Source organism: Coregonus clupeaformis, unplaced genomic scaffold (assembly GCF_020615455.1).
Source record: "Coregonus clupeaformis isolate EN_2021a unplaced genomic scaffold, ASM2061545v1 scaf0793, whole genome shotgun sequence".
NCBI classification, from domain to species: Eukaryota; Metazoa; Chordata; class Actinopteri; order Salmoniformes; family Salmonidae; genus Coregonus; species Coregonus clupeaformis.
The window spans coordinates 32,758-93,705 of record NW_025534248.1 but is presented as its reverse complement, the minus strand read 5'-3'; the positions used below and the strand labels follow the sequence as shown (position 1 = coordinate 93,705).

Here is a 60,948-nt window from a genome sequence, read left to right as displayed (position 1 = left end):
GTCCCCCCTTCAGCAAGGAGGTAATGGGAGCCGCTACCTGACCAAAGCCCTGGATAAACCTCCGGTAGTAGTTGGCAAACCCTAAGAACCGCTGCACTTCCTTTACCGTGGTTGGAGTCGGCCAATTACGCACGTCTGAAATGCGGTAATTTTTCATCTCCACCCCTGACGCGGACAGGCGGTACCCTAGGAAGGAGATGGACTGTTGGAAGAACAGACATTTCTCAGCCTTGACGTACAGGTCATGCTCCAACAGTCGACCAAGCACCTTGCGTACCAGGGACACATGCTCGGCACGTGTTGCGGAGTATATGAGAATGTCATCTATATACACCACTACACCCTGCCTGTGCAGGTCCCTGAAGATCTCGTCTACAAAGGATTGGAAGACTGATGGAGCATTCGTCAACCCGTACGGCATGACGAGGTATTCATAGTGCCCAGAGGTGGTACTAAATGCAGTCTTCCACTCATCCCCCTCCCGGATACGCACCAGGTTGTACGCGCTCCTGAGATCCAATTTTGTGAAGAAGCGCGCCCCGTGCAATGACTCGGTGACACTGGCTATGAGAGGCAACGGGTAACTGTACTTCACCGTGATCTGATTGAAACCCCGATAGTCAATGCACGGGCGTAAACCTCCATCCTTCTTCTTCACAAAAAACAAACTTGAGGAGGCAGGTGAAGTGGAAGGCCGAATATATCCCTGTCCTTGAGATTCGGAGACATATGTTTCCATAGCCGCCGTCTCCTCCTGTGACAGAGGATAAACGTGACCCCTGGGAAGTGCTGCGTCTACCTGGAGATTTATCATACAATCCCCCCGTCGATGGGGTGGTAATTGAGTCGCCTTCTTTTTTTACAGAAGGCGAGAGCCAAATCGGCATATTCTGGGGGGATGTGCATGGGGGAGACCTGGTTTGGACTCTCCAATGTAGTTGCACCTATGGAAACACCTACACACCCCCCTGAGCACTGACGTGACCATCCCTTCAGACCCCTCTGTTGCCACGAAATAGTGGGGTCATGATGGGCCAACCAGGAATTCCCCAACACCACAGGAAACGCAGGAGAATCTATCAGGAGGAGACTTATACTCTCCTCATGACCCTCCTGCGTTATCATACCTAGTGAGCTGTGACCTCCCTAATCAGGCCCGATCCTAAAGGACGACTATCTAAGGCATGTACAGGGAAGGGCACATCAACAGGAACAATAGGGATACCTAATCTAAGTGCAAATGCACGGTCAATAAAGTTCCCAGCTGCGCCTGAATCTACTAGCGCCTTATGCTTGGAATGCGGGGAAAACTCAGGAAACTCAGGAAACCCCCACCCTTCACCCTAAGAGCAGCACTTCCGAGCTCCATAGGTATAGACTCGGAAGTGCTGGGGGATGTAACGGACGGACCCCAATCCGAGCGTTCGCGGGTGGTCAACAGGTTATCCAGCCAGATGGATTAATCCACCAGCTGGTCGAGGTTAAGGATGGTGTCCCTGCAGGCCAGCTCCCGACGGATGTCCTCCCGTAGATTTCACCGGTAATGGTCGATCAGGGCCCTCTCATTCCATCCCGCGCTGGCAGCCAAGGTCCTGAAGTCCAGTGCGAACTCCTGTGCGCTCCTCTTCCCCTGTCTGAGATGGACCAAGCGTTCCCCCGCCGCTCTCCCCTCAGGCGGATGATTGAAAACCGCCCGGAAGCGTCGGGTGAAATCCTCGTAACGGACCAACGTCTATCTCTCCCCATTCGGCGTTGGCCCATTCCAGCACTTTCCCCGACAAACAGGAGATGAGGGCAGACACTCTCTCGTATCCCGATGGGAGCCGGGTGGATGGTCACCAGGTAGAGCTCCACCTGGAGCAGGAACCCCTGGCACCCGGCAGCCGTCCCATCATAGGCCTTCGGGAGCGAGAGACGAATCCCACTGGTTCCAGGTGACGGAGGGGTGGACAGCGGTGGGGGTTGAGGTGAAGTTGATGGGGGTGTGGAAAAACCCTCTCTCTCCCATCTCTCCATGGTGTGCAGCACGCGATCCATTGCTGTGCCCAGATTGTGCTGCTGGACGCGCTCCTCCACCGGTACCGGAAGACTGGGTGCACCTGCTGACTCCATAGGTGGTGCGTGATTCTGTCAGGTGTCAGTGTGCAGCGGTAGGACGGAGTCAAGCGCAGGACACAGAACTGAGTAAATAATTAACTTTACTAGGAAAACAACAAATCTAATTTCCATGCAGGGAAATAAAACAGCTCACAGCATTATACAACACCAAACAAAGAACAATCACGCACAAAACCATGAGGGAAGCAGAGGGTTAAATAGGGAAATAACCATAACATGATGGGAACCAGGTGTGTACAATCAAGACAAAAACATAGAAAAAGAAACGTAGATCAGTGGCAGCTAGAAAGCCGGTGACGACGACCGCTGATAGCCTCCTGCACAAGGAGAGGCACCAACTTCGGCGGAAGTCATGACAAAAAGTACTATCTTAGTACCGTACACCATATTTCTTCAATTATTACATGAAATGAGAATGAATTAATGGAGGAATCTGAACAACAATGGTAGACAGACCTTTTTAAAACGACTAAATAGCCTCCTTAAAATGGGGCCCAATGTCAAGTGGAGGCACTGTTCTGAACGAGAGATAAGATGCCTTACCTGTCACCGTCAATCTGACTGCATCACTCCACTTAGAATGCTTCTTCTGATCAATATGTGTACCCAGACACCAGTAGTCACCACTGTCTGAAATCTTAACCTCACTGATCTCATATTCATGGTTCTTACTGAGGGAGTCTATGACATCCTTGCGCCATGTGTATTCCCAGTCAGTGACATCTCCTCTCTGTATGTTACATCTGAGAGTGACAGACTCTCTACTGAAAATCTGGGAAGATTTGGGGTGTATGGTCAGAACAGCCTTTGCCTGTCCTGCACAAAATAAAAACTAGAATGATACAATTGCTTTACACATGTTATTTTGAGACACTCAAAACACAAAATATGTCTATCCAAAAGCAGCTTTAAAAATCACAAACAAAGAAATATGATGAAGCATTAAGAGATGAAGGCTTGATCAAGTGTACAGATATCTACCATCATCATCTTCAGAGTGTCCAGAGTAGATGTGTGTACTCAGCACTACAACAAAAAAAGTCACATTGCTCCAATATTAGCTTGAAATAAATAACAACATGCCATATTCATGTTACTGATGACCAAATCCATCCTGTACTTTATTTTAAAGGTGCAATCTGCATTTCCTACATATATTTCTACACTACTAAATGAATTACAGAAATTCAAGTCTTATTCCATCATAACCCAAAATATACAGTTATTCTATGACAATTATTGTAAACAATGTAGATGAATGAATTTCCTTAGACCCATCCCTCAGCCGTATACTACAACAAGTGGCATTGTGAGCTTTTTTGTGGTAGTTTGAATTACGGACTGCAGCTTTAAATGGCCACTGACTTCCCATGTTCTGCACACAGAGAGAGTACAGAGACCAAAAACACCAAATCACCACTAATTAATCTCTTAACATAGTTTAATATAACTGTAGCAAAGGAACCCTCAACCATTTACAATAAACACAACTTGATACTACAACACATCCAATAAATATTGCATTTTGTATTCATTGTCATTGACAGCACATTTTGCATCCACTGAGTTAACACCACTCTTTAGTTCCTGAGGTATGACCTGGTTAAATGCACACCACCACACTAACCATGTCTGCATGGCATCATCTCTATAAGCTCAGGTTCTCAACGTGATGCAACATCAATGTAGGGTGGTCACATTCTTACTTCACATCTTAACCATACTTGCGGCAACATCCTTTTACACTGTTTTCTCAACAAGGGACAAAAAACAATGTCTTATTCCTTTTTCTCTTAAAGGCTTAGTAAATCAGGTAATTAGTGTTCATAAACAAACACACTAACACAGTTTATTTATTCTAAAATTGATGAAAAAATAATAATCCTCATCAATCTACACACAATACCCCATAATGACAAAGTGAAAACAGGTTTAGATATTTTTGCAAATGTATTAAAAATAAACATAAACATTAATACTTTATTTACATAAGTATTCAGACCCTTTGCTATGAGACTCGAAATTGAGCTCAGGAGCATCCTGTTTCCATTGATTATCCTTGAGATGTTTGTACAACTTGATTGGAGTCCACTTGTTGGAATTCAATTGATTGGACATGATTTGGAAAGGCACACACCTGTCTATATAAGGTCCCAGAGTTGACACTGCATGTCAGAGCAAAACAAGCCATGAGGTCGAAGGAATTGTCCGTAGAGCACCAAGACAGGATTGCGTTGAGGCTCAGATCTGTGGAAGGGTACCAAAACATTTCTGCAGCATTGAAGGTCCCCAAAAACACTTTGGCCTCCATCATTCTTAAATGGAATAAGTTTGGAGCCACCACGACTCTTCCTAGCGCTGGCCGCCCGGCCAAACTGAGCAATCGGGGACAAAAGCCTTGGTCAGGAGGAGACCAAGAACCCAATGGTCACTCTGACAGCACTCCAACAATCAGGCCTTTATGGTAGTGGCCAGACGGAAGCCTCTCCTCAGTAAAAGGCACATGACAGCCAGCTTAGAGTTAGCCAAAAGGCACCTAAAGACTCTCAGACCGTGAGAAACAAGATTCTCTGATCTGATGAAACCAAGATTGAACTTTTTGGCCTGAATGCCAAGTGTCACGTCTGGAGGAAAAGTGGCACCATCCCTACGGCGAAGCATGGTGGTGGCAGCATCATGCTGTGGGGATGTTTTTCAGCGGCAGGGACTGGGAGACTAGTCAGGATTGAGTGAAAGATTATCGGAGAAAAGTACTGAGAGATCCTTGTTGAAAACCTGCGAAGGTTCACTTTCCAACAGGACAACGACCCTAAGCCCACAACCAAGACAACGCAGGAGTGGCTTCAGGACAAGTCTCTGAATGTCCTTGAGTTGCCCAGCCAGAGCCCGGACTTGAACCCGATCAAACTTATCTGGAGAGACCTGAAAATAGCTGTGCAGCGAAGCTCCCCATCCATCCTGACAGAGCTTGAGAAGATCCGCAGAGAAAAAATGGGAGAAACTCCCCAAATACAGGTGTGCCAAGCTTGTAGCGTCTTACCCAAGAAGACTCTAGGCTGTAATCGCTGCCAAAGGTGATTCAACAAAGTACTGAGTAAAGTGTCTGAATACTTATGTAAATGTGATATTTCAGTTTTTTATGTGTCTAAACCTGTTTTTGCTTTGTCATTATGGGGTATTGATGAGGAAAAAACAACAATATAATCAATTTTAGAATAAGGCTGTAACGTAACAAAATGTGAAAAAGTCAAGGGGTCTGAATACTTTCCGAATGCGCTGTACATAGTAGCAAACAGAGCAAGGTGTGCTCCATTCTGTCCCCACAGACAAGTTACGTTCTATACAAATACAGTCCTTCTGACAAACCACTCTACAGTCTGCTTAGATCACACCTCTTCACCGTCACACAGAAAAACAGAGAGAGAAAGATTCAAGAGAAATGTCAAAAGACTGTGAGAAAAAATAGTAGCAGTTGATAGCGTGTTTATATTCTGACCAACTTCTCCTTATGGTTGGCTACATGGTCTCACACTCGCTCCTTAGAGACCTGAATTGATGAGATCAGAGCTTGTGGTTTTATATCAGAATGTGCAGATGTTTGTTTTATGCTGCACCATGCACAGATAGATAGATAGATAGATAGATAGATAGATAGATAGATAGATAGATAGATAGATAGATAGATAGATAGATAGATAGATAGATAGATAGATAGATAGATAGATAGATAGATAGATAGATAGATAGATAGATAGATAGATAGATAGATAGATAGATAGATAGATAGATAGATAGATAGATAGATAGATAGATAGATAGATAGATAGATAGATAGATATATATAGATAGATAGATAGATAGATAGATAGATAGATAGATAGATAGATAGATAGATAGATAGATAGATAGATAGATAGATAGATAGATAGCTAACCTCAGTTTTTCCACAATGGAAATGGACATCTTCTGCCACCCCCTCAATTACGAGGAATAAGTTTACTTAGATACTGTCTACATAGATATGTTTGTTATTGTGTTGTTTATGGTTGTATTTCAATTTGTCTGTTTATGTGATGTGCCTAAGGGTTATTGTTCATGTACCGTATCGTGTTTTATTGTGTGTGTTTTGTGTGTGTGTGTGTGTGTGTGTTGTGTGGTTTGTGTGTGTGTGTGTGTGCATCAGAGGAAGAGCTGTGCGGAATTTATTACAACTGACCAGAGTTGGGAGGAGTTTCAAAGCTGTAACTGGGTAACTGAATTTCCAGGTTAAAGTGTAGAGTTTCATTTTGCTTCAAATCATTACATTTGTTGTTGTAGAGTGTAGAGTGAGACACTCTGCGTGAAGAAACAAGGTAAACATCTGGGGTTTCTTATTGCCCCCTTCATGACAGGACTGTAACTACTCCACATTCCTGTGGATCACAATATTGAAGCTAATATGGTCATTGGTCACATAGCAACAACATAACCCCTCAGTCTACTGGGTCTGCCCTCTTATTCCTTCTTCTCTCTATGTCATCATATTAGTACAGACATGGACCACTTCTGTATGGGTTCATATCAGTAGAAGTCAAATCTGAATGTGGTTTACAGACGACTGACAGCACTATGGTGCATAGAGATTTTGTTAGAAAGTGTTGCTTTACATCAGGGTGTCAAACTCAATCAACAAAAGGGCCATATTGAAAAAAACACCAAGAATTCGTGGGCTATTATATTTGTTTTTACAAAAAAACATGCATAAAACTGCAACCCAAACTGTCTATTGTTTTATTAGAAAAAATATGGCGTTTTATAATGTCCACTTATGTACATAGGATGCTGTATATTGCATTTTAACATTTTAAAACAGAGATCAATAATACAGTGGGGGAAAAAAGTATTTAGTCAGCCACCAATTGTGCAAGTTCTCCCACTTAAAAAGATGAGAGAGGCCTGTAATTTTCATCATAGGTACACGTCAACTATGACAGACAAATTGAGATTTTTTTTTCCAGAAAATCACATTGTAGGATTTTTTATGAATTTATTCGCAAATTATGGTGGAAAATAAGTATTTGGTCACCTACAAACAAGCAAGATTTCTGGCTCTCACAGACCTGTAACTTCTTCTTTAAGAGGCTCCTCTGTCCTCCACTCGTTACCTGTATTAATGGCACCTGTTTGAACTTGTTATCAGTATAAAAGACACCTGTCCACAACCTCAAACAGTCACACTCCAAACTCCACTATGGCCAAGACCAAAAAGCTGTCAAAGGACACCAGAAACAAAATTGTAGACCTGCACCAGGCTGGGAAGACTGAATCTGCAATAGGTAAGCAGCTTGGTTTGAAGAAATCAACTGTGGGAGCAATTATTAGGAAATGGAAGACATACAAGACCACTGATAGCTAGGTCGCCAGGTCGCAGTTGATCTGCACGCAAGATCTCACCCCGTGGGGTCAAAATGATCACAAGAACGGTGAGCAAAAATCCCAGAACCACACGGGGGGACCTAGTGAATGACCTGCAGAGAGTTGGGACCAAAGTAACAAAGCCTACCATCAGTAACACACTACGCCGCCAGGGACTCAAATCCTGCAGTTCCAGACGTGTCCCCCTGCTTAAGCCAGTACATGTCCAGGCCCGTCTGAAGTTTGCTAGAGTGCATTTGGATGATCCAGAAGAGGATTGGGAGAATGTCATATGGTCAGATGAAACCAAAATATAACTTTTTGGTAAAAAACTCAACTCGTCGTGTTTGGAGGACAAAGAATGCTGAGTTGCATCCAAAGAAAACCATACCTACTGTGAAGCATGGGGGTGGAAACATCTTGCTTTGGGGCTGTTTTTCTGCAAAGGGACCAGGACGACTGATCCGTGTAAAGGAAAGAATGAATGGGGCCATGTATCGTGAGATTTTGAGTGAAAACCTCCTTCCATCAGCAAGGGCATTGAAGATGAAACGTGGCTGGGTCTTTCAGCATGACAATGATCCCAAACACACCGCCCGGGCAACAAAGGAGTGGCTTCGTAAGAAGCATTTCAAGGTCCTGGAGTGGCCTAGCCAGTCTCCAGATCTCAACCCCATATAAAATCTTTGGAGGGAGTTGAAAGTCTGTGTTGCCCAGCGACAGCCCCAAAACATCACTGCTCTAGAGGAGATCTGCATGGAGGAATGGGCCAAAATACCAGCAACAGTGTGTGAAAACCTTGTGAAGACTTACAGAAAACGTTTGACCTGTGTCATTGCCAACAAAGGGTATATAACAAAGTATTGAGAAACTTTTGTTATTGACCAAATACTTATTTTCCACCATAATTTGAATATAAATTAATTACAAATCCTACAATGTGATTTCCTGGAATTTTTTTTCTCATTTTGTCTGTCATAGTTGATGTGTACCTATGATGAAAATTACAGGCCTCTCATCTTTTTAAGTGGGAGAACTTTCACAATTGGTGGCTGACTAAATACTTTTTTTCCCCACTGTAAGTCATCCTCATGTGTATATATAACTATAAGTTTGAGTCTTTCTCTATGTGTCAGACCTGCATCCTTCAGTGTCTCTCAGAATATGACCCAACATAACTCAACACTTTACATCAAAGTCTCTCTCACTAAGCTGTGAGGAGAAGGGGAACTCTACTGGATGGAGACTGAAGAGATACAGAGAGAGAGGAGTGGAGTCAGGGTGTGGCTCTAACTGGGGATCAATAGCAGGGTCCACATGTACCATCAGGTCCACACTTGAAAAGGACAGTGGAGTGTACTGGTGTGAGTCTGCATCAGGAGAGTACAGTAATGCTGTCAACATCACAGTGGATGGTACGTTGTCACGTTCGTTTAATGACGGGACAGACCAAGGCGCAGCGTGATATACGTACATGTTTATTAAACCAATAAACACTCGACAAAACAATAAACGAAACGAAACGTGAAGTCCAAAGTAGCACACACAACATACCTTACAAGGAACAAGATCCCACAACCCACTAGTGCCAATAGGCTGCCTAAGTATGATCCCCAATCAGAGACAACGAGCTACAGCTGCCTCTGATTGGGAACCACACCGGCCAACATAGATCTACACATAATAGATCAAAACATAGAAAACAGCACAAAGAATATACACACCCTGACTCAACATATAAGAGTCCCCTGAGTCAGGGCGTGACATACGTCTATTGTACAATATTCACTAACCTTTTTTACATTTCAATGTATGCTAAAATGTTCAATTCTGAAACTGAATGAATGTATCTCATATAAAATGCAAGCTCATAAGACGTTAATATATTGTGAGTGATTACTCCTGATTTACAGTTTTATTTATATCTTATGTTACACAGCTGGTGCTGTGATCCTGGAGAGCCCTGCCTATCCCATGACTGAGGGAGACTCTGTGACTCTGCGCTGTACAAATAGATATCAGGAAACAAACCCAAACCCCAAGGTTGATTTCTACAAAGATGGAGTACTCATCAGGAATGAGACCACAGGAGAGATGACCATCCCTGCAGTATCCAAGTCAGATGAAGGCTTCTATAAGTGTAAATCTAATGAAGGAGAATCACCAGAGAGCTGGGTGACTGTGAGAGGTGAGAAGAACAGTGTGTGTGTGTGTGTGTGTGTGTGTGTGTGTGTGTGTGTGTGTGTGTGTGTGTGTGTGTGTGTGTGTGTGTGTGTGTGTGTGTGTGTGTGTGTGTGTGTGTGTTGATGGTAAAACATATGTTTTGATAGTCCCTCCAGGTTCGGTTGTCTCCATCTCTCTGCTGTCCAGGCTGCTGTGTGGTCTACTGGTGGTGTCTCCCTTTCTACTGGTGTCTATCATGCTGATGGTGAAATGCTGCAGGGCTCAAGGTGACCACTTTATTTCAGTGTGTATCTACAAGAAGCGTATCCAGCTTGATATTCTCCTTCTTTATGTCATGCTCTTGTATTACTGTTATCAAGTAATGTTGACTCAAATTGTTCATTTCAAATGTAAATAGACAAAGTGCCCAGTGGCAGCTATTTCTGTTAAATGTCTTCTATGGAAATGTTCTTCCCCCAGAAAAGGCAAACTAACATTTTCATTACTTCTGAAGGATTACATTTTAGTGCTGTGCAGTTGAACGAGCAGTTGAATCAGTTTAACTCTAATGCTACTCTCCGTCCGTTATATTCCTATAGGCATGTGTTCAACAACCAAATCTCCTCAAGACGAGTTACGATCTGATGATATCATTGAACAGACCGAATCATCCGTGTGATCATTACAGTATGAACTGTAAGCTGAATGACCATTTTTATGATTTTAAAGTTTTTGCCATTGCCTTGCCATTGATTTATGATAGCGTTTACTGAGTCAAATATCATTGAATGACATTTTACAAATACTAAATGCTATGATTTAGCAAGTTGACGTTTTCAGCTTTTGGGATCTTGTATGCTTTGTTATTGTTGATTGTTGTTAATATTCTTGAAATATTACACTTACCCCTCTTTGATTTCAGTTTGTTGATTGAAAAAGAGTGTAGTGCCTGTTTTGTTTAAAAGTAGAATTTGTTGTATTTTTTTAATATGTTGTATTTTAGATAATGTCATGCTTTTTACATGCAGGTGCATATATGCTATATGTGAATATTTTCTGGGACTAAAGGTGGGTTTATACTTGGTTGGCCGATCTACTATAACAACTTTAACAGTTATGTTGGAACATGTATAGTTTGTTTTTAACTCAATTAATGCTTATTTTCATTTACATTTCCCATACCTTCCACTTCCATGTCTATATGTTTTTTATAAAATGTTATTTCTTCAGTAGTTGTTAAAGGAGCCAGATGAGTGTTCCACTATTGAACTTGAATAAAGAGGGTGTGCATTGTCTTACATCAGATAGCACGACGATTCTGCCTGACGAGAGTCGCATAGGAGTGACGCCACCTGACGTAAGACAATGGAGGTTGTGTTGCATTTTGTATTTTGTATTAATTCTCATTTGTCAAATAAAAAGTGATGATTCCCCACAACATTGTATTGCTTTGAAATGCAATTTAATTTAAGGACATATTCCTTTTACTCTCTGTATTGCTGAGTTGAAACAATGCATTTACATCTTGAACATTCCTATACATTTATTATTATGTAAAGCAACACTTTTTAACAAAATCTCTATACACCATATTGCTGTGTCTTCTTAAACCACTTTCAGATTTGACTTCTACTGATATGAACCCATACAGAAGTGGTCCATGTCTGTACTAATATGATGACATAGAGAGAGGAAGGAATAAGAGGGCAGACCCAGTAGACTGAGGGGTTATGTTGTTGCTATGTGACCAATGACCATATTAGTTTCTATATTGTGATCCACAAGGATGTGGAGTAGTTACAGGCCTGTCCTGAAGGGGGCGATAAGAAACCCCAGATGTTTACCTTGTTTCTTCACGCAGAGTGTCTCACTCTACACTCTACAACAACAAATGTAATGATTTGAAGCAAAATCTACAGTGGGGAGAACAGGTATTTGATACACTGCCGATTTTGCAGGTTTTCCTACTTACAAAGCATGTAGATGTCTGTAATTTTTTATCATAGGTACACTTGTGAGAGACGGAATCTAAAACAAAAATCTAGAAAATCACATTGTATGATTTTAAGTAATTAATTTGCATTTTATTGCATGACATAAGTATTTGATATATCAGAAAATCAGAACTTAATATTTGGTACAGAAACCTTTTTTTGCAATTACAGAGATCATACGTTTCCTGTAGGTCTTGACCAGGTTTGCACACACTGCAGCATGGATTTTGGCACACTCCTCCATACAGACCTTCTCCAGATCCTTCAGGTTTCGGGGCTGTCGCTGGGCAATACGGACTTTCAGCTCCCCTCCAAAGATTTTCTATTGGGTTCAGGTCTGGAGACTGGCTAGGCCACTCCAGGACCTTGAGATGCTTCTTACGGAGCCACTCCTTAGTTGCCCTGGCTGTGTGTTTCGGGTCGTTGTCATGCTGGAAGACCCAGCCACGACCCATCTTCAATGCTCTTACTGAGGGAAGGAGGTTGTTGGCCAAGATCTCGCGATACATGGCCCCATCCATCCTCCCCTCAATACGGTGCAGTCGTCCTGTCCCCTTTGCAGAAAAGCATCCCCAAAGAATGATGTTTCCACCTCCATGCTTCACGGTTGGGATGGTGTTCTTGGGGTTGTACTCATCCTTCTTCTTCCTCCAAACACGGCGAGTGTAGTTTAGACCAAAAAGCTCTATTTTTGTCTCATCAGACCACATGACCTTCTCCCATTCCTCCTCTGGATCATCCAGATGGTCATTGGCAAACTTCAGACGGGCCTGGACATGCGCTGTCTTGAGCAGGGGGACCTTGCATGCGCTGCAGGATTTTAATCCATGACGGCATGGTGTGTTACTAACGGTTTTCTTTGAGACTGTGGTCCCAGCTCTCTTCAGGTCATTGACCAGGTCCTGCCGTGTAGATCTGGGCTGATCCCTCACCTTCCTCATGATCATTGATGCCCCAAGAGGTGAGATCTTGCATGGAGCCCCAGACCGAGGGTGATTGACCGTCATCTTGAACTTCTTCCATTTTCTAATAATTGCGCCAACAGTTGTTGCCTTCTCACCAAGCTACTTGCCTATTGTCCTGTAGCCCATCCCAGCCTTGTGCAGGTCTACAATTTTATCCCTGATGTCCTTACACAGCTCTCTGGTCTTGGCCATTGTGGAGAGGTTGGAGTCTGTTTGATTGAGTGTGTGGACAGGTGTCTTTTATACAGGTAACGAGTTCAAACAGGTGCAGTTAATACAGGTAATGAGTGGAGAACAGGAGGGCTTCTTAAAGAAAAACTAACAGGTCTGTGAGAGCCGGAATTCTTTCTGGTTGGTAGGTGATCAAATACTTATGTCATGCAATAAAATGCAAATAAATTACTTAAAAATCATACAATATGATTTTCTGGATTTTTGTTTTAGATTCTATCTCTCACAGTTGAAGTGTACTTATGATAAAAATTACAGACCTCTACATGCTTTGTAATTAGGAAAACCTGCAAAATCGGCAGTGTATCAAATACTTGTTCTCCCCACTGTATCTATATATCTATCTATCTATCTATCTATCTATCTATCTATCTATCTATCTATCTATCTATCTATCTATCTATCTATCTATCTATCTATCTATCTATCTATCTATCTATCTATCTATCTATCTATCTATCTATCTATCTATCTATCTATCTATCTATCTATCTATCTATCTATCTATCTATCTATCTATCTATCTATCTATCTATCTATCTATCTATCTATCTATCTATCTATCTATCAATCTATCTATCTATCTAATATAATATGAATAGACTATAAACCGCTACTCTTTTTTCTCAGACTTTTTACATTCCTCTTGAATCTTTCTCTCTCAGTTTTTCTGTGTGACTGTGAAGAGGTGTGATCTAAGCAGACTGTCATCATATAGGAAGTAGAGGGGTTTGTCAGAAGGACCATAGTTCTAGAGAAAGTCACTTGTCTGTGGGGACAGAATGGAGAGCACCTTGCTCTGTTTGCTACTAGGTAAGTACTGAGTTAGTGTGTGTGTGTGTGAACACTAATTACCTGATTTACTAAGCCCTTAAGGTAAAAAGGAATAAGACATTCATGGAAATAAAGACAGTTTCAAGCTTTATCTTTGTTTTTTTGTATCCCTTATTGAGAAAACATTAGTAAACGGCACTAAAAGGAAATTGCAGCAAAATATGGTGTAGATATGGAGTAAGACTGTGACCATACTACATTGATGTTGCATCACGGTGAGAACCTGAGCTTATAGAGATGATGCCATGCAGACATGGTTAGTGTGGTGGTGTGCATTTAGCCAGGTCATCACTCAGGAATTAAAGATTGACGCTAACTCAGTGCTTGCAAAATGTGCTGTCAATGACAATGAATACAAAATGCAATATTTGTTGTATGTGTTGTAGTATCAAGTTGTGATTATTGTAAATGGTTGAGGGTTCCTTCGCTACAGTTATAGTAAACTGTGTTAAGAGATGAATGAGTGGTGTTTTGGTGTTTTTGGTCTCTGTACTCTCACTGTGTGCAGAACATGGGAAGTCAGTGGCCATTTATAGCTGCAGTCTGTAATTCAAACTACCTTAAAATGGCCAACCTGTCACTTGTTGTGGTATACGGCTGAGGGAAGGGGCTAAGGAAATTCATTCATCTACATTGTTCACAATAATTGTCATAAAATAAACATATATTTTGGGTTATGATGGAATAAGACTTGAATTGCTGTGATTCATTTAGTAGTGTAGAAATCTATGTAGAAAACGCAGATTGCATCTTTAAAATAAAGCACATGATGGATTTGGTAAACAGTAACATGAATATGGAATGTTGTTATTTATTTCAAAACTAATATTGGAGCAATGTGACTTTCTTAGTTGTAGTGCTGAGTACACACATCTACTCTGGTCACTCTGAAGATGATGATGGTAGATATTTGTACACTTGATCAAGCCTTCATCTCTTAATGCTTCATTATATTTCTTTGTGATGTTTAAAGCTGCTTTTGGATAGACATATTTTGTGTTTTGAGTGTCTCAAAATAACATTTGTAAAGCAATTTTATCATGCTGGTTTTATTTTGAGCAGGACAGGCAAAGGCTGATCTGACCATACACCCCAAATCCTCACAGATATTCAGTGGAGAGTCTGTTACTCTCAGATGTAACATAAAGAGAGGAGAAGTCACTGACTGGAAATACACATGGCGCAAGGATGTTGTAGATTTCCTCAGTAAGAAGCATGAATATGAGATCAGTGAGGTTAAGATGTCAGACAGTGGTGACTACAGGTGTTTCGGTACACATATTGATCAGAAGAAGCATTCTGAGTGGAGTGATGAAGTCAGACTGACGGTGAAAGGTACGTCATCTTATCTCTCATTCACATCAGTGCCTCCATGCCCATAACCACTTGACATTTGGCCCCATTTTAAGGATGCTATTTTGTCGTTAAAAAAATGTCAGCCTACCATTGCTGTTCAGATTCCTCCATTAATTCTTCCTCATTTCATTTGATAATTGAAGAAATATGGGGTAAGAGCATACTTTTAACTGATTGGTGCACTAATTGCATTTGTCTTCATTTAACTGTTTCCTCAGCTCTGCCTACAGCCTCAGTGAAGATACTCACTACCCAGGAACCACTGTACTCCGGAGACACAGTCAAGCTGCAGTGTGACATATCAGACTACACAGACTGGACGTACCACTGGTTAATAAATAAAGAACGGCTTTCCAGTCACACCAGTAAAACCACCACCATCTTTCTCTCTGACCAGGCTGGTCAGTACCAGTGTGAGGGGACAAGGACAAGACGGCCCCAGAAGTCATATCTCAGCTCATCTCGCCACATCAGCGTCACTGGTGAGCTAATTATTTATCTTCAATAACTATCTGGACATTCAAAAATCTGAGCCAATGAGGGTTCATCTAATTACATATATACAGTATACACTGTAAATTGAAACTGAATAGAGTGAACATACCCCTAAAATCAGCTTTTATCAAAACTTAACTGCAACAGCTAAATAATTTAAAATGGCCAAGCATGTATCCAGATGTTTTGATATTCTGCTATCTGTTTTCTTAGCTCTGCCTGAAACTACACTGACCGTAAATCCAAACCCTGCATACACTGGAGAGATAGTAACTCTGACGTGTTCAGTGGGGTCTGACAGTGACTGGAGCTATACATGGTACAAAGACAAAACTAAGAAAGTAGTGCCCCAGTCTGACAGACACACTACAACAGGAGCCACCTTCACCATCAGTAGAGCTGCTGAGTCTGACCAGGGCCTCTACTGGTGTCAGGGAGAGATCCAGTCCAGATCCATATCATCAATCATCAGTGATCCTGTCACTATCACTGTGAAAGGTGAGTTACTTTGTTTTGTGTTTTTTATCAAACAAATGGACACTATTTATATTGAGTAAATCATGTAGATATGATCCATGTACAGTTGAAGTCGAAACTTTACGTACACCTTCGCCAAATACATTTAAACTCAGTTTTTCACAATTTCTGACATTTAATCTTAGTAAAAATTCCCTGTTTTAGGTCAGTTAGGATCACCACTTTATTTTAAGAATGTGAAATGTCAGAATAATAGTAGAGAAAATTATTTATTTCAGATTTTATTACTTTCATCACATTCCCAGTGGGTCAGAAGTTTACATACACTCAATTAGTATTTGGTAGCATTGCCTTTAAATTCTTTAACTTGGGTCAAACGTTTTGGGTAGCCTTCCAATAGCTTCCCACTATAAGTTGGGTGAATTTTGGCCCATTCCTCCTGACAGAGTTGGTGTAACGGAGTCCGGTTTGCAGGCCTCCTTGCTCGCACACGCTTTTTCAGTTCTGCCCACAAATGTTCTATAGGATTGAGGTCAGGGCTTTGTGATGGCCACTCCAATACATTTACATTTACATTTTAGTCATTTAGCAGACGCTCTTATCCAGAGCGACTTACAGTTAGTGAGTGCATACATTTTCATACTGGCCCCCCGTGGGAAACTTGACTTCGTTATCCTTAAGCCATTTTGCTACAACTTTGGAAGTATGCTTGGGGTCATTGTCCATTTGGAAGACCCATTTGCGACCAAGCTTTAACTTCCTGATTGATGTCTTGAGATGTTGCTTCAATATATCCACATATTTTTCCTTCCTCATGATGCCATCTATTTTGTGAAGTGCACCAGTCCCTCCTGCAGTAAAGCACGCCCACAGCATGATGCTGCCACCCCCATGCTTCAAGGTTGGGATGGTGTTCTTCGGCTTGCAAGAGCCCCATTTTTCCTCCAAACATAACAATGGTCATTATGGCCAAACAGTTCTATTTCTGTTTCATCAGACCTGAGGACATTTCTCCAAAAAGTATGATCTTTGTCCCTATGTGCAGATGCAAACCGTAGTCTGGCTTTTTTATGGCGGTTTAGGAGCAGTGGCTTCTTCCTTGCTGAGCGGCCTTTCAGGTTATGTCGAAATTTTACTTGTTTTACTGTGGATATAGATGCTTTTGTACCTGTTTCTTCCAGCATCTTCACAAGGTCCTTTGCTGTTATTCTGGGATTGATTTGCACTTTTCGCACCAAAGTACGTTAATCTCTAGGAGACCGAACGCGTCTCCTTCCTGAGCGGTATGACGGCAGCATGGTCCTATGGTGTTTATACTATTGTTTGTACAGATGAACGTGGTACCTTCAGGCGTTTGGAAATTGCTCCCAAGGATGAACCAGACTTGTTGAGGTCTACAATTTTTTTTCTGAGGGCTTGGCTGATTTCTTTTGATTTTCCCATGATGTCAAGCAACGAGGCACTGGGTTTGAAGGTAGGCCTAAGAAATACATCCACAGGTACACCTCAAATTGACTCAAATGATGTCAATTAGCCTACCTTGACATAATTTTCTCGAATTTTCCATGCTGTTTAAAGGCACAGTCAACTTAGTGTATGTAAACTTCTGACCCACTGGAATTGTGATACAGTGAATTATAAGTGAAATGATCTGTCTGTAAACAATTGTTGGAGAAACTACTTGTGTCATGCACAAAGTAGATGTCCTAACCGACTTGCCAAAACTATAGTTTGTTAACAAGAAATGTGTGTAGTGGTTGAAAAACGAGTTTTAATGACTCCAACCTAAGTGTATGTAAACTTCTGACTTCAACTGTATAAATGAATAGTTATTCAGTGAAAGTCTTTTTTTAAACAACATTTCTAGGAAAAAAACTGAATCATATTTTTAATTCACACCAAATCAAGTCAACATACACCCATAATGGACTTTTATAGTATGAAAACGTTCCAACAACAACTAAATCTTTGGATATTGCTAAGCATGTATCCAGATCTTTAAATTATGCTCTTTTCTCACAGCCCTGCCCAAAGCTACACTGACCATAAATCCAAACCCTGTGTACACTGGAGAGACAGTAACTCTGACGTGTTCAGTGAGGTATGACAATGCCTGGAGCTATACATGGTACAAAGACAACACTAAGAAAGTAGTGCGCCAGTCTGACAGACACACTACAACAGGAGCCACTTTCACCATCAGTAGAGCTGCTGTGTCTGACCAGGGCCTCTACTGGTGTCAGGGAGAGATCCAGTCCAGATCCATATCATCAATCATCAGTGATCCTGTCAATATCACTGTGATTGGTGAGGAATTGTGTGTGTGTGTGTGTGTGTGTGTATCTGTGTGTGTGTAGACATCACTGTATATGTCAGTATTCTGATGACTAGATCTTTGTAAGTCAGACAGCTCAGACTGAATACTGTATGTTCAGAAATGGCAACTTATGATATGGTCATATTGTGATGAATGCTGATCAACATTATTTTACATTCTAAGTTGTGTGATTGTATTTATTGTCTGTGGTGTGTCTGTACAGATAGACCTGTGGCTGTTCTGACCCTCCAACCCAACTGGCCTCAGATATTCAGTGGAGAGACTGTCACACTCAGATGTGACATACAGGGAGGAAAAGGGATTGAGTATGCTTTTTATAACAGTGGGAAGTTGTTCTACTGGAAAACAGAGCCTGAGTACAGAATCAGTCCTGCAAAGAATGGTCTATATACCTGTGAAGGTCTTCAGAAAATCAATGGCTTAAAACACTCAGAGACAAGTAATGCTATACAATTGACCGTGTTAGGTAAGTCTGTTTTTATGGGATTGCAAGAGAAAGAGAAAGAATAGTGAGAAAAAGACAAAAGGGATGAGGTCAAATAGCAGACAGTGAGATCAATGATGGAACTAAACTATAGTTTGATTTTGGGGTAAGGTACAATACCATGATAACAAAATGGGTAAACATTTTATACTAAAATTATTTAATTAAAGAACAAACATTTTAATTGTGTCATCTCCTTTATAACAGAGAAACCCCAAGCTGTCCTGAGTGTATCTCCTCAGTGGCTGAACCCTGGAGACTTAGTTACTCTGAGCTGTGGGGTTAAAGAGTCATCTACAGGCTGGAGGTTCTTCTGGTACCGAACTGTTCACTACAGAGCTGGGTTACCCTCCCTATTGGACAAGTCCTACTCTGTAGAGCCTCTATCTGGCAATGGGACTACTGAAGACTCCTACACTCTGATCCCTGCTGGTCCTAATCACACAGGAGGATATGTGTGTAGAGCTGGGAGAGGAGACCCAGTCTATGACACACTCTACAGTGAACCTCAGTTTCTCTGGTCAGGAGGTAACTAACTGCATTGAAACTGCATTTAACCACATTTAAGTCATCCTCATGTGTATATATGTGACGATCCCGGCTGTCTGAGTCGGGTCCTGTCTGGTGACTAGTGTTCCTGCTCGTATTCTCCAGTTTCCCGAGGGTTCGGGAACGCTCCGGGGAGCGCTCTGGTTTTCCGCACCTGCATCCCATCAGCAATCTGCACACCTGGTCCTGATCATCACCCTTCTTAGGCTCTGGCCCAACATCCAGTTCCTGCCGGATCGTTAGCCATGAACAGTATGTTTGTCAGCGTATCAGCCTTTGAGTTCTAGCGTTAGTTTTGTTGTTTTGCACCTTGTTGATTTCCTGTGTACTCACCTCCGTTTTGTTCTGTCTGCAGTCTCTCACCCGGAACCTTCACCCAACCTCTGCCTGATGGTTGGCGGCTGCCGAGCCAGTACCGGACCAACCACTGCACCCTCAACAACCCATCCACGCCACCCGCTCTGTTCCCTGGATTATTCAGCTTCACTCGGACTCTATAAATAAACACTCACCTTTGTCTCACGTACCGTGTCCTGGTCTGCTTCTGGGTTCTGGCTTAGTTAACCGTGACAGAACGATCCGGCCAGTAATGAACCCAGCGGACCTGGACTCTGTTCGCCATGCTATTACCCAGCAGGAGAAGATGTTGGGCCATCATAGCACGGTACTACAGGAGATCGCGTTGTCAGTTCGGAACCTTTCTACCGGTCTGACGGAGGTCCAGAACCAACGCAAGTGTCCGGTGGAGGATCCACTACCGGTTTCACCCATCTCGCCTGCCGCTTCTGAAGCTGTGTCCATCCGTGAGCCCAAGGTTCCGACGCCGGATAAGTATGAGGGAGAGCTGGGAAGATGCCGTTCCTTCCTTATGCAGTGTGGACTAGTGTTCGATCTACAGCCCTACTCTTATGCCACAGACAAGGCTAGGATAGCCTTTGTGATTGAGTTGCTGCGTGGTCGAGCGCTGGAGTGGGCTTCAGCCGTTTGGGAACGACAGGATCCCTGCATGGCTTCATACCAGGGGTTCACGGCCGAGATGAGGAAGCTCTTCGACCATTCCGTCCGAGGGAGGGACGCAGCTAGGCGCCTGTTTTCGCTTCGCCAAGGAACTCGCAGCGTGGCCGACTTCGTGATCGAGTTCAAGATGTTGGCTGTGGAGAGTGGGTGGAACGAGGAGTCTCTGCAAGCGGCCTTTTACCAGGGTCTGTCGGAGCAGCTCAAGGATGAGTTGATCTCCTATCCGGAGCCTAGTGACCTGGACAGCTTGGTAGCTTTGTCTATTCGGGTGGATAATCGAGTCCGAGAGCGAAGGAGGGAGAAGCAATGGGTCCCGTCCAACCGATCAGCTTCTCAGGATCCAGTCGGGTCGTCAAACTGCGCGGCTCGCTAAAGTTGGGAGGACTTTTAGCGAGCCAGTTTCGACCTCTCAATACCTCTGTCAGACCCCGTTTCCCGGCTACCCTTATGAACAGGAATCAGAGCTTAGCGATTAACGCTTTTATCGATTCAGGTGCCGATGGAATCTTTCTAGATGCCGAGTTGGTGGAACAGCTGGGGCTTTCCAAGGAGCAATTGCCGGAAGCCATTGAAGCTACCACTCTGAACGGCAGTAGTCTGGCACGTATCACGATGAGGACTGAACCGGTTAAGATGCGGTTGTCGGGGAATCATTCTGAGATGATTTCATTCTTCATTCTGCCGTCTTCCCATGTTCCTCTGGTCCTTGGATACCCCTGGCTGAAGGAACACAATCCCACGTTCGATTGGGTGACGGGCAAGGTAACGAGTTGGAGCCTTGATTGTCATGCTAACTGTCTCAAGACTGCCTGCCCCCATTCGGTTCCCAGTCAGGTGATTGAGGCTAAACCCCCAGATTTGTCCCTGGTTCCCCGAGACATATCACGATTTGGGGGAAGTTTTCAGTAAGCAGAAGGCTCTGTCACTCCCTCCCCCACCGACCATATGATTGTGCCATCAACCTGGTCCCTGGAGCTGTCTACCCCAAGGGAAGGTTATACAGTATCTCCCGACCTGAACGTGAGGCGTTGGAGACCTACATCAAGGAGTCCCTAGCTGCTGGTCTCGTTCGTCCCTCGTCATCACCCCTGGGGGGCAGGATTCTTCTTTGTGGGTAAGAAGGATGGCTCTCTTCGACCGTGTATTGATTATCGGGGGTTGAATGACATCACGGTCAAGAACAAGTATCCCCTGCCCTTGATGAGTTCTGCCTTCGACTCCTTACAGGGTGCTACGGTGTTCACCAAGCTAGACCTACGCAATGCGTATCACCTGGTCCGGATCAGAGAGGGGGACGAGTGGTTGACGGGTTTCAATACACCGATGGGTCACTTCGAGTATCAGGTGATGCCGTTTGGACTGACCAATGCTCCAGCGGTATTCCAGAGTATGGTGAACGACGTCCTGAGAGATATGATCGGTCTCTTTGTGTTTGTTTACCTGGATGACATTCTGATCTTCTCGAAGGAACCTTCCGACCACGTCCAGCATGTCCGGCAGGTTCTGCAGCGATTGTTGGAGAATCGCCTGTTTGTGAAGGCCGAGAAGTGCGAGTTTCACGCCCACACGACATCCTTTCTCGGGTACATCATCTCCAGGGGAGAGATTAGGATGGACCAGGAGAAGGTTAGAGCGGTTCTGGAATGGGCCCAGCCCGGTACGAGATTGCAGCTCCAGAGATTTTTTGGGGTTTGCGAATTTCTACCGCAGATTCATCCGGGATTACAGCCGTGTGGCCGCTCCGTTAACTGCCTTGACTTCCAGCATCAGGACCTTCAAGTGGAATCCGGAGGCGGATCGAGCGTTTCTGGATTTGAAGAGGCGATTCACCAACGCACCGATTCTCTCTCAACCGGACACGGCCCGTCAGTTCGTCGTTGAAGTGGACGCGTCTGATGTGGGAGTTGGCGCCATCCTGTCGCAGCGATGCTCCACGGACAGTAAACTCCATCCCTGCGCCTACTACTCTCGTCGCCTTTCGCCTGCGGAGAGGAATTACGATGTGGGTAACCGGGAGCTTCTCGCGGTGAAACTTGCCTTGGAGGAGTGGCGCCACTGGTTGGAGGGGGCGGAGCAACCGTTTATGGTCTGGACGGACCACAAGAATCTTGCTTACGTGCAATCGGCTAAACGTCTCAACTCCCGTCAGGCCAGGTGGGCGTTGTTTTCGGACGATTCAAGTTTGCCCTGACGTTCCGACCTGGATCTAAGAACGGCAAGGCGGACGCCTTGTCCCGGATGTTCTCCAAGACGGAGGAGAGTGGGTCCAAGACCGAGACAATCCTCCCCCGGAACTGCGTCGTGGGAGCAGTTATGTGGAAGATTGAGGAGGAGGTGCTGGCGCCCCTTCGGACTCAGCCCGGTCCCGGTAACGGTCCACCCGGTCGGTTGTTTGTGCCTGAGTCGGTTCGTCCTGCTGTCCTCAAATGGTCCCACGCCAGCAAGATGGCTTGTCACCCTGGCGTGGCTCGGACTATGGCGTTTCTTCGCAGACGCTTTTTGGTGGCCTGCCATGGCCGAGGATACTCGGGGGTTTTGTTGCTGCCTGTCCAGTGTGTGCGCAGAATAAGAGTACCAATCGGCCCAGCTCTGGACTACTTCACCCCCTTCCTATTCCCCGGCGACCATGGTCGCATCTGGCCCTGGACTTCGTCACGGGGTTGCCCGCTTCTGAGGGGAACACGGTCGTTCTGACTATCGTGGACAGATTCAGCAAGTTCGCCCACTTTGTGCCAATTGCCAAGCTTCCCTCTGCCTCGGAGACGTCCGAGATCCTGGTTAGGGAGGTTTTCAGGGTCCACGGTTTGCCCAGTGATATCGTTTCCGACCGTGGCCCTCAGTTTACCTCTGCTGTCTGGAGGTCCTTCTGTTTGGCCATTGGAGCTACGGTCAGTCTCACATCTGGTTTTCACCCCCAATCCAATGGTCAGGCGGAGAGAGCCAACCAGAAGATGGAATCAACGCTACGCTGTCTGGTCTCTTCCAACCCCACCTCCTGGGCCTCTCAGTTGCCTTGGGTTGAGTATGCCCACAATACTCTTCCTACATCTGCCACTGGGATGTCTCCCTTCCAGTGCCTGTATGGCTATCAACCTCCCCTGTTTCCTTCTCAGGAGAAGGAGCTCTCAGTGCCTTCTGTGCAGGCCCATATTCGGCGTTGCCACCGGACCTGGCATCGGGCCAGAAAGGCACTCCTTAGAGTTTCGGACCGGTATCAGCTCCAGGCGAATCGTCGCCGGATTCCCGCTCCCACCTATACCATTGGAGATAGGGTTTGGTTGGCCACACGGGATCTTCCGTTACGGACTGAGTCTAGGAAGTTGTTGCCGAAGTTCATTGGTCCGTTTGTGGTGGAGAAGGTGATCAATCCAGTGGCAGTTCGACTCAAACTACCGAGGACGCTCAGAGTCCATCCCACCTTTCATGTCTCCCTGCCTCAAGCCTGTCTTCCTCAGTCCTCTGTTGCCTCCTCCGCCTCCTCCTCCTCCTCCTCGGATGATCGGAGGTGGTCCTGCCTACACGGTGCGTCGCATCATGGATTCCAGACGGCGGGGCCGGGGTTTCCAGTATCTCGTGGACTGGGAGGGGTATGGCCCTGAAGAGAGGAGTTGGATTCCGCGGCGACAGGTCCTAGACGCAGACCTCATCAGTGACTTCTACCGCCTCCATCCTGGCGCTCCGGGAAGTCCGCCCGGTGGCGTTCGTCGGAGGGGGGTACTGTGACGATCCCGGCTGTCTGAGTCGGGTCCTGTCTGGTGACTAGTGTTCCTGCTCGTATTCTCCAGTTTCCCGAGGGTTCGGGAACGCTCCGGGAGCGCTCTGGTTTTCCGCACCTGCATCCCATCAGCAATCTGCACACCTGGTCCTGATCATCACCCTTCTTAGGCTCTGGCCCAACATCCAGTTCCTGCCGGATCGTTAGCCATGAACAGTATGTTTGTCAGCGTATCAGCCTTTGAGTTCTAGCGTTAGATTTGTTGTTTTGCACCTTGTTGATTTGCTGTGTACTCACCTCCGTTTTGTTCTGTCTGCAGTCTCTCACCCGGAACCTTCACCCAACCTCTGCCTGATGGTCGGCGGCTGCCGAGCCAGTACCGGACCAACCACTGCACCCTCAACAACCCATCCACGCCACCCGCTCTGTTCCCTGGATTATTCAGCTTCACTCGGACTCTATAAATAAACACTCACCTTTGTCTCACGTACCGTGTCCTGGTCTGCTTCTGGGTTCTGGCTTAGTTAACCGTGACAATATATAACTATAAGTTTGAGTCTTTCTCTTTGTGTCAGACCTGCATCCTTCAGCGTCTCTCAGAATAAGACCCAACAGAACTCAACACTTTACATCAAAGTCTCTCTCACTAAGCTGCGAGGAGAAGGGGAACACTACTGGATGGAGACTGAAGAGATACAGAGAGAGAGGAGTGGAGTCAAGGTGTGGCTCTAACTGGGGATCAATAGCAGGGTCCACATGTACCATCAGGTCCACACTTGAAAAGGACAGTGGAGTGTACTGTTGTGAGTCTGGATCAGGAGAGTACAGTAATGCTGTCAACATCACAGTGGCTGGTATGTCTATTGTACAACATTCACTAACCATTTTTACATTTCAATGTATGATAATGATGTTCAATTCTGAAACTGAATGAATGTATCTCATATAAAATGCAAGCTCATAAGACATTAAAATATTGTGAGTGATTACTCCAGATTTACAGTTTTATTTATATATTTTGTTACACAGCTGGTGTTGTGATCCTGGAGAGCCCTGCCTATCCCATGACTGAGGGAGACTCTGTGACTCTGCGCTGTACAAATAGATATCAGGAAACAAACCCAAACCCCAAGGTTGATTTCTACAAAGATGGAGTACTCATCAGGAATGAGACCACAGGAGAGATGACCATCCCTGCAGTATCCAAGTCAGATGAAGGCTTCTATAAGTGTAAATCTACTGAAGGAGAATCACCAGAGAGCTGGGTGACAGTGAGAGGTGAGAAATCGGTTTTGATCACATTACCTTTTCATAATATCTGTGGTCATCAGTGATTTGTAGTGTTAAAAAGCATACTGTAGGTTTGGAGTTGCAAGCTCAGGCTGGTCATCTGATCTCAAGTTAGATGTCAAATATTTAATGTATCTACAGAATTGTTTCACTTTGTCCACTACTTTATTTATTTTCTATAACTACCTGTCTGATGGTGATTTGCTGTTCTCTCTCCAGGCGTAACTCCTGGACCCTCTACATCAGTCCTAGAAGTAGTGGTTGTGGGCCTGGTTGTTGCTGGTGTTCTAATGGCCATTCTCCTGGTACTGCTGTGTCGATATAAAAACGCCAAAGGTGAGACTTTTATCAATTCTCATTTAACTTGTTTAAGAGACAAATGTCTCATTTCAAAAGTTCAAAACAATAATGTCCTGATATAATTACATGCATTTTTCATTACAGGTTCCTGTTGTAATAGGATATTCTCGTGAGTACACCTGTCTTTCAACTACATTCCTTTTCATACAGTAAAATATCATCTGTGTGTTTCATGAGTATCTCTCTCCATGTAGGCCCCCCCAGCCACACAGCACCAACCTGGACCCCAAACAGGACCAAGGATCTACCCAGGGCCAGGCTCCTGATGCTGGGTATACACGTCCGCAGCATGGTCAGTCTCTCAGCCCAGATCACTATCACTCTCCTCTCTCTGTAACTTCATCCAGTGACTTTTCACCATCCACTTTGTGTTAAACATGTTAATGTACTCTTTCCCTAGGCAATCTGAGGGATAACTAACCAATTAATCTTTCTCTCTCTTCTTTGACCAATTGGTGGCGCTAACATCTACGGTACAATCACTCCCTCAGACAATAATGACAATGGTACTGTTAATGTATGTTAAGTTTAGCATGAAAACAGTATAGAGTTGTTGTTGCAATTGTTCTTCATGTGTTTATTATGACTAGCATACTAAGACTAAGTATAGATATTAGTGTATTACCTGTATGTTTCAGATGCTGCTGCTGCTACTGCTGGAACAAGTGATGTGATGTACGCCCAGATTCAACTCAAAAAGTTGGACAAGAAAAAGAAAAGTAATTCTTAACTGTCACATAAATTAATACAAAATGTAGCAGTGTTTTTTACTCATCAAATTTGATACAAACTTACAAATTCTCTCCTCCTCCTCTTCCCCCCCTCCTCCTCCTTAGAAAAGCCAGCTGTTCCAAAATAAAATCCAGTCTATTCTGAGGTCAAGACAGGGAAGGCCACAGGTAAGACCCATTCTACAGGTCGGCAGTCAGTGAAATCTAAATGTACAATTTTGGAATTTCAATGAAGATGCAGAATATGCAATAAGCTATTTCCTTAATTTGTTGACTGGATATTTCCATTTTCAGCAGCAACTGGACATGCTGAGGTTGACCTTAAACAGAAGGCCAAAGCCAAGAAGAAGATAGGTAAGACTAGAAATCCCTCATTCCATATTCCCCCTATCATAACCTCACACCTCTTTGACCCCATATTGACTAGCTGTATATTATTATGTATATAACTGTTCTATTATTCTGATGTTTATCCTCACCCCTTACAGAAACAGAAACCCCACCTGAGGCAGATTCGGTCTATTCTCAAGTGAAGCCAGTCACAGCCCCAGGTAAGACTAATAGCCATATGCTATTGATACTTAATATAATACTAATATGGAACTATTTCTCTGAAGTATAATGTATGTATTTAAAGTATGTATTTTTGTTTGATTCTTAAGAGTTTGTTTGACTGCATGTCCTAAACAACTTTGTGTGGTGATATGTTGCAGGACCTTGAGGGGGGCAGGGATGGAGTGATGGAGGGATGGAAGGATGGAGGGATGGAGGGATGGAAGGATGGAGGGATGGAGTGATGGAAGGATGGAGGGATGGAGGGATGGAAGGGGAGTGATGGACGAATGGATGGATGGATGGGTGGAAGGATGGAGGGATGGAAGAATGGAGGGACACACCAGCAGAAGGAAACGCGGGAACATGGATTATGCACGGTCAATGCACACAAGCAAACAGACACACACACAATAACACCTTGTACTTTAAGGATTTTTTTTCGGATTTTATTTACCAACAGATATATTTTACTTAAGCATGGTTTAATTGTGTTTTACTGTTACAGCTTTATATAAAATATAAGGTGTAATGATAACGGATCTTATCTGCAGCTACAGGAATTATCTTCCTTGTATTGTGTATTGAGTATTATTGTTTTGTTGTAAATGTGTTAAAATTTATTATATTTAATGTATTATATCTGTCATTCAGATGATACAATAACATATTTGTATATGAATTTCCAAAATATTATAGGTATTATTCACATTTTCTTCTAATGAGCTGTACTTTTACAATATCTTTGTATTGTGCTTTTTTAATAAACAATTTTTTATCCACCAGATGACATGAGTGCTTTCTTACAGTAAATGGATATTCTCATCATCATCAACTTTTCCATATAACCTGCTTTGGTCAAACCTCCTTCCAGCATAATATAGATCTTAGGCTCTTAAATGTGTGAGTTGAAGTAAAAATGCCGTACCCCATCAGTGGCATTGAGATTTTCAGAATGACTTTTTGGGGAAGAGTGTGCCTTCTCAGTTTTATGATGTCATTTTCAAACAGACCACCATAGTCCCTGTGCCCAAGAAAGCGAAGGTAACCTTCCTAAATGATTAGTCCTCTCCTGTACTCCTTGTTCACACACGACTGCGTGGCCAAGCACGACTCAACATCATCATTAAGTTTGCTGACGACACAACAGTGGTAGGCCTGATCACAGACAACAATGAGACAGCCTATAGGGAGGAGGTCAGAGACCTGGCAGTGTGGTGCCAGGACAACAACCTCTCCCTCAATGTGAGCAAGACAAAGGAGCTCATCGTGGACTGTAGGAAAAGGATGGCCGAACAGGCCCCCATTAGCATCGACGGGGCTGTAGTGGAGTGGGTCGAGAGTTTCAAGTTCATTGGTGTCCACATCACCAACAAACTATTGTCGTGTATGAAGATTATGACTAGTCTAGAGGGACAAAGAAAATATGTTTATCTTAATTCAAATGTAGCATTTGTAGGGTGACGCCCCAGGGGGGATAGGTGATTGGACGAAAGAGGGAGCCACCCATATTCTGCTTTGTTTATAAGTATGAGCTAGACGAACAGGAAAGCAGAGCAGCCATTAGAATTCGAGGACACTGCTCTCCAGACCCTGCAAGTCTGTAACTCATGCTGAAAGCTTGTGATACGAATAAACTTATGATCAAAGGTTCAGTATGAGCGGACTCCTTTGTTTATCAGCAATAATTGCCAGCATTTACTCGATACGACAAATGGCGCCCAACGTGGGGCTGGTCTGCATCTCTCCTCTGTTTCATTCGTTGCCGCCAAGCTAACTCATTCTGAAGTCATGGCCAGACAAGGGTGAGTTTTTCTTACCGCTTTGGAGGTTGTTAGTTTGGATACTACTTGTGTACACTGGAGGAATGTACCATTAGGACCGAAATTTGCCCCGTGTGGCGTTATTGCTGAGAACGGGGGTCTGGCTAATCATTATAAAAAATTTAAAACAGCGCAAAAGTGGGGAGAGCCTATAAATTGGCTATAGATATGTGTTGCTTGAATAGGAAGTCAAGAACAATCGGGGGCCAGGATATGTATACAAGTTAGGACATTGCAGGATTTGATAAGCCCTCGGAACAAACGAGGCGACCATAGGGTGGGCCATGAAATCCTGGTAACGCGTTAGGGGTTTCAGGTGTGTTCTGGGGACACGAGTTTTGGAATATAAATTCTATTGATGTTACATCTCAGCTGGTGGTTGACGAAGCATTTGTCTGGAGTAGCCTCTCATAAAATATCCAGAACTCACGGCAGCCTAAAGTTATAAGGAAAAAGGAAAAAGTAATTAAAGACGCAATGTCGGGTACATTGTTTTTATGCTACATGGTGCATACAGGCTAAGGCTAAATGCTAATGCTAAATGCTAATATGCTGCATGCTAACATGTGACCGTAGAGGTCCACTCCGATGGGAGAAAGCCTCTTAAATTATGTTTGTCTGTAGAATTTCGGTTCTAGGTTTTGTGAGCGCTGTTAAATGTTGTTGACTATGAGGGGAAAACGGAGGTACAGCAGGACTGTTAAACTGTCTATTTAGGTTGGGGAGAGAGCTAACAATCTCCCTTCCACGGTGAAAAAATATTTTTGAATGTATCGCGCATGCGTGGGATTTTACTAGACTGGGCTGCAGGGGGAGACAGAGAAACACAGACGAGGGAACAAAGAGGAAAGATTTGAAAATGAATTAAATCTTCTAGTTGTTACATCGGCTGTTGGTTAAAGATAACTGTTGTGTGACCTATTGAATTGATAAATTAGATATATGTTGACGGATTATAATAAATTAAATTAAATGACGATTAAAATAAAATAAAAATGTTTGTGAGCGATCTATTTAGTCCTGAGTTAAGTCTTAGAGTGAATGTGAATGAGGGAATATTGAATATGGTTGAAATAACTCAGTATTGCATTAACTACTAAAATCTTTTTTGTGTCTCTGTTCTTTTGTCATATGAGAGACGACGGGAGAGAGAGAGAGAAAGAGAGGGGGTGCTGACGTACACGTCACGTGACGTGACAGAGGATCAGTCAAAAGGTTTTGGTACTGGTCTGGTTGCAAAATCTTCCCCTACAGGATATTTGATGTTATGACAATTTCACAGAGGCTTGGCAACAGACTGATCATTTGAATAAAATTTGCATTTGGGAGGCTCTGTGCATCACTTAGGTTTGTTTAGAGTTGTGTTGGGAATCAAGGACTGATATTATTCTGTAAAATTTAAATAATTAGGTGCTTATAGATCAAGGGGGTTTATGGGAATTGTAGTAATGGTAGGGTTAGAGGCTTTGTTTTTAGGATTGTAGTCTGAAGTTGACTACTTGCATTTGATGGGTTGTGGTAAGATAGCCACTATTATTTTTTTTTTTGGGTTGTTTAGTTTATATTAATAATTAAAGGGGGGAAGCCATAGGCTATATAGTCTAAAATAAAATAATTCACAATAAAGGAATATAAAAGGGTTGGTACAATGGCAAAGGACAGCAAGGTTATGAAAGTCATTACACCGGTTGATATAGTTGAAAATAGTAATCCTTTAACTAAAGTATTGCTAGGTTATCCGGCAAATGAAACAAAAGTTGCCCTTCATTCTCAAACAAAAACTGATAAAAGATTCCAGCGATAAGATAAACAGAGGTATAGAGAAAATGCTAAAGGAAGAGAAGGCGACAGGAAAACTAATGGCAGAAGTTAGTACACCTTTCTCACATACGGATTCAGCAAAAACACCCCCACCTTATGAGAAGGAAGTAGAGCTTAGGGATGGAAAGGCCAATAGTAAGAAGATGATGGAAGATGATATTTCGAGGACAGAACTTAGAATATAAGCTTTTGAAGAATCCTGATATGTCAACACCAAGAAAGAACAGGACCAAGAAACTCTCAGAAAACTCAATCATACAACTGGTGGAGAAGAGAAGCTTTGGTTATGAAGAATCAGAGTGAACCAAATCAACAATCACTGTTACAGCTTCAACTGAACAAGATCAAAGGCAATTGTACCAGCCACCAAGGGCGGTACCAGGTGTTTCATATCCACAGCCAGTTCCTGGACAGACACAGAATTGGAGAGGAAGAGGACGAGAAGGCTTAGAAGGAGGAGGAAGATTTCAGCTACACTTCCAGCAACTTTCAGAAGACTGTTATAATTATGGACAGGTTGGTCACTTTACCTGTGAGTGCAATAAGTCAGGAGGAAACATCAGAGAGAACATTTCTAAGGAAGATAAAGGAGCAAGTGAAGATCACCTGTTCTCCAGGTGAACCCCTACAGGGGTCCGGAGCAAGGATTCTAGTGCCTAGAAGATACGAAGGGGGGTGTCAGCTGATAGCACCGATTAGAGAAGAAGAGAAAATATCTAACAATTGAAGTAAAAACAAAGGACTAGGAGAGGTGAATAGTGGAAAAGCTTGTATCTGTGTTGAGCCTAAAGAGGTTAAACATCTCATTATGTAAAATTAACTAATTAGGATAGGGATTTGAGGTAGTAAAACAGCTAATTACTCTTAAGGAACCAATTGAGCTCTGCTATAAAAATCAAGGAGAAATTAAAATAGACATACTAATATTAGAACATATACCTATTGCATTATTGGAAAGAGATGCATGGTGTAAATTGAACTGTACAATAAGATGTACACTAAACGGCTGTCTGGTAGAAGATTTTAAAAAGTAGGGTTTTTGGGAATCATATTTGCTTAAAAAGATAATATCATAGGAAGGATGATAATCTATTAGACTGCCTATTAGACAATCTGTCTGGGAAATAAAGTTAAAAGGGGTGACTGTTATTCTGGGTTACATTCTTACACCAAGAGATTTCAGGCTAGGCTAAAAGGTGTTTAGTCGTTTGCCAAGTCTGTGTGTAAAGAAGTCATCACATATTCAAAAAATTGGTGGTAAAGGATTTTGTGAATAAATCAGTGGAAAAGGTTTTTAAAGGTTAGGAGAAAAGATTAGATTTAAAAAAAAGTTAGGAGAACTAGGGTTGAAGGAACTCTAAGACAGTAAGCTAAGTTTCAATGTTAGGAGTTTAGATCTGTTAGGAGCAGATGCGTTGCTGAATGATAAGAGAAGATTGAGGGTGATTGAGTATCTATATTACAATTCCCAGCAGGAAGATCAAGGTAATTGTGGGTGTATTTTTTATAATCAGAAGTTTGAAAGTCAGGGATTAGAGGTAGGACTGAGAGGTGGAAAAAGTGACACTAGTGGTGATAGATGGAAGTACAAGCAAAGAGTTCAAAGCTTTGGGGAAACTAGAAGTAATAATAATGACATTAACACTTCAGTATATTAAAACAACAGTGAGAAGCAATTTAACTCTTTCAACATTGATAGTTATTAAAGCCATAAATATATCGCATTTGATTATAAGGGAACCAATAGCTCCAGCACCAATTTTGGGGTTAGGAGGGGGACGTTCCTCCCACATGGAGAGATAAGTATGGAGAAGAAGTATTGTTATCAGGACCAGAAGTAGAAGCTGTTGCACCTAGTCAAAGGAGGTATAGTTTGTACAGCAATATGAAGTGGAAGAGGGTTATGAATGATTGTTCATTTATTTTGCGTAATGTTACAGAGAAAGATCAGGGAGAATATATGTGTACTTATCTAGTGCAAGTATTACAATTTGTTCCGGTTAAGAATTATTGGTTAAAAGGCTATGTAATTCATAAAGTGACGCTTATAATGGAATATTTGAAGTCTGTCGAAGCTTCCGCAGTCACCAAAGGAGGTCAGGAGAAGTATATTATTACAGTGGCCACTCCAACAGTAAATAATACACATAGGATATCGGTAGCTTTCCCACTGGAAATAATTAAGGTTAATACATCAACTAAATCAACTACTGTAATGGTAACTTTGGAAGGGATTAATGATACGATGGCAATAGCAAATGTAGGAAGTATGACACCGACAACAACTTTTCTGAAATTAAAGGGGGTAGCAAGAAGGACTCAGGGGTTTATGTTACGAATTGGAGAGTGCTGTCAATGATAGTACGAATAGGGTTAAAATAGGAGAGCAGATAGTAGTAGAGAACAATATAGATTCATCTGAAATAGTGAAGGATACTATCATGGAGGTACAGGATGAGGTCTTTGATTTTAATGACAGACAAGGAGAGGTATCTGATCAGTACCGCTCGTTAGGGAAGAGAGAAACTAAATGCATGTAGTTTGATTCTTCTGTTGTGAAAATTAAAGATAGCTGGGCAGGTTGGAATCTTTGGTTCCAGCTAGCTCATTCTGTAAGATCAGTGAGGAATCTTGAGGGTCCATGTCTGTTGAGAATTCCAGCACCAAACATTTTAGAGACGGTCGCTCAACCGCTATCAAGTGTGTGTCAGTCTTATGCTTAGTCATGGCTGTTGTATCAGCAACGAGCATTGACAGATAAAGTAGTGTCGTTGTCAAAACATTTGTTTAAGCCTAGGTTTAGGTGTTCTTGGATAAATGAATTACCCTATGGGAATTTGTTAGATGGGAAGTAAAATCAGGTAACAGCGAACTCTGAAGCATTGGAGGTGAAACCATTGAGGGCTAAAAGTTGTTTTTGTTCTAATAAAACATATGATGTAAGGGGTATGTTTATGGGAATATCAGATTGTGATGATTATATGATAACTTTGGGTAAGCATGACCTTAAGGGTAGTAATGAGAAATATGTTACTTTTTATGTTCCAGTTAGTAAGAAGAGCAGGACTTTGATGGTTAAAAGATTAGCTTTTGCCTGACAATGTGACTATTGGGAATTTTAGAGATATTTGGAGGGTTTGTGATGAAGCGTATATATTCTTACGCTATGGATGGACAGGATGTTGTTACATGTCAACGTTGAAGCTTCCATATGAGGCTTTTACCATTAAAAGAGGGGTAGCACCGGACACAGATAAATCTGAAGCTAGGGTTGAAAATAGGGTGAAAAGAGACATGGCGACATGTCATAGTCTTCAAGCCTATCATTGAAGGATAAGTCTAAGAGAGAAGGGGGGACTTTTTCCATGGTATGGTGTAACATTTGGGAAGATCATATTGATAATATTAGTTATACTTTGAGTCCAGATAGTTAAGATATTATCACTAGGGTTATATATGCATTGAAGAATATAAGGGATGCGTTTGGTAGATCTGAAGGAGCTGGATGGTCAGCGAAGACTTGGTTGCAAGATCAGTTAGGCCAGTAGGAGCAGTAATGGATTACATTTTAGTAGCAGCTTTGGTAGCACTGTGTTTGATGTTTGTAATATGTTACTGACCTTGGAGAAAGCTATGATATTGAGATAGGTTGGAGTAGTGATGCCTGGAGACAACACTCAGATGCCGTTGTTGACTGTTCCTGATCTGGATGAAGATGGACAAGTGGAACTGGATGGATAAATATCCTTTTTGATGATTTGATCATTTTTCAAAAGAAATTTCTTCCAATATTAGTGTGATTTTAGTATGATTTTATGAATCAAAGGGGGGAAGTGTATGAATGAATCACATTATCCTATTTCATTATTCTATCATTTATATTGATTCATACATCATTTATATATAATTTTTATATTCTTAGTTGATATTGATGTTTAATTTGAAAGTGTTGTTTTGCAAAAATATACTGTTTGGTCTTTTCTTTTCTTCCAGAAGCGTTTGGGGGAAAATGTAAAGATTGAAATACTCAAACAAGGACAATATGAAGGGACAATATGAAAGGACAATGACTGGAGGAGATGGAACAAAGAAGGTGTGGAAAGATTCCGATTCCATCATCAACAATTCATTGGAAGTCGAGACTACGGGGGAGATGAAGTGTAGTGGACTACATTCCAGTGTCTGCAATGAAATATAGACATATTTGCATGTGTAATATATAATTTGTGTCATATTCTTAGTTATTAATTTTTGTAGAATGATATTTGATGTTATTGGATACATGTGGGGATCTTAGATGTTTTTGTTTATTTCGTTGATGCTTAGGGACAGGGAGTCTAGGCAGGGAGAGGTCCACTGTAGGGTCCAATGGGTTGACCAGCCTTAGAGTGGACATTTTGTGGATAGTATTTTGTTTGCAGGGGCTTACATGTGTATTTAATTGCATCATAGTTTCAAATGCATTTACATTGTTTATGAGTTTATCTGGAGTATCTAGGTGGTTGCCTGGGGCAGAGGAACCGTGAGAGAATTTTACTGTCTTGATTGATGGATGGATATTTGGAAAGATGGCTGCCGGACAGTTTTTCGCTCTTACACTCCATAAAGATTTGTTCATATTTCATAGTAATGTATTCACACTTCATAAACAGTTATTCATATTTCATAGAAAGGTATTTACACTCTAGAGGAGAATGTTTTTGGTTTAATGTTAAAGATACTCAATAAGATAAATTGTTACTGGTCATAATCCTATTCTGTTTGTTTTCGAGACTTTTAGTAAGTCTCGAAGGGGGGATATGTCGTGTATGAAGATTATGACTAGTCTAGAGGGACAAAGAAAATATGTTTATCTTAGTTCAAATGTAGCAGTTGTAGGGTGACGCCCCAGGGGGGATAGGTGATTGGACGAAAGAGGGAGCCACCCATATTCTGCTTTGTTTATAAGTATGAGCTAGACGAACAGGAAAGCAGAGCAGCCATTAGAATTCGAGGACACTGCTCTCCAGACCCTGCAAGTCTGTAACTCATGCTGAAAGCTTGTGATACGAATAAACGTATGATCAAAGGTTCAGTATGAGCGGACTCCTTTGTTTATCAGCAATAAATGCCAGCATTTACTCGATACGACACTATCATGGTCCAAACACACCAAGACAGTCGTGAAGAGGACACGACAACACCTTTTCCCCCTCAGGAGACTGAAAAGATTTGGCAGGGATCCCCAGATCCTCAAAAAGTTCTACAGCTGCACCATCGAGAGCATCCTGACCGGTTGCATCACCACCTGGTATGGCAACTGCTTGGCATCTAACCGTAAGGCATTACAGAGGGTAGTGCGTACGTCCCAGTACATCACTGGGACCAACCTTCCTGCCATCCAGGACCTATATACTAGGCGGTGTCAGAGGAAGGCCCAAAGAATTTTCAAATACTCCAGTCATCCAAGTCATTGACTGTTCTCTCTGCTACTGCACGGCAAGCAGTACCAGAGCGCCAAGTCTAGGTCCTAAAGGCTCCTTAACAGCTTCTACCCCCAAGCCATAAGACCGCTGAACAATTGATCAAATTGCCACCTGGACTGTTTACATTGACACCCCCACCCCCCTTTATTTTTACACTGCTGCTACTCGCTGTTTATTATTTATGCATGTTCACAATGTACAAATGATCTTGACTAACCTGTACCCCCGCACATTGACTTGTTACCAGTACCCCCTGTATATATCCTCGTTATTGTTATATAATTTTCTTGTGTTACTTTATTTTTTACTTTATTTTATTTAGTAAATATTTTCTTAACTCTATTTTTTGAACTGCATTGTTGGGTAATGGCTTGTAAGTAAGCATTTCACAGTAAGGTCTACACCTGTTGTATTTGCGCATGTGACAATGTATGCACTCACTAACTGTAAGTCGCTCTGGATAAGAGCGCCTTCTAAATGACTTAAATGTAAAATTTAATGTGACAAATACAATTTGATTTGATATGATTTGATATCCTGTCTGCAGGAGTTCTGAGGAGCTGGTCAGTACTGGTACTGTGTATCACTTCCTTTTACTATTGAAATGTGGACATGCAAGTCTATGATGGCAAAGGGATCTTCCAAGTAAGCAAAGGTCAGGCTCATGGGCCAGGGTCTGGTATTTACATGGAAACAATACTGAATATTTGTATTACTGTGTTGAATTCCAGGTAGTAACCTACGTATGCATGATTACCAATTCTCCCATATTGCCTCCTCATCCTAAAGATAGGTCATGCCGAATAATGACATTAGTGGTGTATGACTATTTTCAGTATCCCTGCATGGTCTGGAAGGTCACTGTTCCAGTTAGGGGGTTTCTGTGTCTATGTGTTTATGTCTATGTGGTCAGACAGACAGCCAGCAGCCAGGTCATTGTCACTGCTCCTGAGAAACAGAAACTGGAAATGACATCACCAAAAGATGTTACCTGAAACGTAGAAGTGGGGCCTTTGTCAGAAACCTGGGACCCAATATCTTCTGAAAAAGTTGGCAGGTGTTTCATGTCCCTCAGCCACATTGACCTATGAGCATGCAGAAGAAGTCATACAAACACTTCTCCAGACATATGAAGCCTATATGAAAATGCACACACACTGTTATGATATTTTCTCTCTCGCTCGCTCTCTCTCTCTAAACCCCCCTCTCTCGCTCGCTCGCTCTCTGTCCCCCTCTCTCTCTCTCTCTCTCTCTCTCTCTCTCTCTCTCTCTTTCTTTCTCTTTCTTTCTCATTCGTTCTCTCTCGCTCCTCCCCCGAACCCTCCTTCTATCTTTCTCTGCAACTGTTGTGGAAAATAACCACCATAGTTTATTACAAATAAGGTCTTACAGAGTTTTTGTTGCATCAAGAAATGACTTTATTAAAGTTTTCAACAAAGCTGATACCCATCTGCAGAGGGGCACCTATTCTTAAGGACCCCCTTCATCTTATATAGTCCTCTTCCGTTTTCCCGCTCTTTTATTGCTCCTCCCACTTCCTTTGTCCCTGAGGACGGCTGAACTACTACTCCAACCAATCACCCGCTCCTCTGTACCTCACCCCCTCAAGCTGTAATCAATCAAGAAGATACCAAGGAGACAAAGGTCTAGCCCAAACTCTATTCAACCCTGGTGCCGCTCACTTCACTGTGTTTGAAGAGAGAGACAAAAGGCAGCCATGGATTCAAGTAAGAGAAAGCAACTTGACCCTAGGGCAGTTTTTCTCTACTCCCCCACACACACAGTGAAATGCCCCAATAAAATTCCTAGCCCAGTAACAAACAATTCTAACTCAATGTTCGTGATTAACCCGGTTCTATCTTCTAATTTATTAAAGAATATACATCATATCCCTCCTAATGGGATTACTAATCCCATAAATTTACAAAAGTATATCATGTTTAGACTATCAATCACAATCTTTGCATTCAAGGTTATACTCATAATAAAAATATCACTATTTCTACTCAAAACAATTCCAACATAAGTGTTAGTCTCCTAACACATTAAAACTAACGTAGCATTGTTTTAACCATACTACCTAGGACATGTTTAAGAATAGTGTCAACATCTTTATCTCACATATCTTCATTCAGATCAATCAGTCAGCTTACAATTCATAATCATACTCAAATTAATTACCCAAAACAAATTTAGAATGACAATTCTGAGTCAGTCACCTTGGTTCCATCATTCAAAGTTAAAACTCTTACCTTGGCACATATTGACACTAACAGAATGTACCTTTATATTATCCATAATTTTAGCATTACCTTCCTCACAACGAGAATTACAACAGATCAGTATCTTAATGCATTCCTAGTCTAAATTACTATCAATTTAGCAGTGTATAATAACACCTCAATCCAACATACTACCTCAACTAACACTCCCTTCCTCTACCGGCACTCAATCTTCTGGCGTCCTCCTTATGTCCTTCAGATAGCTTCATAGTTCATCTTGGATTGCCCATGGCATTGCCCCAATTCCAATGTCACACCTGAGCCAACCCACCTCCACCATCATTCTGTTTTGTCCATTTTGCCAACTAGTAACTATGAAGAACATTGTATTGGCATAGATCTCTCTCTTCCTGCTCACTCCACATGGACTCCTGTCACATTCTTGAGAGAAAAGGCACAAAAGAGAAGGCAATTGATTGCTTTGATTTAATGCTGGATTCAGGTCTCCTGGCAGAGGTGGTGTCGGACAGGAACGTCTTCAACGCCTTTGTTGCTCCTCTTCAGCCGGGTAGAGGGTTTTTCGTTTTTATTGAGGTTTACACCGTTCTGGACCGAATTATCTCTGCTATGCATTACGACACCATCCGTAGTAACCTCAGGAAAGGACAGATCACAACAGTTCAGTTGAGTTAATTTCCAATCCAAAACATCCCTTGAATTCTCCCAAATTATATAACCCAATTGTTTTATTGAAACATTCCTATATTTCCTCATAATCTATTTGATATTACTCTGGTGTTTCCCTTTTCCTTGTTCCTATTCTAACAATTGCTTACACTTCTCTCCTCATCCTGGTTGATCATAAAATTGTTTATAGTTAGAAATCCCTAAATATTACAAAAGTTGTGATTGAATCCTAGCACACAGTCCTGGTAACTGTGAAGATTTTGAACTACTGTTAATTCTTTAAATGGAGATGTGGTGCATATTAGACTATCTTCTTTATTTACTTGTAATGTGATATATTGTACTCATCTATACCAATCATTGTTTAACGCTTCCTTTCATTCCCTTTCTTCTGCATTTGGCATGGCTCTAACATGTAAAGGGTTTAATGCACTTTCCCAAGGAATAATTACTTCAACACCCCTACCCCCTGGAAATGTAGCATTTATAAGTACTACATCCAATTGTTTATCTAAGTCCTGGGCTGTTATTTTTATGTCTATGATCCATCTGTCTTTTTCTTTTATTATCTTAAGGTCACAGTTACCCCATGTGATTTCCCCATAATCCTTGTGTTGGTTCCTCCCACACCAATAACCAGTTGACCCTCATACTTTAATAGCGATCCCTTTCTGGATTTTAGTTATGCTTCCTGCCTGTGCAGGAATATACATTTTAATCCTATCTGCTTCCCTTCTCTGCCTTATTATTTTGCTCTTTACTATTGTCAGTATGCCATTCCCCTTATCCTCAGGGAAATTAGTCAAGGGCAGAGAAATCAATGATGGGGATATCTGGTGCATCTTGGAGGTCTGGAATCTCTCGGTGGTCTCGAAGGTCTTGGAGGTCTGGAATCTCTTGGCGGTCTGGAATGTCTTGGAGGTCTGGAATCTCTTGGAGGTCTGGAATCTCGCGGCGGTCTCTTAGTCATCAGTTCCCTCACTCTGGTACAATGGTTTAGATGATACCCGATCGCGCTCCCTTCTATCCGTACCGCCGTTGGTGTAACCGGGACGATGATGTATGGTCACTTTAGCTGTTAACCTTCTCCCGTCACTAGGGTCTCCGGATCAGCCAGAGTCCCTCTCAATCTATCGACATCGGTCTGCGAAGAGTGTCCTTCTACCAGCCTACCCATAAGGAAGCTCTGAGTTACTGCTGCAAGGACACACAAGCACAGACACACACAAAAGACAACAATGCTACCCAATTGCTGGGGTTGGAACACTCCTATAGTGGGAAACATGGATCTAAGTATCTGTCTCCGCCACTTTTACCATCATTGAGGTAGCAACACCTGGTATAGGCCCCTCCACATAGGGTCTTTCCAACTCTTTCTTCCGTAGTCTTTTACCATCACATAGTCTCCAGGGCGCAGAAAACACTCAGATTCTCCTACTCCGTTGGGCAGAGTTCACTTCACCCATGGGAAAAAAATCTTAAGAACATTGTTAGGTTAGGTAAGACACAGTATGCTACTTATGTCCTCTCATCCGTCAGGAGAAGCCTTGAGATTATGAAGCGCACCTCCTTCCAGCTCATTGTAGTCCCCTCAATTCATAGACAGACCTCTACACCCTGCCTCCTATCACAAAAACAAAAAAGATTTTACCTAACCATAACACATTATTACTACTGCTCATATCCTTAATACAATATGCATATCTTACCACAAAAACATTAAAAATATTAAAACCATTAAAAACCATTAAAACTCCTGTAAGCCCAAAAATCATTAAAACACCTATAAAACCCCTGTAAGCCCAAAATCAAAATTGTTAACACCTTCCCCCCTTTGGACACATGCATCACATCGTGATTCATGTGTTCAAAAAACAAAACAACAACATTGCTTGTTAAACCAAAAATAATAACTGAACTTAAAATGACAACCCTTGATGATATCTTAACCCAATTGCATTCGTTATTCAAGGATATCTCTCCTTCAAGACTAACTCTCCCACTTCATCTTTGTCCTGTTTGGGATGATATATAGGATTAATGCCAAATTATATACTTCTTTACAATTGCTTATTATAATGAACCCCTAATTAAGCATGCCTCCAAGATTTATAGTGTGGATGATCAAATCACACTATAAAGCCAGGATAGATTGCAGAGGTCATTGAAATCATTCAATTAATTGTTCCATCAAATAGTATACTACTCATTAACAACCGTCAAAACATTTCATAAATGTTGTATCCCAAGAGTACAGTATGTCTTTAGTACAGCTCTTTTCAAAATAAATCACACGTATTTACTTATCCCTGAGTAAATAAAAGCCCAAATTACATGTGTTTGCCCCTTTAAGGTATTTCACTTCCATCCCGTGAAAAAAACCAAAACACAAATAAAAATCCTATACAGCTAACATTTCAAACTAAGTGGTTTGTTTGTGGTTATTTGAACACCATATAGTAAAACTATAAACAAACAAAAAATGGGCAGGCCTTATTTATAATCTCAGCAAATATTTAAAAGAAAAGAGAATCACTCCCCCCTTTTTCCTGGAAGAAAAAGTACACATTTAGTTAGTTTCCATTTTGATACCTCTTAATCAGTCCACACAATCTAAATTCGAAATTCTCACTCTCTTGCCACATCCCCTGATCCCTCCTTTCAGACAACCCTCAAGAACATCACTTGTGACTGCTCCCTTCTCCGGTGAATTCCACAATCCAGTACACACAAAACGAAATAAAATCACATAAGATTTAAACCCCTAGGCTTTTCCTTAGCCGCACTGCTACCACTCAATCACCCCCAACATGCTTTGTGACATCGGAAACTCAAATATGCTATCTCTTGCCTCGTTGGTTGTACTTTCCCACATGCCCTGTGGCCCCCCTCCTATAAAATAATTTACTAATGGTTTCGCCCATTAGCGTCATCGTCATTCGACACCCATAACACTTTACTACAATCAAATTCAACCCCTCTAGCGATTGTTTAAATGCAGCATGATACACCATTTGACTATTTGTAACCCTCATTCGCGCTGTCACCCATACATACTGTGAATTTACATTTCACCTTTCAGAATGTATTATCTTTGACCCTCGGAAGGATTCTTTAACCCCACTGAATGTAATACTTCTCCCTCTCACAAATACAGTCAATTCCTCAGTGTAAGGAATCAGTGATATTTGATCCCAAGTATCTATTAAAATGTTGTTTGAGACGTGGTCTCCTACATCTCCCTCGTCATTCATACTGTAGGGGATTTCCATCAATCCGTGAAGAAAGACTCCCAATCAAGACACATCAGACATTTTAGTGTTTCATTAAGTGGAATACACCTATATCATAACAAACCCATAACCACTTTCCAGTATTCTAATCATTTCAATCTGCTGCCTTGATTTTAGTAAAAATATAAATTGTTGTGTAATCAATCCAGAACCTACAAAAAGTTAGTCCTGTCCCATAGTCCAAAATAAATGCTTTTCTAGCTACCCTGTAGTGGTCCTGCCCATGAGTTCTAAGACTGCTGCCATTCATCTTAGCTGGTTCCATTTCTTTGCCAATTTTCCTGTTGTGGTTGCCTAGGCAGCCATGGGTTGGTAGGACAATCCCTTCTCACATGTCCTAATTGATTGCACCTCCAGCAGACACCTGGTCTTAATAATAATAATAATATGCCATTTAGCAGACGCTTTTATCCAAAGCGACTTACAGTCATGTGTGCATAATTTTTTTTTTGTGTATGGGTGGTCCCGGGGATCGGACCCACTACCTTGGCGTTACAAGCGCTGTGCTCTACCAGCTGAGCTACAGAGGACCACGTCTTCTTGGTCCACCACTCTGGTGTGTTTGATGCTGTGGTTGGTACCATTGATTCTTGGGTCCATTTTCATTATTCTTGTTTTGCCACTGCCCAGGGGATTAGTGTGTATACACATTCACTACTGGTAAGGCAGGAGCTCTTTGGCTTTGCTGCTGAGGCAGTGGTTGTTGACCTCCCTGGATGACAGGTGCCATGCCACCCTCCTCCGGCGATGCCGGAGTAATCACTGGAGCTTGTGTTCTCTTTTTGTCCTTTCTTGACAGCTCTTCCAGCTGCATTTGTGTCAGTTTTCTTTGAATGTCTGTCCCTTGATCTGTCAGTTTCTGTTCATCCTTCCTGTATTTCTCCACTGCGTGGATAACATGGTCACATAACTCTTTGTGTGACTTTGACGTTAGTCCCACCACATCTTCTAGTCTGCTTCTGACAGGTGTTGGCATTCCTTCCATCAATGATGTCCTAAACAGTGTTGTCATCAGTGGATCCCCCTCCGGATCCCTTTCTGTTTCTTGTCGCCACCTCTTGAGCTGGTCCTCCAGATAACCTGCCGGGTTTTCTTTATCTCCCAATGGCTCCCCTTTTAGTGCTTTAGGGTCTATTTTGGCTGGATACTCTATTCTCAGAGTGTGCCACAGTCCTGGCCTATAATTGTCAAAGGCCACTCCATCCAGTACCGTTCTCCGCACCGCCTGTGTGAGGCCATCCGCCTGCATCAAGTTCTCCATTTTGGCCACTCCCACCACCCTGGCCAGCAATGCCTTCAAGTCTCCCACCGCCAGTAGCTTCCCCATTGTTTGTTCTTCAAATGTTCTAATCCATTTCCCTGCTCCTTCATGCAGGTTAGGCAGTCTAGTCACCAGACCTTCCAGGTCCTGCGTTCCCCAAGGCACATAGTGAACCTGTGTCCCCTTTACCAAAATGGGACATTGAGCTCCACATTTTTCTGGCTTTTTTATTGTCCTTCTGTTTCTTAAATTTGCTTTTTCCAGATGAGCGTATAGTGCCTTACCTAATTCTGTTACTATAGGTTTCCCTCCCGTGGCTCCTTGCTCTGATAGTCGTCCCTCTGTCTCACTCTGTTCTTGATCAGAGTTAGCATACTCTCTAAGTTCTTCACCTTCCTCATCATTTGTATTCCCCCCATCTCTTTGCCCATAATACTCTTGTTCATCTATCCCTCAGTCCTCCATAACAGTCTATGTCACACTCTGGCTCCGGGACTTTGTATTTGAGCCAGGGTGTATTCGTTTTGTTGGGTTTGGTTTGGTTATGTTGGGTATTTGGGTGTGCTTGGTTTTGGTTGTTCTTGTTAGTCATATGACTCCCAATCGGAGGTAACGAGTGTCAGTGGTCGGCTCGTTATCTCTGATTGGGAGCCATATTTAAACTGTGTGTTTTCACCTTGTGTTTGTGGGTTTTTGTTCCATGTTCAGTCATTGTCACTGTTGGACTTCACTATCGTCATTTTGTTTTGTTGTTTCGTGGTTGCTTTACTATAATAAAGTCAACATGTTCGCTCAACACGCTGCGCCTTGGTCCGCTTCCTTAGACGATCGTGACAGAAAAACCCACCAATCTAGGACCAAGCGGCGTGTCAAGCGGCAACAGGACCCACATACACAGGATTCATGGACGCCTATAAAGGATTCATGGACATGGGAGGAGATACTGGATGGAAAGGGTCCTTGGGCACAACCGGAGAATATCGCCGTCCTCGTGAAGAGCTGGAGGCAGCTAAAGCCGAGAGGAGGCGATATGAGGAGGCAGCACGGAGGCAAGACTGGAAGCCCGAGAGTACTACCCAAAAATTTATTGGGGGGGGGGCTTAAAGGGAGTGTGGCGAAGTCAGGTAGGAGACCTGCGCCTACTCCCTGTACTTACCGTGGAGAGCGAGAGTACGGGAAGACACCGTGTTACGCAGTAGAGCGCATGGTGTCTCCTGTACGCGTGCATAGCCCGGTTCGGTACATTCCAGCTCCACGTATCGGCCGGGCTAGATTGAGCGTTGAGCCGGATGTCATGAAGCCGGCCCCACGCATCCGGCCACCAGTGCGTCTCCTCGGGCCGGCTTACATGGCACCAGCCTTACGCATGGTGTCCCCGGTTCGCCTACATAGCCCGGTGCGGGTTATTCCACCTCCCCGTACTGGTCGGGCGACGGGGAGCATACAGCCAGGTAAGGTTGGGCAGGCTCAGTGCTCAAGGGAGCCAGTAAGCCTGCACGGTCCGGTATTTCCGGCGCCACCTCCCCGCTCCAGCCCAGTACCACCAGTGCCTACACCACGCACCAAGCCTCCTGTGTGTCCCCAGAGTCCTGTGCGTCCTGTTCCTGCTCCCCGCACTAGCCCTGAGATGCGTGTCCTCAGCCCGGTACCTCCAGTTCCGGCACCACGCATCCGGCCACCAGTGCGTCTCAGCCGGCCAGAGTCTGCCGTCTGCCCAACGGCGCCTGAACTGCCCGTCTGCCCAACGGCGCCTGAACTGCCCGTCTGCCAAGCGCTGCATAAGCCGCCCGTCTGTACTGAGCCTGCAAAGCCGCCCGTCTGCCATGAGCCTTCAGAGCCGTCCGCTGGACCGGGAGCCGCTAGAGCCTTCCGCCAGACAGGAGCCGCTAGAGCCTTCCGCCAGACAGGAGCAGCCGAAGCCTTCCGCCAGACAGGAGCAGCCAGAGCCTTCCGCCAGACAGGATCAGCCAGAGCCTTCCGCCAGACAGGATCAGCCAGAGCCTTCCGCCAGACAGGATCAGCCAGAGCCTTCCGCCAGACAGGATCAGCCAGAGCCTTCCGCCAGACAGGATCAGCCAGAGCCTTCCGCCAGCCATGAGCAGCCAGATCCGTCAGCCAGCCATGAGCAGCCAGATCCGTCAGCCAGCCATGAGCAGCCAGATCCGTCAGCCAGCCATGAGCAGCCAGATCCGTCAGCCAGCCATGAGCAGCCAGATTCGTCAGCCAGCCATGAGCAGCCAGATCCGTCAGCCAGCCATGAGCAGCCAGATCCGTCAGCCAGCCATGAGCCGTCCAGCCAGGATCCGCCAGAGCCGTCCAGCCAGGATCCGCCAGCCAGCCAGGATCCACCAGAGCCAGCCAGCCAGGATCCGCCATTCAGTCCGGTGCTGTCCCTTAGTCCGGTGCTGCCCCTTAGTCCGGTGCTGCCTCTTAGTCCGGTGCTGCCCCTTAATCCAGTGGGGTTAAATTGGAGGGTGGTCATTGGGAGGAGGCTACGTAAGCGGGTAGTGACTATGGTGGGGTGGGGACCACGACCTGTGCCAGAGCCGCCACCGTGGACAGACGCCCTCCCAGACCCTCCCCTAGACTTTATGCTGGTGCGCCCGGAGTTCGCACCTTAAGGGGGGGGTTATGTCACACTCTGGCTCCGGGACTTTGTATTTGAGCCAGGGTGTATTCGTTTTGTTGGGTTTGGTTTGGTTATGTTGGGTATTTGGGTGTGCTTGGTTTTGGTTGTTCTTGTTAGTCATATGACTCCCAATCGGAGGTAACGAGTGTCAGCGGTCGGCTCGTTATCTCTGATTGGGAGCCATATTTAAACTGTGTGTTTTCACCTTGTGTTTGTGGGTTTTTGTTCCATGTTCAGTCATTGTCACTGTTGGACTTCACTATCGTCATTTTGTTTTGTTGTTTCGTGGTTGCTTTAATATAATAAAGTCAACATGTTCGCTCAACACGCTGCGCCTTGGTCCGCTTCCTTAGACGATCGTGACAGTCTATATCTAAATGTGATTTGTCTCCTCTTTTAGGCGTGGAAACCTGTTGTTTCCCCTTTTCTTCCTCTTCTATCTCTATATTCCCTGTTATTGAGACTACACCTGTAATCTGTGAATACTGCCCCCCTTCTGCGTATGGTGGTGGTATAGTTGAACCAGCATTTTTTTGGTTCACTCCCTCTCTCTTCTAATTTTCTTGTTATTCTTTGTTCCCTTATCTTATCCATTCTTACACCAAATGTTCCCTCCTTTGGCCATTTAGTTACTATTTTCCTGGTCCTTTTTTCCCCATTTGTCAGAGATATTACCAATATTACTATTTTCTGGGAACCTTCTCTTCATGATTGCTACTGGTGTTCCTGCCATCTCTACTTCTTGTGTGGTTTAGTGTCTATATTAGGGTGTAAGGTAAATTATTCCTGTTGTCTTTCTCAGCTAAACGTTTTATATCCCTCAGCTAATGGTATTTAACTCCCTAATATATCTTCATACTCTTCTGCTTTCCCTAAATGAGATTTTATCCCTTGCCTTTCCTTTACTATCCTTCTATCATTACTGGATCAATGACACTTGTAATAACTATTTCGCATTAAATTGTGCCTTTTTCTGATAATGTTATAATTGTAGCCTATTGCATTACTTTAGTTTAAAATATAAGTTTGTTTGTTCAACAAATCTACAACCCACTATAAGTTGGTGCTATTCCCTCAGCACAATAGCCAAAGCTACTTGCATCCCCTGGTCCCCGTAACGAAAATAAATTATCGTTCTAGAATTCACCAACTATTTGCATACATCACTTGTGTTAAGCAACCTATCGAATAAAGTAATAACAATTAGAATTTGTCAAAGAACTGTCTTCCAGTCAAGTATTTAGACCTCTACTTGAAATCTTACAGCTCAATCCAACTCGCTGGACTGTCTCTATTTTACCCGCGAACCAGAGCCATAAATTATTCTCCTTTGTTATCAATCCAAACCATTACCACAGCCAGCCCGCTATTCAATTTCTGTAACTGTCCTTTCTGATTACGCTCTAATTAGTAAAACAACACTGGCTACAATTTACAAGCATACATTTAATTCACATCCATATTAAATTTTATTCTCAGTAGCTTTCAAATGATCCACTAATTCGGGCGACGGGTAGCCTAGTGGTCAAGAGTGCCGTGCCAGCGACGGAAAGGTCTCCGGTTCTAATCCCTGAGCCGACCAGGCAAAAATCTGTCGATGTGCCCCCGAGCAAGACACCCAACCCTAACCGCTCCTCTAAATCGCTCTGGATAAGAGCGTCTGCCAACTGACCACAATGTAATTCCGCGCCACGGAATATAACTAACTATCTGTCTCCTACTCTTATAACACAAAATGAACATTGGCTGTTCTATCAATCTAAGCAACCCATAAACGTAATTGGAAAATCTAATGCAGAATCTATGCTTTATATGAATGAAAACTAAATCCTCCGTTATTCCAATTCTAAATTGTCTGTATTTCTAGTATCTTGCACATACCACATTTATCACAAAATAGCTTTGAAGGACACAGATCTCACACGCTCAACGTAAATACCTAAGCAGTCAACGAGTCAAACCCACATTCATTGATTTGAAAACAGATTTAACCAGATGAATTATATTTTCCCCCTAACATACAAAAATTCCTTGACTATATCAAATCAAATCAAATCAAATTTTATTGGTCACATGCGCCGAATACAACAGGTGCAGACATTACAGTGAAATGCTTACTTACAGCCCTTAACCAACAGTGCATTTATTTTAAACAAAAAAAAGTAAAAATAAAACAACAACAAAAAAGAAGTGTTGAGAAAAAAAAGAGCAGAAGTAAAATAAAGTGACAGTAGGGAGGCTATATATACAGGGGGGTACCGTTGCAGAGTCAATGTGCGGGGGCACCGGCTAGTTGAGGTAGTTGAAGTAATATGTACATGTGGGTAGAGTTAAAGTGACTATGCATAAATACTTAACAGAGTAGCAGCAGCGTAAAAAGGATGGGGTGGGGGGCAGTGCAAATAGTCCGGGTAGCCATGATTAGCTGTTCAGGAGTCTTATGGCTTGGGGGTAGAAGCTGTTGAGAAGTCTTTTGGACCTAGACTTGGCACTCCGGTACGGCTTGCCCGTGCGGTAGCAGAGAGAACAGTCTATGACTAGGGTGGCTGGAGTCTTTGACAATTTTGAGGGCCTTCCTCTGACACCGCCTGGTATAGAGGTCCTGGATGGCAGGAAGCTTTGCCCCAGTGATGTACTGGGCCGTACGCACTACCCTCTGTAGTGCCTTGCGGTCGGAGGCCAAGCAGTTGCCATACCAGGCGGTGATGCAACCAGTCAGGATGCTCTCGATGGTGCAGCTGTAGAATTTTTTGAGGATCTGAGGACCCATGCCAAATCTTTTCAGTCTCCTGAGGGGGAATAGGCTTTGTCGTGCCCTCTTCACGACTGTCTTGGTGTGTTTGGACCATGATAGTTCGTTGGTGATGTGGACACCAAGGAACTTGAAGCTCTCAACCTGTTCCACTACAGCCCCGTCGATGAGAATGGGGGAGTGCTCAGTCCTCTTTTTTTTCCTGTAGTCCACAATCATCTCCTTTGTCTTGGTCACGTTGAGGGAGAGGTTGTTGTCCTGGCACCACACGGCCAGATCTCTGACCTCCTCCCTATAGGCTGTCTCATCGTTGTCGGTGATCAGGCCTACCACTGTTGTGTCGTCGGCAAACTTAATGATGGTGTTGGAGTCGTGCCTGGCCATGCAGTCATGGGTGAACAGAGAGTACAGGAGGGGACTGAGCACGCACCCCTGAGGGCCCCCGTGTTGAGGATCAGTGTGGCAGATGTGTTGTTACCTACCCTTACCACCTGGGGGCGGCCCGTCAGGAAGTCCAGGATCCAGTTGCAGAGGGAGGTGTTTAGTCCCAGGATCCTTAGCTTAGTGATGAGCTTAGAGGGCACTATGGTGTTGAATGCTGAGCTGTAGTCAATGCATAGCATTCTCACATAGGTGTTCCTCTTGTCCAGATGGGAAAGGGCAGTGTGGAGTGCAATAGAGATTGCATCATCTGTGGATCTGTTGGGGCGGTATGCAAATTGGAGTGGGTCTAGGGTTTCTGGGATAATGCTGTTGATGTGAGCCATGACCAGCCTTTCAAAGCACTTCATGGCTACAGACGTCAGTGCTACGGGTCGGTAGTCATTTAGGCAGGTTATCTTAGAGTCCTTGGGCACGGGGACTATGGTGGTCTGCTTGAAACATGTTGGTATTACAGACTCAGTCAGGGACATGTTGAAAATGTCAGTGAAGACACTTGCCAGTTGTCAGCACATGCTCAGAGTACACGTCCTGGTAATCCGTCTGGCCCTGCGGCCTTGTGAATGTTGACCTGCTTAAAAGTCTTACTCACATCGGCTACGGAGAGCGTGATCACATAGTCATCCGGAACAGCTGGTGCTCTCATGCATGCTTCAGTGTTGCTTGCCTCGAAGCGAGCATAGCAGTGGTTTAGCTCGTCTGGTAGGCTTGTGTCACTGGGCAGCTCGCGGCTCACCTCTGCTTCTGAAATGATAGATAACTACGCTCCATGTACTGTCTCTCACCCCCCACGGACGTCTACGTGTTTGGGCACTCAAGCCAGCACTTATATATTATTCCACTTTTATCCACTCTCCATTAATCAATTACCTACACATAACATACATCATATGTCAATAATATTCATCATCCACCGCATTCGTATTTTTTATGATTCTTTATCGCCACATGTTAATTTCCCCTAATTCAGTCCCAGCGGAACATCACTTTATCAACCTAGACACCCGTACACGTAACCTGTTCCTCCAACTGGATTTGTCCTACCCCTCCGAGAAAAGACACACACACACACACCTTCTGATTTCCTTTTAATCAGGACACACACACTCCTTCTGATTTCCTTTTAATTGTAACGATCCCGGCAGTCTGAGTCGGGTCCTGTCTGTGGACTAGTTTTTCTGCTCGGGATCTCCAGTTTCCCGAGGGTTCTGGAACGCTCCGGGGAGCTCTCTTGATTTCCGCACCTGCATCCCATCTGCAATCTGCACACCTGGTCCTGATCATCACCCTTCTTAGGCTCTGGCCTAACATCCATTCCCTGCCGGATCGTTAGCCATGAACAGTAGGTTTACCAGAGTATCAGTCTTAGAGCCTCTAGCGGTAGTTTTGTTGTTTTTGCACCTTGTTGGTTTGTTGTTTACTTACCTCCGTTTTGTTCCATCTGCAGTCACTCGTCCGGAGCCTTCATCCAACCTCTGCCTGGTGGTCGGCGGCTGCCGAGCCATGACGGGATCAACCACTGCACCCCCAACAACTAATCAACGCCGCCCGCTCTGTTCCCTGGATTATTCAGCATCACTCTTGAATTTGTAAATAAACACTCACCTTCGTTTCAACTTACCTTGTCCTGGTCTGCTTCTGGGTTCTGGCTTTGTAACTCGTGACAGAACGATCCGGCCAGTAATGAACCCAGCGGACCTGGACTCTGTTCGCCATGCCATTACCCATCAGGAGAAGATGTTGGGCCATCATAGCACGGTACTACAGGAGATCGCGTTGTCAGTTCGGAACCTTTCTACCGGTCTGACGGAGGTCCAGAACCAACGCAAGAGTCCGGTGGAGGATCCACTACCGGTTTCACCCATCTCGCCTGCCGCTTCTGGAGCTGTGTCCTTCCGTGAGCCCAAGGTTCCGACGCCGGATAAATATGAGGGGGAGCTGGGAAGATGCCGTTCCTTCCTTATGCAGTGTGGATTAGTGTTCGATCTACAGCCCTACTCTTATGCCACAGACAAGGCTAGGATAGCCTTTGTGATTGAGTTGCTGCGTGGTCGAGCGCTGGAGTGGGCTTCAGCCGTTTGGGAACGACAGGATCCCTGCATGGCTTCATACCAGGGGTTCACGGCCGAGATGAGGAAGCTCTTCGACCATTCCGTCCGAGGGAGGGACGCAGCTAGGCGCCTGTTTTCGCCGCCAAGGAACTCGCAGCGTGGCCGACTTCGTGATCGAGTTCAAGACATTGGCTGTGGAGAGTGGGTGGAATGAGGAGTCTCTGCAAGCGGCCTTTTACCAGGGTCTGTCGGAGCAGCTCAAGGATGAGTTGATCTCCTATCCGGAGCCTAGTGACCTGGACAGCTTGGTAGCCTTGTCTATTCGGGTGGATAATCGAGTCCGAGAGCCGAAGGAGGGAGAAGCAATGGGTTCCGTCCAACCGATCAGCTTCTCAGGTTCCAGTCGGGTCGGGTGGTGGACCAGAACACGTCGATCATGCTCCACCACAAAGGATTAGTGGAGAGGTCCTCTCTCCCAATTCTGAACCCATGCAAGTGGGGCGGCACGGGTTAACCAAGGAGGAGCGTCAACATAGACGTAAGACCAACTGCTGCCTCTACTGTGGTAGCTCGGGACATTACATCTCCACTTGTTCCCCGGCGGTCGTCAAACTGCCCGGCTCGCTAAAGTTGGGAGGACTTTTAGCGAGCCAGTTTCAACCTCTCAGTACCTCTGTCAGACCCGTTTCCCGGCTACCCTTGTGAACAGGAATCAGAGCTTAGCGATTAACGCTTTTATCGATTCAGGTGCCGATGGAAGCTTTCTTGATGCCGAGTTGGTGGAACAGCTGGGGCTTTCCAAGGAGCAATTGCCGGAAGCCATTGAAGCGACCACTCTGAACGGCAGTAGTCTGGCACGTATCACGATGAGGACTGAACCGGTTAAGATGCTGTTGTCGGGGAATCATTCGGAGATGATTTCATTCTTCATTCTGCCGTCTTCCCATGTTCCTCTGGTCCTTGGGTACCCCTGGCTGAAGGAACACAATCCCACGTTCGATTGGGTGACGGGCAAGGTAACGAGTTGGAGCCTTGATTGTCATGCTAACTGTCTCAAGACTGCCTGTCCCCATTCGGTTCCCAGTCAGGTGATTGAGGCTAAACCCCCAGATTTGTCCCTGGTTCCCGAGACATATCACGATTTGGGGGAAGTGTTCAGTAAGCAGAAGGCTCTGTCACTCCCTCCCCACCGACCATATGATTGTGCCATCAACCTGTTCCCTGGAGCTGTCTACCCCAAGGGAAGGTTATACAGTATCTCCCGCCCTGAACGTGAGGCTTTGGAGACCTACATCAAGGAGTCCCTAGCTGCTGGTCTCGTTCGTCCCTCGTCATCACCCCTGGGGGCAGGATTCTTCTTTGTGGGTAAGAAGGATGGCTCTCTTCGACCGTGTATTGATTATCGGGGGTTGAATGACATCACGGTCAAGAACAAGTATCCCCTGCCCTTGATGAGTTCTGCCTTCGACTCCTTACAGGGTGCTACGGTGTTCACCAAGCTAGACCTACGCAATGCGTATCACATGGTCCGGATCAGAGAGGGAGACGAGTGGTTGACGGGTTTCAATACACCGATGGGTCACTTCGAGTATCAGGTGATGCCGTTTGGACTGACCAATGCTCCAGCGGTATTCCAGAGTATGGTGAACGACGTCCTGAGAGATATGATCGGTCTCTTTGTGTTTGTTTACCTGGATGACATTCTGATCTTCTCGAAGGAACCTTCCGACCACGTCCAGCATGTCCGGCAGGTTCTGCAGCGATTGTTGGAGAATCGCCTGTTCGTGAAGGCCGAGAAGTGCGAGTTTCACGCCCACACGACATCCTTTCTCGGGTACATCATCTCCAGGGGAGAGATTAGGATGGACCAGGAGAAGGTTAGAGCGGTTCTGGAATGGGCCCAGCCCGGTACGAGATTGCAGCTCCAGAGATTTTTGGGGTTTGCAATTTCTACCGCAGATTCATCCGGGATTACAGCCGTGTGGCCGCTCCGTTAACTGCCTTGACTTCCAGTATCAGGAGCTTCAAGTGGAATCCGGAGGCGGATCGAGCGTTTCTGGATTTGAAGAGGCGATTCACCAACGCACCGATTCTCTCTCAACCGGACACGGCCCGTCAGTTCGTCGTTGAAGTGGACGCGTCTGATGTGGGAGTTGGCGCCATCCTGTCGCAGCGATGCTCCACGGACAGTAAACTCCATCCCTGCGCCTACTACTCTCGTCGCCTTTCGCCTGCGGAGAGGAATTACGATGTGGGTAACCGGGAGCTTCTCGCGGTGAAACTTGCCTTGGAGGAGTGGCGCCACTGGTTGGAGGGCGGAGCAACCGTTTATTGTCTGGACGGACCACAAGAATCTTGCTTACGTGCAATCGGCTAGACGTCTCAACTCCCGTCAGGCCAGGTGGTCGTTGTTTTTCGGACGATTCAATTTTTCCCTGACGTTCCGACCTGGATCTAAGAACGGCAAGGCGGACGCCTTGTCTCGGATGTTCTCCAAGACGGAGGAGAGTGGGTCCAAGACCGAGACAATTCTTCCCCGGAACTGCGTCGTGGGAGCTGTTAGGTGGAAGATTGAGGAGGAGGTGATGGCGGCTCTTCGGACGCAGCCCGGTCCCGGTAACGGTCCACCCGGTCGGTTGTTTGTGCCTGAGTCGGTTCGTCCTGCGGTCCTCAAATGGTCCCACGCCAGCAAGATGGCTTGTCACCCTGGCGTGGCTCGGACGATGGCGTTTCTTCGCAGACGCTTTTTGGTGGCCTGCCATGGCCGAGGATACTCTGGGTTATGTTGCTGCCTGTCCAGTGTGTGCGCAGAATAAGGGTACCAATCGGCCCAGCTCTGGACTACTTCACCCCCCTTCCTATTCCCCGGCGACCATGGTCGCATCTGGCCCTGGACTTTGTCACTGGGTTGCCCGCTTCTGAGGGGAACACGGTCGTTCTGACTATCGTGGACAGATTCAGCAAGTTCGCCCACTTTGTGCCAATTGCCAAGCTTCCCTCTGCCTCGGAGACGTCCGAGATCCTGGTTAGGGAGGTTTTCAGGGTCCACGGGTTGCCCAGTGATATCGTTTCCGACCGTGGCCCTCAGTTTACCTCTGCTGTCTGGAAGTCCTTCTGTTTGGCCATTGGAGCTACAGTCAGTCTCACATCTGGTTTTCACCCCCAATCTAATGGTCAGGCGGAGAGAGCCAACCAGAGGATGGAATCCACGCTACGCTGCCTGGTCTCTTCCAACCCCACCTCCTGGGTCTCTCAGTTGCCTTGGGTTGAGTATGCCCACAATACGCTCCCTACATCTGCCACTGGGATGTCTCCCTTCCAGTGCCTGTATGGCTACCAACCTCCCTTGTTCCCTTCTCAGGAGAAGGAGCTCTCAGTGCCTTCTGTTCAGGCCCATATTCGCTGCGTTGCCACCGGACCTGGCATCGGGCCAGAAAGGCACTCCTTAGAGTTTCGGACCGGTATCAGCTCCAGGCGAATCGTCGCGGATCCCCGCTCCCACCTACACCATCGGAGATAGGGTCTGGTTGGCCACACGGGATCTTCCTTTACGGACTGAGTCTAGGAAGTTGTTGCCGAAGTTCATTGGTCCGTTTGTGGTGGAGAAGGTGATCAATCCGGTGGCAGTTCGACTCAAACTCCCGAGGACGCTCAGAGTCCATCCCACCTTTCATGTCTCCTGCCTCAAGCCTGTTTTCCTTAGTCCTCTGTTGCCTCCTCCGCCTCCTCCTCCTCCTCCTCGGATGATCGGAGGTGGTCCTGCCTACACGGTGCGACGCATCATGGATTCCAGACGGCGGGGCCGGGGTTTCCAGTATCTCGTGGACTGGGAGGGGTATGGTCCTGAAGAGAGGAGTTGGATTCCGCGGCGACAGATCCTAGATGCTGACCTCATCCGTGACTTCTACCGCCTCCATCCTGGCGCTCCGGGAGTCCGCCCGGTGGCGTTCGTCGGAGGGGGGTACTGTAACGATCCCGGCAGTCTGAGTCGGGTCCTGTCTGTGGACTAGTTTTTCTGCTCGGGATCTCCAGTTTCCCGAGGGTTCTGGAACGCTCCGGGGAGCTCTCTTGATTTCCGCACCTGCATCCCATCTGCAATCTGCACACCTGGTCCTGATCATCACCCTTCTTAGGCTCTGGCCTAACATCCATTCCCTGCCGGATCGTTAGCCATGAACAGTAGGTTTACCAGAGTATCAGTCTTAGAGCCTCTAGCGGTAGTTTTGTTGTTTTTGCACCTTGTTGGTTTGTTGTTTACTTACCTCCGTTTTGTTCCATCTGCAGTCACTCGTCCGAGCCTTCATCCAACCTCTGCCTGGTGGTCGGCGGCTGCCGAGCCATGACGGGATCAACCACTGCACCCCCAACAACTAATCAACGCCGCCCGCTCTGTTCCCTGGATTATTCAGCATCACTCTTGAATTTGTAAATAAACACTCACCTTCGTTTCAACTTACCTTGTCCTGGTCTGCTTCTGGGTTCTGGCTTTGTAACTCGTGACATTAATAATAATAATCAGGGCACACACACTCCTTCTGATTTCCTTTTAATCAGGACACACACACTCCTTCTGATTTCCTTTTAATAATATTAATCAGGGCACACACACTCCTTCTGATTTCCTTTTAATCAGGGCACACACACTCCTTCTGATTTCCTTTTAATCAAGACACACACCTTGTCTACTAGCCTGCTTGTCTTATTTACCTTATCTATAATCACATTGCATGCATGCTTATTTCTCATTCCAACCAAAAACTCTGTAAATGCTAAATTTGGTCCTTATTTTGGAGAGAACCCTTCTGTGTACCCCACCTTCAGATTCAGCCTGATCGAAACACACAGTTTTAAGTAAGAACATAGCTTATCTTTTAAACAGCGGCCACCATACTTTATTACAAATAAGGTCTTACAGAGTTTTTGTTGCATCAAGAAATGACTTTATTAAAGTTTTCAACAAAGCCGATACCCATCTGCAGAGGGGCACCCATTCTTAAGGACCCCTTCATCTTATATAGTCCTCTTCAGTTTTCCCGCTCTTTTATTGCTCCGCCCACTTCCTTTGTCCCTGAGGACGGCTGAACTATTACTCCAACCAATCACCCGCTCCCCTGTACCTCACCCCCTCAAGCTGTAATCAATCAAGAAGATACCAAGGAGACAAAGGTCTAGCCCAAACTCTATTCAACCCTGGTGCCGCTCCCTTCACTGTGTTTGAAGAGAGAGACAAAAGGCAGCCATGGATTCAAGTAAGAGCAAGCACCTTAACCCTAGGGCAGTTTCTCTCTACTCCCCCCATCACACAGTGAAATGCCCCAATAAAATTCCTAGCCCAGTAACAAACAATTCTAACTCAATGTTCGTGATTAACCCAGTTCTATCTTCTAATTTATTAAAGAATATACATCACAACATTGAGTGGTCTGCTCATAAAGTGAAAAAGCTACCGGTATCTGTGAAACACCATGACCATTAACAACACAACCAGCAGCAGCTAGGAAACACATGCTCCAAAACCACCACCACCAGACTGCACAACACAGTGACAGATCCCAAACACACCCACACCTCATCTACTAACTCTCAAACTGAGTGAAGGGTTATTTTCAGAGAGCAACTATAGAATGTGACTTATTTTTCAACTAACATACAGGATTTTTTTTATAGAACAGCAGCCCTCATCAAAAGGAAGTCTCTGCTCTTTCTCTACTCTTTCTTCTCTGTGTGTTTTGGTTAGTCAACTGCTAGCTACCAGTGACAGTGATAGATGAGGACATACAGCCAGAGGAAACAGTCATACAACGCCTTAAATAGATGTCTGGTGGTCCCTTCTCCTGCTTCTATAAACAGGGAATACTCCTTCTCCTACTCTCCAACCTAAAAAGGTTTCTCTTAAAACTCCCTTGCGTATTGATGGATTTTATATGGTTTGGTACACTATTCCATTCCACAAGTGTTTTAAAGAGAGATTTTTCCAGCCATGCTCCTACAGTGCAGCAGTCTGATATTGGCAACATTAGCTCTGGTGTGATGGCTATGAGAGTCTACAGAAATTAAAATAACCAGACAGGTAACAGGGGGCAAGGTCATGTATCACTTTAAAACCCATCAACAGTTTAATCTCCACCACCACCAGATCAACTGGAAGCCAGTTCAGTTCCCTGAAATGATTAGGACCAATGTGCGTCCCGGTGGCTAAGCTTCAGTATAATTCTCATTAGTTTGTTTTGGGTAGTTTTAAGTTTGTCCTTCATATTTTGTGATACGCCACTGAACCATGAGATAGAAGCATAGCCATAGTGACACTGTATCAGGGATGTTTCCAGGGTCCTCATACTCTCTGTATACAGGAACCTGGCTACCTTGCCAGGAACTTTGTCCTGCAGTGAACCTACCCAATGACCTTCAGAGCCATAAGTTCACATGTCATGTGTTGGTCCAGTTCACATCCCAGTGTATGTTACAGAGCATTTTTCCTTCACCGCTACACCATTAAACTTGAGTTTCTCACTTTGTGTTAGGAACAAAAAAGGATACTTTCTGTCTTGCCTAAAGGGATAACCACTTACTGACTTTAGTATTTTGGCTGCTTAGGGTCTTTTCAACGGTCTCCTTAGTCTAATGTGACACCAAAGGGTAGAATCATCCTCACACAGGATCTATTGCATGTGCTTTCTTACATGATAACTTTAGGAAAACTGTTAGCGTTCTCTAAATTCATTGTTGGTCTTTGCATGGTGTGTGTTGACTGTAGAATGCCTAGTCATCAGTGATTGGTTGGATATCTCGAAACATTTGCTTTATTACTGTGTGATAACACCTACATAATACCTATATTCAGCAACATATCATGATGTATTGATTCTGCAGTTTTGAATGTGCCAATGGTGTGGTTGGTTCAGCAGCTGTTGCAGTGCTTCTAAAACGGAAAATAAATTAAGACCCTGTGCTAGATGCATGTCACTCATTACATTTAAGGCAAAACGGGACTGTATGGAATGATTGTTTCTATTACATAATAAGATAAACTGCAGGACTAGGACAACTGCAGTTATGCCCTAAATACCACACTTCATTGAGCTGTAACTTTATTTTGTCTTAATTCATGACAGAGATGTTTTTGTGTAAGGGTTTATAATACCTTATTTCAGACTGACATGTATTTATAATGTATTTATAATGTATATATAATGTCGCCCATGCAGTATATGATGCATTGGTGGTGAGTAATTACACAGTAACCACAGTGTGATTTGTACTTGAGCTGAGGAGGAGTTATCAGATCCACCCCCACTTCTCTTTTCCTGTCATCTCATCCTGTTCTGCTGAATGTGGGGGAGGAGCTGACTTTAATGAAGTAAAATAGGACCCACACACTCATATACGTACAGATATAAAGTGCAAATATGTGTAGTGCCATTTACAGTATAAATGACACCTGGAAAAGCACAATATAAATCCAATCCATTATTATCTGTTAATTGATTGGGTAACACTTTGCATTGCAGTGTATTATTGTGTAATTATTCATGTAGGCACACTGTAACAAGTATTACAGTGTAACAATGAGTAATTACAATACTTCCTACACAATACTTACATTAATGAATATATATATAGTGAAAAGATCATTGTAATATAGAATGCAACCATTGATTGATGTCAGAATAACATATATATGTTAGGCCTACTGCTGCTAGGTAGCTCTCTCTCTGCTCTCCCCCTCCCCTCTGTCTGTCCTTGATTGCAGGAGTGAAGTCTGGTGTGCGGGAGTCAGGGTTCCAGCTGCAGCTCATTCACCATAATCACCTCAGCCTTTAAGACCCGGTCAAACTTTCCACTCATCGTCAGATCATAGTCAAGACAACCATATATTTGGAACCTGACTCCTGCCTCCGCTTCACTCCTGCCACCACCATCCTGCTCTCCACTATCGGGCCTCTCCTTTGGACTCACCACGGACACTAGGACATTACGGTACCACACCTGCCCTGACCTGGATCTGTACCCTCCCTGTAACCTGGACTTGCTCTTTCCCATTTATTGGAAACCTGGACTATTGAACATTATAATAAACCTGTTAAAACTTCTCTGGCTTGGTGTACTTGTCTGCATTTGGGTTCTATCCAGTTAAATCATAACAGTATGATCTGACCAACATGAACCCAGCAGACAGTAGCTCGGATACCACCCCAGAGTGCACTCAAATTTGGACTGCCATAGCCAATCAGGGCATTCTACTTGGCCAACATGATACCCTGTTTAAGACGATTGCTGAGGACAGTCAGGTGCTGCTTAATCAGGTTCAATTACTCACCAATCAAGTGTTTGCCCTTACTACCCCTTCAGCCCAGATCAGAGAGCCTTTTGTTCCTGCTCCAGAGCGCTATGACGGGAACATGGGAACCTGTGGCGATTTTTTGACTCAATGCTCGTTAGTGTTTGAACAACAGCCCCTCACCTACGCCTCAGAAAGAGCCCGTATTGCCTACCTTATCAACTCTACTAGCGGTTCCGCTCGTGCCTGGGGATCCGCGGTCTGGGAGAGTCAGTCGGACATTTGCAACGCTTACGTGGCCTTCACCACGGAGATGAGGAAGGTTTTTGATCACCCCGTACGAGGCAAGGAGGCTGCGAAACGGTTGTTTTCTCTTCGGCAGGGGGCTCGTAGTGTGGCGGAGATGGCAGTGGAGTTTCGGACTTTAGCAGCAGTGAGTGGTTGGAATGACGAGGCATTACAAGGAGTGTTCATCAATGCTTTGTCTGAGACTTTAAAAGATGAATTGGTGTCATATGATGAATCGCCTACGCTGGATAATCTTATTTCACTCACTATCAGGTTGGATAATCGGATTCGGGAGCGCCGCCGGGAGAGGAGTGTTAGTTCCAAGCAACCTGTCTGTCATCAACAAACTCCTCCCTGCATCGTCCCCTACGGAGAGAGCCGTGTCGTCCCCGAGTCGATACGAGGAGCACTGAACCCGAAGCCATGGAGGTGGGTCGTGAACGGTTGTCCTCAGAGGAGCGTGCACGTCGTATTCAGGCTCGGGTCTGCCTGTATTGTGGAGAAGCTGGTCATTTCGTTCCTTCCTGCCCAGTTCGTCCGGGGAAAAGGGCCGGCTCATCATTTATGGGAGAAGTTTTGGTGAGCCGAGCAGCGGATTCTTCCTCTTCTCCCCGCATTCTGCTCCAGGCATCCCTCCAGTGGCAGTCCCAGAATTTCTCTGTTAGTGCGCTGATTGACTCTGGTGCCGACGAAAGCTTTTGGATAGAGAGTGGGCTCAACAAATGGATTTGGAGACTGTTCCTATGGACTGTCCGCTGCAGGCTAAGGGTCTAAATGGACAATTGTTGACCCGCATTACCCATCAGACTGTTCCTGTTTGTCTTAGAGTGTCGGGAAATCATCAGGAGAACATTCAATTCCATATTATCGACTG

At 44.4% G+C, this 60,948-nt stretch overlaps 2 protein-coding genes across 2 annotated transcripts; both read left to right on the top strand.

Annotated features, from left to right (window-relative positions):
* The first annotated feature begins 14,588 nt into the window (after positions 1–14,588).
* On the top strand, positions 14,589–18,898 carry LOC121561325 (carcinoembryonic antigen-related cell adhesion molecule 5). The gene is made up of 6 exons (XM_045216771.1): positions 14,589–14,601; positions 14,762–15,034; positions 15,274–15,537; positions 15,764–16,048; positions 18,050–18,334; positions 18,568–18,898. The coding sequence occupies exons 2-6, from the start codon at positions 14,941–14,943 to the stop codon at positions 18,873–18,875; spliced, it is 1,236 nt and encodes a 411-aa protein (XP_045072706.1). The 5' UTR covers positions 14,589–14,601; positions 14,762–14,940; the 3' UTR covers positions 18,876–18,898.
* An 83-nt stretch (positions 18,899–18,981) lies between these two features.
* Positions 18,982–26,865, top strand: LOC123485670 (low affinity immunoglobulin gamma Fc region receptor II-like). Its single transcript, XM_045216766.1, has 10 exons — positions 18,982–18,985; positions 19,057–19,377; positions 24,706–24,984; positions 25,160–25,408; positions 25,640–25,756; positions 25,865–25,889; positions 25,975–26,072; positions 26,419–26,499; positions 26,617–26,679; positions 26,806–26,865. Exons 1-9 carry the CDS (start codon positions 18,982–18,984, stop codon positions 26,637–26,639), a joined length of 1,197 nt encoding a protein of 398 aa, XP_045072701.1. The 3' UTR covers positions 26,640–26,679; positions 26,806–26,865.
* Positions 26,866–60,948: the final 34,083 nt, after the last annotated feature.

Excerpts from the sequence above, each read along its gene's own strand:
- LOC121561325 (XM_045216771.1), top strand. The coding sequence starts at position 14,941 with ATGTCAGACAGTGGTGACTACAGGTGTTTCGGTACACATATTGATCAG. Across the intron at positions 15,035-15,273 it reads AGTCAGACTGACGGTGAAAG|CTCTGCCTACAGCCTCAGTG; the intron begins GTACGTCATCTT and ends CTGTTTCCTCAG. Across the intron at positions 18,335-18,567 it reads TGTCAATATCACTGTGATTG|ATAGACCTGTGGCTGTTCTG; the intron begins GTGAGGAATTGT and ends GTGTCTGTACAG.
- LOC123485670 (XM_045216766.1), top strand. Across the intron at positions 19,378-24,705 it reads TCAGTTTCTCTGGTCAGGAG|ACCTGCATCCTTCAGCGTCT; the intron begins GTAACTAACTGC and ends TCTTTGTGTCAG. Across the intron at positions 26,073-26,418 it reads GTATACACGTCCGCAGCATG|ATGCTGCTGCTGCTACTGCT; the intron begins GTCAGTCTCTCA and ends TGTATGTTTCAG.